The 60,948-nt window shown below is 41.2% G+C and overlaps 7 protein-coding genes across 12 annotated transcripts in view; 2 read left to right on the top strand and 5 right to left on the bottom strand.

Moving 5' to 3' along the window:
- The first annotated feature begins 2,085 nt into the window (after positions 1-2,085).
- Positions 2,086-8,615, top strand: LOC119262533. Of its 3 annotated transcripts, none has more exons than XR_005129731.1 (5): positions 2,086-2,427; positions 2,550-2,882; positions 6,942-7,085; positions 7,171-7,557; positions 7,672-8,615. XR_005129731.1 is itself a non-coding variant. In XM_037535168.1 (4 exons), the coding sequence occupies exons 1-4, from the start codon at positions 2,376-2,378 to the stop codon at positions 7,257-7,259; spliced, it is 618 nt and encodes a 205-aa protein (XP_037391065.1). In that variant the 5' UTR covers positions 2,086-2,375; the 3' UTR covers positions 7,260-8,615. The 3 variants fall into 3 exon arrangements, 1 of the variants encoding a protein (XP_037391065.1); XR_005129730.1 differs by having other exon boundaries at positions 7,171-7,801; positions 8,134-8,615; XM_037535168.1 differs by having other exon boundaries at positions 7,171-8,615.
- Positions 8,616-8,773: 158 nt separating this feature from the next.
- nit2 (nitrilase family, member 2) lies at positions 8,774-15,250 on the bottom strand. Its single transcript, XM_017720851.2, has 10 exons — positions 15,109-15,250; positions 14,644-14,762; positions 14,205-14,325; positions 13,994-14,082; positions 13,107-13,200; positions 12,940-13,014; positions 10,010-10,088; positions 9,733-9,831; positions 9,566-9,621; positions 8,774-9,286 (listed from the first exon to the last, which is right to left on the bottom strand). Exons 1-10 carry the CDS (start codon positions 15,134-15,136, stop codon positions 9,192-9,194), a joined length of 855 nt encoding a protein of 284 aa, XP_017576340.1. The 5' UTR covers positions 15,137-15,250; the 3' UTR covers positions 8,774-9,191.
- Positions 15,251-15,857: 607 nt separating this feature from the next.
- gtpbp6 (GTP binding protein 6 (putative)) lies at positions 15,858-22,868 on the top strand. Its single transcript, XM_017720819.2, has 10 exons — positions 15,858-16,521; positions 16,843-16,980; positions 17,081-17,151; positions 17,527-17,657; positions 17,813-17,883; positions 17,967-18,125; positions 18,883-19,091; positions 19,220-19,368; positions 19,462-19,614; positions 22,535-22,868. Exons 1-10 carry the CDS (start codon positions 16,077-16,079, stop codon positions 22,659-22,661), a joined length of 1,653 nt encoding a protein of 550 aa, XP_017576308.1. The 5' UTR covers positions 15,858-16,076; the 3' UTR covers positions 22,662-22,868.
- Positions 22,731-26,905, bottom strand: si:dkey-66a8.7 (PI-PLC X domain-containing protein 1). Of its 2 annotated transcripts, XM_017720840.2 has the most exons (7): positions 26,482-26,905; positions 26,231-26,372; positions 25,114-25,250; positions 24,682-24,810; positions 24,434-24,589; positions 23,692-23,872; positions 22,731-23,394 (listed from the first exon to the last, which is right to left on the bottom strand). In XM_017720840.2, exons 2-7 carry the CDS (start codon positions 26,328-26,330, stop codon positions 23,147-23,149), a joined length of 951 nt encoding a protein of 316 aa, XP_017576329.1. In that variant the 5' UTR covers positions 26,331-26,372; positions 26,482-26,905; the 3' UTR covers positions 22,731-23,146. The 2 variants fall into 2 exon arrangements, with proteins under 2 accessions (XP_017576329.1, XP_017576319.1); XM_017720830.2 differs by having other exon boundaries at positions 26,231-26,905.
- An 11,620-nt stretch (positions 26,906-38,525) lies between these two features.
- LOC119262493 lies at positions 38,526-39,991 on the bottom strand. Its single transcript, XM_037534760.1, has 2 exons — positions 39,785-39,991; positions 38,526-39,200 (listed from the first exon to the last, which is right to left on the bottom strand). Exons 1-2 carry the CDS (start codon positions 39,989-39,991, stop codon positions 38,526-38,528), a joined length of 882 nt encoding a protein of 293 aa, XP_037390657.1.
- Positions 39,992-44,831: 4,840 nt separating this feature from the next.
- On the bottom strand, positions 44,832-54,484 carry plcxd1 (phosphatidylinositol-specific phospholipase C, X domain containing 1). Of its 3 annotated transcripts, none has more exons than XM_037534792.1 (8): positions 54,389-54,484; positions 49,520-49,727; positions 49,089-49,219; positions 48,595-48,737; positions 47,540-47,668; positions 47,172-47,327; positions 46,416-46,596; positions 44,832-46,333 (listed from the first exon to the last, which is right to left on the bottom strand). In XM_037534792.1, exons 3-8 carry the CDS (start codon positions 49,210-49,212, stop codon positions 46,089-46,091), a joined length of 978 nt encoding a protein of 325 aa, XP_037390689.1. In that variant the 5' UTR covers positions 49,213-49,219; positions 49,520-49,727; positions 54,389-54,484; the 3' UTR covers positions 44,832-46,088. The 3 variants fall into 3 exon arrangements, with proteins under 3 accessions (XP_037390689.1, XP_017576297.1, XP_017576289.1); XM_017720808.2 differs by lacking the exon at positions 54,389-54,484 and adding an exon at positions 49,806-50,098; XM_017720800.2 differs by lacking the exon at positions 54,389-54,484 and having other exon boundaries at positions 49,520-50,098.
- Positions 54,485-55,528: 1,044 nt separating this feature from the next.
- jade3 (jade family PHD finger 3) overlaps positions 55,529-60,948 on the bottom strand; it is a 13,438-nt gene continuing 8,018 nt past the window's right edge. Inside the window, exons 7-12 of the mRNA XM_017720788.2 lie at positions 60,692-60,903; positions 59,672-59,839; positions 59,353-59,469; positions 58,720-59,178; positions 58,502-58,619; positions 55,529-58,333 (exon numbers count right to left, since the gene is read on the bottom strand). Of these exons, the coding sequence (XP_017576277.2) occupies positions 57,474-58,333; positions 58,502-58,619; positions 58,720-59,178; positions 59,353-59,469; positions 59,672-59,839; positions 60,692-60,903 (1,934 nt within the window). The 3' untranslated portion in view covers positions 55,529-57,473. The remainder of the gene's footprint in view (positions 58,334-58,501; positions 58,620-58,719; positions 59,179-59,352; positions 59,470-59,671; positions 59,840-60,691; positions 60,904-60,948) is intronic.

Genomic DNA, 60,948 nt, shown 5'->3' with positions numbered 1-60,948 from the left:
ACAGACATGACAGAGTCTGGAGACGCCGTGGAGAGCGATCTGCTGCCTGCAGCATCCTTCAGCATGAACGGTTTGGCAGTGGGTCAGTAATGGTGTGGGGTGGCATTTCTTTGGAGGGCCACACAGCCCTCCATGTGCTCGCCAGAGGTAGCCTGACTGCCATTAGGTACCGAGATGAGATCCTCAGACCCCTTGTGAGACTGTATGCTGGTGCGGTTGGCCCTATGTTCCTCCTAATGCAGGACAATGCTAGACCATGTGGCTGGAGTGTGTCAGCAGTTCCTGCAAGATGAAGGTATTGAAGCTATGGACTGACCCGCCCGTTCCCCAGACCTGAATCCAATTGAGCACATCTGGGACATCATGTCTCACTCCATCCACCAACGCCACGTTGCACCACAGACTGTCCAGGAGTTGGCGGATGCTTTAGTCCAGGTCTGGGAGGAGATCCCTCAGGAGACCATTCGCCACCTCATCAGGAGCATGCCCAGGCGTTCTAGGGAGGTCATACAGGCACGTGGAGGCCACACACAATACTGAGCCTCATTCTGACTTGTTTTAAGGACATTACATCAAAGTTGGATCAGCCTGTAGTGTGTTTTTCCACTTTAATTTTGTGTGTGACTTCAAATCCAGGCCTCCATTGGTTAATAAATTTGAATTCCATTGATGATTTTTGTGTGATTTTGTTGTCAGCACATTCAACTTTGTACAGAACAAAGTATTCAATGAGAATATTTCATTCATTCAGATCTAGGATGTGTTACTTGAGTGTTCCCTTATTTTTATGAGCAGTATATGATGTATGTGTCCATTCTGAGAAAACTAGCAGCTTATTTGTTTGATTTGTGAAGTTTCTTATTTTTTGTCTCCTTTTCTCAGTAACAGCTTCTTGATGGCTACACATCCGTTCAGACTCATAATGCTGATTGTCTTCTTACAGTAGAAGGATAGACAAAGACCTGAGACACCTGATTCAGATCTGAATTAAGAGTGCAGCTTGATTTTCTCCTCTCTCAAAGATTAAAAACTTAGTACTCCATATCTGATAGTGACAGTTTTGGTGGTCTATCAGGTCTTGCATGTCCCATTTTCTACATATCTTTTTATATTTTATTTAACTCATTTTGGAATTTCCTGTTTTTTCAGTCAGACAGTACTTGTCTGACTGCAGTGTGCCAAGTGTAAAGTTTGGTAGAGGGGGGATTATGTTGTGGGGTTGTTTTACAGGAGTTGGGCTCAGCCCCTTAGTTCCAGTGAAAGGAAATCTTAATGCTTCAGCAGATCAAGAGATTTTGGACAATTTCATGCTCCCTACTTTGTGGGAACAGTTTGGGGATGGCCCCTTCCTGTTCCAACATGACTGTGCACCAGTGCACAAAGCAGGTCCATAAAGACATGGTTGAGCAAGTTTGGTGTGGAAGAACTTGACTGGTTTGCATAGAGTCCTGACCTCAACTCGATAGAATACTTTTGGGATGACTTAGAGCAGAGACCCGTAAACAAACTCCTAAACCTTGTAGAAAGGCTTCACCAGAAGAGCTGAAGCTGTCATAGCTGCAAGGGGAGGGCTGACATCACACACATATGTATGTGTATGTGTGTGTGTGTGTATGTGTGTGTGTGTGTGTGTGTGTGTGTGTGTGTGTGTGTGTGTGTGTGTGTGTGTATATATATATATATATATATATATATATATAATAAAATGTGGTTTCTGATTTTTGCACAAGACTGCAGGTCTAATAGTAATTTATGAACACATTTGATGTCTTTTGGATACTTAAACCTGTTTTTTGGGCTTCCAAACATCTGTTGCACTATTTAAACTTCCTGCATGCAAAAGTCTGATACTGTATAATGATCCTTTCCTGTTGGGCCTGTCTGTGGATTCAGTAGGGCTACGCCCATATGTTCATGGCTCTGTTTATCAGTGTACAAATGCAGGAAGAAAGACTTCTGCGCACCAGCTTCAAAACGAATAACCAAATGATGTAGACCGCTTGCTTTGCAAAAGCTGGTAAGCTTGTGTGGGAGGACTGCGCTGCACAATGATGGAGTTATTGCATAGCGCAGGGGAGGAGTATTAACTCACAGGACCCTACAGGTACAGGTTTTGACCTGAATGCACTGGTCTTCTCCAAACATAACGCTCAACGATAACGTTGTCTACGTCAGAATTTTGACCCTTAGCATGCTCTTTAAACTTGTACCGGAGAGAGCACTTGCATAACAGTGGCATCACTGAAGCACTAAAATCGACAAGTTCAGGCAGGCTTCCTTTAATCTTCCAGGGCAAAGTTTGTTCTTTTGACATCATTAAATTACATCAGAAGTGGGTTGGGCTGGGTGCTGTTGGAGTACAGGAGACGAAGAGAATGTGGCTGAAGGTGCTGCTGCTAAGCTTTATTAGTTGTTTTGCATGTCAAGGTAGGCAAAAAAAACATCCACATATAAGGTTTGAGTTTTTTAAACCTAACACTGCATTATATATTGTAATCTGCAGTTCTCTTCCCTTCTTTTGATCTTATGGTCACTCTGTTTCCACTTAGCTGACATTTGCGTTGTTGGAGTCTTTGGGGAATCTGTCTTCCTGCCCTGCCTCTATAATGGACTAGAGAATTTGACAACTTTAAACATTTCATTCGAGTGGAGAAGAGGTGCTGAGGTGGTGTACAAGGCTCTGTGGACAGAAGGGTACGAGAAGAGAATTGATAAGGATGTCAAGGACAGAATCTTGGTGTCTGCTTTGGCACAAACTGGAAATTTCACAATGAAGCTGAGTGACATCAGATTCTCAGATGCTCAGAATTACACTCTGCATCTAAACGTTCTTGATCATGGAGATAATGTCTCGATATGCACGGTCTGCCTCAATGTTGCAGGTAATACAACAAAAAACCTAAGATTATTTCATATGGCCGTATGTGTTTTATACCTATGAGCTGACTAAACATTCATGGAATTTGACTGCAAACTCTAAGGGATTGAAACTACCATTCAAAAGTTTGGAATCACCATTCATACGTTTGGAATCATTGGTACTTTGGTACATCTATAAAAAGATTAATAATAATATGATGCTAATACTCTACAGCGTATAGATTTAAACTAATTAGTAGAAAACTACTAATTAAGAAATCTTTGTGTCCAGAATAATGAACAAAGCTGTAGATGATTCCTTAACAAACAAAAACTCTCTTAACCTTGAGAATGAAGTTAACATCTAAAATACTTTGTATTTCAAAAGAGGTGATTAAAGAAGATTAATTTATGAAGAAATGGCAGTAAATAGATAAGTATTATACTGAAATTATCACTCAATAACTTCTTGGTGTTACCAAACACTTGAAATGAAGTAAAACATCTTAAACTACATTATGGTGTCCATCTAATAGTATTTCAATCTATACTGTGTAAATTATTATTGAATTAAATAACAATTATCCTCTCCATGGATCACCACCTTATCGTGGTGGAGGGGTTTGGGTGCTTGAATGATCCTAGGAGCTATGTTGTCTGGAGCAAAAGCTCCTGGTAGGGTCTCCCATGGCAAACTGGTCCTAGGTGACAGGTCAGACAAATTGTGATCCATAATAACCCCTATGAAAAGACCCCACCCTGGAGCCAGGCCTGGGGGAGGGGTTCGCCTGCGAGCGTCTGGTGGCTGGGCATTTACTCATGGTGCCCGGCCAGGCCCAGCCCGAAGGAGTTACAAGAGTCCCCCCTCCCATCGATCCACCACCAATGGGAGGGGCAGTAGTAGGGGTTCGGTGCTTTGTGGATCGGGCAGTGCCCGAAGCCGTGGGACTTGGCGTTCTGATCCTCGGTTGCTGAAACTGGCTTTTGGAACTTGGAACATTACCTCACTGGCGGGGAAGGAGCCTGAGTTGGTGAGCGTGGTTGAGAGATACCGGCTAGATATAGTCGGGCTCACCTCAACACACAGCTTGGGCTCTGGGTCCAATCTCCTTGAGAGGGGCTGGACTTTATTCTTTTCTGGAGTTGCCCATGGTGAGAGGCGGCGGGCAGGTGTGGGCTTTCTCATAGCCCCTCGACTCGGTGGCTGTATGTTGGGGTTTTCTCCGGTGGACGAGAGGGTAGCTTCCCTACACCTTCAGGTTGGGGAACGGGTCCTGACTGCTGTCTGTGCTTATGCACCGAACAGCAGTTCAGAGTACCCAGCCTTCTTAGAGTCCTTGGGAAGAGTGCTTGAAAGTGCTCCTCCTGGAGACGCTATTGTCCTACTGGGGGACTTTAACGCTCACGTGGGCAATGACAGTGAGACCTGGAGGGGTGTGATTGGGAGGAATGGCCTCTCTGATCTGAACCCGAGTGATGTTCAGTTTTTGGACTTCTGTGCAAACCACAGTTTCCATCACGAACACCATGTTTGAACACAAGGATGTCCATAAGTGCACATTGTACCAGGACGCCCTAGGCCGCAGTTCAATGATTGACCAGATATCGGGGGAGGTGGGGGACTGACTCAGAATGGTCCATGTTCCGTTCCTCCATTGTTGAATCGGCTGACTGTAGCTGTGGCCGTAAGGTAGTTGGTGCCTGTCGGGGTGGTAGTCCTCGAACCCGGTGGTGGACAACCCAGGTGAGAGATGCCATCAAGCTGAAGAAGGAGTCCTACCAGGCATGGTTGGCCTGTGGGACACCAGAGGCAGCTGGCAGGTATCGACAGGCCAAGCGATCTGCGGCTACAGTCGTCGCCAAGGCAAAAACCCGTGTATGGGAGGAGTTTGGTGAGGCCAAAAAGCTCCTTGGTGGCAAGGCTCCAGGGGTGGATGAGATCCAGAGTTCCTCAAAGCTCTGGATGTTGTGGGGCTGTCTTGGCTGACACGCCTTTTCAACATTGCGTGGACATCGGGGGCGGTGCCACTGGATTGGCAGACTGGGGTGGTGGTGCCTCTTTTTAAAAAAGGGGACCGGAGGGTGTGTTCCAACTACAGGGGAATCACACTCCTCAGCCTCCCTGGTAAGGTCTATGCAGGGGTACTGGAGAAGAGAGTCCGGCTTATAGTCGAACCTTGGATCCAGGACGAGCAGTGTGGGTTCCGCCCTGGTCATGGAACACTGGACCAACTCTTCACCCTCTCCAGGATTCTGGAGGGTTCATGGGAGTTTGCCCAACCAGTCCACATGTGCTTTGTGGATCTGGATAAGGCATTCGACTGTGTTCCCCGGGGTATTCTGTGGGAGGTGCTTCGGGAGTACGGGGTACATGGCTCTTTGCTACGAGCCATTCAGACCCTGTACAAACAAAGCCGGAGTTTGGTTCGCATAGCCGGCAGTAAGTCAGAGTCGTTCCCAGTGTGAGTTGGACTCCATCAGGGCTGCCCTTTGTCACCGATTCTATTCATAATTTTTATGGATAGAATTTCTAGGCGCAGTCAGGAGGGTGTCCGGGTTGGTCACCTCAGGGTCACATCGCTGCTGTTTGCAGATGATGTGGTCCTATTGGGGACATCAGGCCGCGAATCTTAGTTTTCCCTGGATTGGTTTGTAGCCGAGTGTGAAGCGACCGGGATGAGAATCAGTACCTCTAAATCCGAGACCATGGGTCTCAGGCGGAAAAGGGTGGAGAGCCCTCTCTGGGTCGGGGATAGGCTCTTGCCTCAAGTGGAGGAGTTCAAGTATCTCGGGGTCTTGTTCACGAGTGATGGTACAAGGGAGCGGGAGATTGACAGGCGGATTGGTTCTGGGTCAGCAGTGATGCGGGCTCTTTACCGGTCTGTTGTGGTAAAGAAAGTGCTGAGCCATAAGGCAAGGCTCTCGATTTACTGGTCGATCTACGTTCCCACCCTCACCTATGGTCATGAGCTTTGGGTAATGACCGAAAGAATAAGATCGCGATTACAAGCGGCATGAGTTACATGAGTTTCCTCCGCAGGGTGTCTGGACTCTCCCTTAGAGATAGGGTGAGAAGTTCGGTCATCCGGGAGGGACTCGGAGTAGAGCCGCAGCTTCCTCACGTCGAGAGGAGCCAGCTGAGGTGGTTCGGGCATCTGGTTAGGATGCCTCCTGGACGCCTCCCTTGCGAGGTGTCACAGGCAAGTCCACCTGGGAGGAGACCCCGGGGAAGACCCAGGACACGCTGGCGTGACTATATCGCCCAGCTGGCCTGGGAGCGCCTCAGAATCCCCCTTGGAGAGCTAGTGGAAGTGGCTGGGGAAAGGGAGGTCTGGGCCTCATTGCTTAGGATGCTGCCCCCGCAACCCGAACCCCGGAGAAGCGGAAGATGGATGGATGGATGGATGGATAACAATTATTAACATGTCTAGTAATTCCAAACATTTGAACGGTGGTGTATGGATATCATTCACTTGCAATACTGACATATTAGCTGCACAGTAATTATCCTATGATTCATAGTAGTTACTAACTAAAGAGTCTTACAATTAGTAACTGAATAATCCACTTTATATTAAGCAGTTCAAGGGGTTAAAATAATTCTTAGATTTTAAGATTTTAATGTATTGTATCATTAAAAAAACACTTAATTCATTACATACAAGGATTTATGAAGTTATTTTAATACTGATTATATTGCTTCTTCTTTGCCTCAGAATTGAGAGCAAGAAGGAAAAGCATAATATGTATTAAACCTGAGTCACTACAATGCAAGTAGGCCTACTGTATGAGGCAGTGTCTACACAGATCTTTTTGTGTAGCACTATATAGATAATATACACATAGTATATTGAAAATAAATAGACTCATACATATATCACTTCAGCGGTATAATAATTCCATCCATCTGGTCAAGACTTGATAAACTGCATCCGTGTGTGACGTGAGTCTCTTGGGTCCAATTCAAATCAGACATTCCTGCATTTGTTCTTATGAAGCCATTTTCAGTCTTTAATATAGGAATGGTCATATCATCATGTTTTTTTTCTTACTATGCGTATCAACCTGTACTTTATGGACAGATGGTGAGAACTTCAGGCATGAACGTAAATCTGCATTCATATGGATACTCAGCCTTGTTCTGTGTGTGCTGGTGACTGCGCTGGTGACAATAGCTTTGTGTTTCCAGAAGAAATGGGACAGGCAGGCTAGAAGAGAACATGAAGGTAATAAAGTCATATGTGAATGGACACACCAGTTTTTTTTTATTAATATGTCATTATTCTGAAACATTTGTGTGTTTGTTTTCAGACGATTCAGACAGGGAAGATACAGAAATGATCATGATGGACGGGAAGTATTTTGATGAACTGCCTAACAGAGATAGATGTGTCATATAGTCACCAGCTGTCAGTCACTGAGTGTCCCTTTACATATTATTGTCACAGTAGGTGTGATGGGTCAACTCTGTGATGCAACTTTGGAACCACTTTACAATAAGACTACTTTTATAAAGGGTTTATGAATTTAAAATGTTTATTAATGGTTTGTAATTAGTTCATAAACACCAGCAAACCATTAAAAGGCAAAAACATTAATTAGCAGTTGTAACATAAAAAGAGTAGCAGTGAACTGTTATATCTGATGAATGTGTATATCTGATGAAGCTGACAGGTGCTGCCTGACGGAGAAGATAAAGTAAGATAAGTACCCAACCAGATCTGAATTTAAACTGTCTAGATAAATGCAGGCTCACTATGGGCCTGTTAACATCTTGCAACAGTGCATTCTCTGTGATTTTACTATGTTCAGGTTTCACCTGACAGCATGACAAGCCAGGGGTAACCACCCCAAGGATGCATTGTGATCGGATTACGATCAGATCAGTCAAACCCCTTTCAGAGGAGGTCCGAGATGGATCATGAACATATTCAACACAAGGGTAAACCGGTTGCATTTTCATTATCTGTAATTATGTGAACAGAAATGCATCTGCTGCACGCAGCTTAGCCAGTGAGAAGCTAATACATAAACTTTAAGGATAAACAATAAAATGAAAGATGGTGGCTCAAAGGTACAACTGACATTACAACATTTTCTTCTGAATGCTGCAAGCAATTACACATCTCTACCCAATGGCCAAATCTTACATAATGCAGTTTTAAGTGTGTATGATTTTAATACCCATTTATAAACTAATGTTCAACCAATTATAAACCCTTTATAAGTGTAGTCTTAGTGTAACCAGGTATCTTTTTCTTGTTCCATTTTCAGAGACACTGACCACTGACCATAGATCACTACTGTACTCTACTGCTGAACTGTATTTATTAACTTTAAAACAGTGAATGAACTTGAACAATGAACTTTAAATCGTTTTAAGCAATTTTTAAAACACTACAGAATGGAATTATTACTTATTTATTTTAAGAAACATTTTTTTAACTACAAATAGGAAGTGTCATTATCTCCCTGGTCAGGTCCCAGGCCTTCCTTTTTCTACTCCAGTCTCATCTTTCTTGTTTTGCCTAACTCCACCTTTTTGTTACTAACTGGGGGTAACCCAGTGTTCCCAGAAATGTCTTGTAAATATGCAAAAAAGGTACATCACTTCCCTTGCTAGTGTTCCCTTTGTGCGTTGTTAGTTGTTTCTGTCTGCAGAGTTACAGGAAGCTTATGCGCATTGTTGCTAACAACTGTGTAAATACATCATTAAATTGTATTTATGGATTAAAGACCTTTTTTTTCGAGACACAGTTCATAACTTTTGTCATATTTGTATTGTGTGACATTGAGAGTCAAAATTTTAAGCAGTGTACTCTGGAACGTTACCCAACATAACCAAGCACTGAGTTATTAACAGACAGAACAGACATGCTGGATGTACTAAGGTTACTTATGAACTGAATCAGCGTTCATGTCCCACAGCAGGATTTTAATACAATTTTCATCAAATTGTACATACAAAATTTCATCACTTACAAAAGCATTTTCAATGTGAAAGATCATAACGTCTCACCAGTGATCCAGATTTATGACTGATCCAGATTCAAAATGGAAACAATCATCTGATTCAAGGCTGAAATAACATGAAAGATGATTTCCATTGTACCAAATATGTACTACACTTTTATGTGCTGTAAATATCAAATTACTATTGAGAGATCATCTAACATAATTGTGAAATATCAAATTCCAGGCATGCCCCATGATGGAGCTAAACCTGTGCTGTCAGTAGACTTACTGATCAAATGTGTAAGTCAAGCAGACAGAGTATCTGACTTTAGCAGTGACCTCATCATGTCAGCTCCAAAACCTCTCCTTGACACAACTCAGCCCTCCTGAACAACACTGACATTGTAGATGTCGTCACGTCTCTGCATTGTTATTGGAATCTGTTGACGCACATCTGCCAGGTACTGTAGGTCTGCAACAAGAAGAGAAAAAAATGAACGAACGAATGAATGAACGAACGAATGAATGAATAATATAAACAACGCTCATGTTTGTGAGCACTTGTCACTTGCCTTAAAGGTCACAGGGAAATATATTTTTTACATAATCTATATGTAACAGATCTATAACACACAATTTACTGAAATTCTTTATTACTACTTAATATGATTAAGATTAGCAGAATAAAATCAGTGGAATCAGTTGCTACTGTGGACTTACATTTTAGGTTTAAAGAACTAGAGAAACTCACCAATGTCTGCGTACACAACGGCCTCTTCTGACCCTGCTTTTGTGATCACTTCACCCCTGCATGAGCAAAGAACACATTCACTATGGTAACTTATTTCACTCCACATCGCTGATGGTGACCTGTGTCAGTGTTTAAACTGCTAAGGTTAACACACATGCAGAACTGACCAGGGGTTGACGACAGAGCTGTGACCCCAGGCCACATAGCTAGCGCTCTGATCTCTTGCTGGTGAAGCAGTGGCTACATAGACCTGGTTATCCACAGCCCTACAAGAGCAAACCACAATGAAAAACAGTCACACAAGAAACACACAGAATAGTGCAGAATTTAAAGCAACAATTCTGCTCATGTGGTTTCTGACAGTATGACAATGTTTTCGACAACAGCAGACGTTATTTAGGTAACGCTAAATACAGTAGAAGCCACTTGAATTAAAGTACTGACCGTGCTCTTTGGAGCAGCTCCCAGTGGGCTGGACCTGTTGTCATATTGAAGGCGCCGGGATATACCAACAACTGACAACCTACAGAGAGCAGCAGGTAGAGGAATTGCTGTAAACACAGTCACTTCTTTGGATTTATATTATTTTCCACAAATCTCTCCTCCATCATGGAAGTTCTTAAAACTTCCTGACAGCAACAGCCACACCACCTGAGCCTCGTCATTTGCCAATGCCTCCACAAGTTCACTGTTTTACATAAAGACATGTCTCTGTTTACCAACAACTGTATCAGAGTCTAATTTCATCAGTCTGTGACAAAAATCTATATCTGTATATCTGCGGCTCATCTTAATCACTGCAACCAATGTTCCAAGTTTACAGCATTCTCAGCTAATTCAAAAGCTCACACTTATGAGTGGACCAATATTTAGTATTTTTCATGTACATGCCTCTACAGGAAACACACATGTGGACATATACTGTTTATGTGCTAATTTTCTCAAAAATAAAAAAGGAAAAAAAAAGCAACATTGGCAAAGGTTCTGGTACATGTTAGACTCATGTTGAACTCAAATAAACTGAAACTGTGTGTTAGAATTTGCAGGAAAATTACCATTAAGTTTGTTTTCTGTAGAAGATGTGTTAACTCATTTTTAGGTAGAAAATCAACAAAAACAGGAAAGTTGACTAGGGTGGCCAAACTTTTGCATATAAGTGAATGCACATGCAAAATATTGGTTACTGGCATCAGCCCACAATTCCCAAATTGGTGCACCCCTGCTTCAGGACATGCATAAGTATAGGCATGTCCTTCTTGAATTACCAGAAGTGTTAACACTTTTGGATACAACTATATCTGCCATCACTGCTACTAATGCCAATATATAAAAATTTTTATGTAGTTTAGTTATTAAAATGAATGAAAGCACACTGACCCCCACCCCCTTCGTACTACGGTCAAGTGCAATTTACTTTCAGTCTTTGACGTTCTGCCCATAAAGGTATTGGCTATTTGATCATCCATCCATCCATCCATCCATCCATTAGCTTCCGCTTCTCCGGGGTTCGGGTCGCGGGGGCAGCATCCTAAGCAATGAGGCCCAGACCTCCCTTTCCCCAGCCACTTCCACTAGCTCTCCAAGGGGGATTCCGAGGCGCTCCCAGGCCAGCTGGGCGATATAGTCGGAGTCCAACTCTCACTGGGAACAAGTCTGACTTACTGCCGGCCATGCGAACCAAACTCCTGCTTTGTTTGTACAGGGCCTGAATGGCTCGTAGCAAAGAGCCATGTACCCCGTACTCCCGAAGCACCTCCCACAGAATACCCCGGGGAACACAGTCGAATGCCTTCTCCAGATCCACAAAGCACATGTGAACTGGTTGGGCAAACTCCCATGAACCCTCCAGAATCCTGGAGAGGGTGAAGAGTTGGTCCAGTGTTCCACGACCAGGGCGGAACCCGCACTGCTCCTCCTGGATCCGAAGTTCAACTATAAGCCGGACTCTCTTCTCCAGTACCCCTGCATAGACCTTACCAGGGAGGCTGAGGAGTGTGATTCCCCTGTAGTTGGAACACACCCTCCGGTCCCCTTTTTTAAAAAGAGGCACCACCACCCCAGTCTGCCAATCCAGTGGCACCGCCCCCGATGTCCATGCAATGTTGAAAAGGCGTGTCAGCCAAGACAGCCCCACAACATCCAGAGCCTTGAGGAACTCAGGGCGGATCTCATCCACCCCTGGAGCCTTGACACCAAGGAGCTTCTTAACTACCTTAGCGACTTTGGCCTCAGTAATGGACAAGCCTATTCCCATGTCCCCAGACTCTGCCTCCTCACTGGAGAATGTGTCGGTGGGATTGAGAAGGTCCTCAAAGTATTCCTTCCACCGCCCAATGACGTCTTCAGTCGAAGTCAGCAGCACACCATCTCCACTATATACAGTGCTAGTGGCACACTGCTTTCCCCTTCTGAGTCACCTGACGGTTTGCCAGAATCTTTTCGGAGCCGACTTAAAGTCACTTTCCAAGGCCTCACCAAACTCCTCCCATACACGGGTTTTTGCCTTGGCAACGACTGAAGCCGCAGATCACTTGGCCTGTCGATACCTGCCAGCTGCCTCTGGTGTCCCACAGGCCAACCATACCCGGTAGGACTCCTTCTTCAGCTTGACGGCATCTCTCACCTGGGGTGTCCACCACCGGGTTCGAGAATTACCGCCCCGACAGGCACCAACTACCTTACGGCCACAGCTACAGTCAGCCGCTTCAACAATGGAGGAACGGAACATGGACCATTCTGAGTCTATGTCCCCCACCTCCCCCGATATCTGGTCAAAGTTCTGACGGAGGTGTGAGTTGAAGATCAATCTGACAGGTTCTTCTGCCAGACGTTCCCAGCAAACCCTCACTATACGTTTGGGCTTGCCTGGTCTGACCGGCATCTTCCCCCACCACCTGAACCAGCTCACAACCAGGTGGTGATCAGTTGACAGCTCAGCTCCTCTCTTTACCCGAGTGTCCAAAACACATGACCGCAAGTCTGATGACACGACTACAAAGTCAATCATTGAACTGCGGCCTAGGGTGTCCTGGTGCCATGTGCACTTATGGACATCCTTGTGTTCAAACATGGTTTTCGTGATGGACAAACTGTGGTTTGCACAGAAGTCCAAAAACTGAACACCACTCGGGTTCAGATCAGACCCCTCCCTTTGACCAGATATTTGATGATCACTATAGATATTTGGCCATTTGACTGGCTACTGACAAATCTGTGCGTGTAATTCTGTGCTGTGGTTGTTTTTCTGCATGTCAGTTAAGTGGCCCTTTTCTGTTAAAACAGGTGGTTCTTCACCAAATGAAGTAACAAAAACACCAGAATCTCTCCGATGTCACCATACATACTGCAACAATTTTGAATCTACTCTAACTTACCTTTCTTGGCATAAATCTGTGCAAGCTCTGAAAAGCGTATGTCGTAACAAATGCCTACTCCAATTTTACAGTATGCTGTAAGAGAAAAATGGGAGATGGAGGTGAAATAACATTAATTATCAACTACAGATAGTTACCATGAAGCATCAGCTACATTGAACACTCACGGGTTTCAAACATAGATAAGCTGCTCCCTGGACTTAAAGTCTCAGACTCCTGGAAGCGTATTTTTCCCGGAACATCAATGTCAAAGAGATGGATCTGTGGGGAGATGATATAGACAGTTCAAGGCACAACACATTAAAAGGAGTAGCTTTATGACTGTGTATTGGGGTCGGTTGTATTCTTATCTTATTGCTGCACAAGTGACCAAAAAAAAAAAGTCAAAACCACCAAAGCAAGTATTTTTACCATTAGAAAATAATGATAACCATTGTATTATCTTAGTTTAATATCGTTTCAGTGGATTATAGTCCTTTTCTTTATAACAAGCTTTAAAAAATTGTTATTGGTATGTTGATGTCTCAGTAGCTAGTTAGCTAAATTTCCTGTTACACCGTAAATTCCATTTGGAACGGGAATATTTGAATATGAAGCTAGCAAATAACTGACTTCAGCTTCATATCATTGAAGAAATAGGGGTGGGCGGTAATAAATAATTCTCTCACCCCCCCCTTTCAAGGCATATGATTCCTTAAATTTAACAAAAAATGTTAATGAAGTAATGTTCTCTTTTTTTTTAGGTTTGTCCCATTTTGAGGGGAAGATTTCAACCACTACCCCTTTTAACTCATTCCGAAACAAGGAGTTAGGGTAAAAATAGGAAATAAGATTGGGCCTCAGTCAACACACAATGAGAAGAAGTAAAACATAGAAATACAGACAAATTTTGGTATTTTTTTGTATGCCAAGCTTTAACTTATAACAGCTACATGTACCAACATGCACAAGCAGATCAATTAACAAGAAACTTAAAACATGCCATCATGTTATTAATGGTTTGTTAAATGGTAAATTAACATAGCATTTCTCCAGCATGGTAACACACACTAACCTTCCTGTGTTTGACCAGTAGCTTACCATCAGGACCAAAAACTGAGCAGGTGTTAAAAAGCTTTCCCCCATCTTCCTCTGGAATGGAGCCTGGAAAATACAGACATAGATACACATGCTTTTTATTAACCATCACAAGAAATACTAAGTACAAAGTGCTCTCTGGAAACACACACTCTGATCTGTAATATATTTTGAATTGAAGGTCTCACCGCCTACAAGGTATATCCCACATTCCTTTGCTGCCTCTGACAACACATGGGTTGATTCTCCTGGGATCTTCTCAGCATATTCTGCAAAGAAACCTGTTCCATATGGAGAGTTGAAGCATTCCTACAGAGAACCAGCAAAGAGAAAGATATACAGATAAGTATCATAATACTGTTCCTAGTAGAAATTTCAATTGGAGTAAACCAACTTCCATATACGAGGATGAAATGGCAGCTGAAAGTTCTGTTGGCTGGACAACTTCAGTCTCCAAGTACAGTCACTTGGGGTTATCAGTTATTAAATGTGTTTATTTAAATTGCCACAACCAACTGGAACCTTACGAATTACCGTTTTCCTTCATGACTGATTTCAGATGAAACAGGTGCACTATAAATTAATACATCAACATAAAGAAGACCTCCATTACTACATCATACTCACAGGTAGGACCACAACCTTTGCCCCTTGGCCTGCTGCCTCCTTCACCAAACTACAGGCGCGTTGTAGGTTGTCAGCCTTTGCCTTAGTGACAAGCAGTTGCACCACACCAAGCCTGAACTCTGTAAGACATTCAGTTAACCAGTTGCATAAACATTAAACTGGGTGCTATATATTTATAACAGAGAGAGAGAGAGAGAGAGAGAGAGAGAGAGAGAGAGAGAGAGAGAGAGAGAGAGAGAGAGCGCAATATTCAGCACAAGAATATATACGTTTGCATTGTAGATAGATAACTATCTAACGTGTACATTTTCCAATATAATCATATAAGACAGACTAGCTATGTGGCGTGCATATGTCCATGGGTTTGAATGCATCCAGCCGTCGGCAGCACTGACACACGCGCACGTCTCCGATTTCTATCATTACAACCCCTAAAACATATACAGAAAACAAATATTCACTCACTTGACATTGCCTTAGAAATACCAGACATCGACGAGTGCCTTTGAGTTTTCGCCCCGATGGCACATCCACCAGAGAAATCTATTTACTTCAGCACTGCGAAGAGTGAACACCAACTACAGCACGGCGGCTGTTTCAGCTGTGGCCGCTCACACAACACAATTTCAAAATAAAAGTCGAGTCCCGTCGGCGTTTGTGTGGGTTCCAAATCAGACATAATTCATTTTTCATGACTTCATTTTTCCCAACCTCTCTTCGCGGGCTGTTTTGTCACTGTGCATTGATTGATATCAGTAAAAGAGGTGCTCTAATTGCCTGTCCTGTACTGCGTCTGATAAAACAGCAGTCCGGGCTGAAGCACTCATTATGGCTTCAGTGTGAATGGGAAATGTGTGTATTTGAATTCAATTGTGTTGTGTAAACATTTTGTACATAGGCCTGTGTCGATGTACTCGGGTCCTGCTCCAGTTTAACTTTTGGGAAAAGGATCTTAAATTTGTCTAACAAAGCTATACAGGTATAAAATAAGACCTAAGACTGTCCAACTTCACTGGACTGGATTTGTTGCTTGAAGAGTAATACTAATTAGGAAATTATTTTCATTTTTCATTTCCATTTTTCATTCACTTTTTCCTTTCTGTATTCTGTGCCTATTTATACACGGTGGTGGCACCAAAAAAAACAAACAAAAAAAAACTTGGACATGTGAGTGGTCTCTGGGGGGCGCTGATGACTCACTCATGTTGCTCGTACAACTTCTGTTATTGGAGAGAAGAAGTATGTACAGTTGAGAAGGAGTGACAAAAACAGAGGAAGGTTAGTTTGGTATAAAATAAGTTTTTCCTGCTTCAGTATTTGTTGTACGAGTTCTCAGAAAAGTAGCTAATGTTTAGCCATTGCTGGCTTTACTTGCCTTACTCCGTGACGAAAGTGTTTAATATGAGTGGAGCTGAGCACTGACACTAAAGAGTATGGAAGTGATCAGGCGCAGCGTTGTGGCTAAACCTGTGCTGGTGGTGTGCAGGTCTGCTTGGAGGAGATCTTTGCAAAGCAGCCCCACAAATGTAGCCATGTTCACCACAATTCAGAGAAAGCGCCTTGTTAAATTGAACACAGTGTTGGCATGTTCAGCTCAGAGTCCAGAGACTACATATGGAAGAATTAAGTCACTGCAGTCATTTTCATCAAGCAGAACTTTCTCAGTGAGTCTTTGCAAATTCAAGAGCAAAAATAGCAGCACTGGTCATGAAAGCGCAGTTGACGATGGAGAGAGTGAAGAGGATTTCATTGGAGACGCAGAAGTTGAGGAACTCTTTCAGCAGCAGATTCCCACAGGTATAGGTGAGGAGGACCACAGGGTCTTCATTGTTCATCCTGATGTCAAATGGGGACAAAAGAAGCAATACCTGACCACAGGTACGTCATCTACCCTCAAAATGAGGGATACACAGACAGAATATTGTGGATCAGTGCAATATAACCATCATATCCACCAATGTTGCAGGTTTCTTTTGCTAGTACATGCAACATTATATTGTATGAATGCACATTATGTCTCACCTGCAGCCATAATTTTAATGAACATCAGTGTTATTTGGTAGCGCTATAATTTTTGGCAACTCTACAGTAACCACTCCTAGTTTGTGCTGTTAGTCCCAAGATTGAGTTTAATCATAGAGATGAGATGATGATGTTTGTGATGACAAAGACTGAGAGATGTTTCCTCATGTCTTGAAGCTGATCTCCAAATGGAAGAAGCTGTTGGACTGGTGAAGACATTACAGAACTGGACCGTCGTTGACAAGATCATCATCTCTACTAAAATGCCAGAAAAGAAGAGGATTTTCGGCAAAGGAAATTTCCAGGCTCTCACAGGTGTTTACTGCCCCCCTCTTGTTTGGTCATTTTCTAAGGTCTGAGTACTGGAAATATGAAATATTTAAAGTTTTTTTTCCTTTTGGATGCATTTGTCTAGAGAAGATCAGAAGGGCACCTGGTGTTACGGCTGTTTTCATGAACATTGAGCGTTTGTCACCATTGTCAGAAGTAGGTGCAATATTATTGTTATTATTATTATTATTATTATTACAATACATTGCAAAATTCTAAAATTCTCTTCGGGGGACTGCAGGTGGCCTAAATATTCTTGTTATCCTTCACAAAGTTTAAAACATGTCTTTCCCAAATGGCATAGGAATATAACGTACAGCAGTAGCCAGTGTAACTGAAACCTTTTTTTACATTATTAAACTCAGTCCTGCTCTAGAAAAGAGTTTAACTTTGATTCTTCATTGAGAGCATCTTGAAAGCAAACCTTGAATGAAATATTAATCAAAACCACTAAGCAGAATCCTCAGAATCCTTGGGGATATTAACTAACATTCATATGATGTTTTCTGTTATGATGTTTTTTTGTTCAAGAGGGATCTGCAGGAGGTCTGGGGTGTGAAGGTTTTTGACAGATACTCGCTAGTTCTGCACATTTTCCGCCGTAATGCCAGAACGAAAGAGGCTAAACTGCAGATCTCCCTGGCTGAGATTCCTCTGCTCAAGTAAAGACTAAAGCTCATTCTGTGCATTATTATCCAAGGGCAGCTTGGGCTGTATTCATAAATAAATAAAAATCATGTAATGGTTTTATTAAACCTCAAATGAATACATAATAAATTTCATGACAAGTTTGTACTTGTCTTCTCTTTGCACTAAGGTCACGACTGAAGAATGAAGTTGCAAACTTGGACCAACAAGGTGGAGGTTCAAGGTACATCATGGGTTCAGGTAAGAAACACGCCAGTAAGTCTGACACTTACTTTTCAGTGGGACTGGAGTAAGATTGGAGTAGTTTGCTATGGTGTGTGCAGGTGAAACTCTGTATGAGGTTCAGCAGAGGCTGCTAAAGGAGCGTGAGCTGAAGATTCGCTCTGCTCTTCAACAACTGAGGAAGAAGAGACACCTGCTCCGCTCCCAGCGCAAGAATAAAGACTTTCCCATTATCTCGGTCATGGGCTACACTAACTGCGGTGAGACCAGGTTCCCCTTTTACCTATTTATCATTGAATCAAGTACAGGAGCTACAGGAAAGGAAACATGCTAAGTCAGTGAAATTTAGGGGTGCAAAACTGCATTTGTATATTATGAGGCACTGATTAATTATGCATTTTTCAAACAGCAACAAAAGACACCACTAAACTAACAAATATCTTACTAAGCTCAGTTCCCCAAAACCACCGCACCTTGTTTTTATCACAGTACTCTGAACCATATGACACTGTGCATAAAACGTACAGTGTCATTAACAGGTGCAAAATTACTCTGCAGTGTAATGCTATGTGCTTTAATGTAATACTTATAATGTATTGTTCATCATTTATAAATACAGAACTGCCTATAGTAAGACAAAATTTGGAGAACCACTAGCCAAGAAATTATTTCTAATGCAAGATTGTCAACAGAATGCACACATCTCACAATATGCTGTCCTTTGTCAACAAAAAAATTCTAACCAAAAAATATAGACAGCTTATGGGCTGTAATTTCAGCTGTACAACAGGTAACAGCTTGTGTTGCCAACATGTAGTAAAAGATCATCTGCATGTAATGAAAACGTTTACAGAGCAACTTGCACAACAGAACATACACGCCATGTTTTTTTTTTTTTTTTCTCCTGATTAAGTAATGCTACTTTTTTTAATTTTACCAAACGAAATTTACATAGTGCACCTGTAATGATTCAAGAACTGTTTGAATTGTCTGTTAATATTTGCTTTATCTCCTTAGGTAAGACTACGCTAATCAAAGCTTTGACCGGTGATGCTGGATTGCAACCGAAAGATCAGCTCTTTGCCACTCTGGATGTTACTGTACACGCAGGGCGGCTGCCAAGTCATATGACTGTACTTTACGTGGACACAATTGGCTTCCTATCCCAGCTGCCTCACCAGCTCATAGACTCCTTTTCCGCAACATTGGAGGACGTGGCACACTCTGTATGTACCCAAAGAATCTGAATGTTCATTACCAGAAAAATGCAAATTTTCAGTGAATAAGGCTCAATGAAAGATCATATGAGATGCATTCTGGCATATCTTAACCAATATCTTCTCTCCTTTGTCAGGATCTCATTATTCACGTGAGGGACATTAGTCACCCAGAGACTGTGAATCAAAAAGTAAATGTACTAAACATCTTAAAGAACCTTCAGATCCCAGAGAAACTCATCAGCTCCATCATAGAGGTCCACAATAAAATTGACCTTGCTGAAGGGTAAGAACATCAGTCAGACCATAATATAAGAAAATGTTCTTTAAATAAGTTGCAACGAATTTTAATATTTGTGTATATGTGATCAACTCTTAGCTATGAGTCAAACGAGCCTGAAGCTGTGCCTATATCAGCATTAAAAGAGATGGGATTGGAGGAGCTAAAGCAGAGAGTGGAAGAAGCTGTTGTGAAGTCAACTGGGAAACAAATCATGACTCTGAAGGTTCAGCTCAACAGCCCACAGTTAGGGTAAGTGACAAGTATGAATGGGTGATATAGTAATATCATTGTGATGTACTACACAACAATACAGTACTACACCATATGTACTAAAATGTACTACACCATACAGGTGCTGGTTATAAAATTAGAATATCATGAAAAAGTTGATTTCAGTAATTCCATTCAAAAAGTGAAACTTGTATATTATACTCATTCATTACACACAGACTGATATATTGCAAGTATTTATTTCTTTTAATTTGATGATTATAACTGACAACTAATGAAAACCCCCAATTCAGTATCTCAGAAAATTAGAATATTATTTAAGACTAAAACAAAAAAGGATTTTTAGAAATGCTGGCCAACTGAAAAGTATGAACATGAAAAGTATTAGCATGTACAGCACTCAATACTTAGTTGGGGCTACTTTTGCCTGAATTACTGCAGCAAAGCAGCGTAGCATGGAGTTGATCAGTCTGTGGCACTGCTCAGGTGTTATGAGAGCCCAGGTTGCTCTAATAGTGGCCTTCAGCTCTTCTGCATTGTTGGGTCTGGCGTATTGCATCTTCCTCTTCACAATACCCCATAGATTTCTAAGGTCAGGCAAGTTTGCTGGCCAATTAAGAACAGGGATACCATGGTCCTTAATCCAGGTACTGGTAGCTTTGGCACTGTGTGCAGGTGCCAAGTCCTGTTGGAAAATGAAATCTGCATCTCCATAAAGTTGGTCAGCAGCAGGAAGCATGAAGTGCTCTTAAACCTCCTGGTAGACGGCTGCGGTGACCTGGGACCTCAGAAAACACAGAGGACCGACACCAGCAGATGACATGGCACCCCAAACCATCACTGACTGTGGAAACTTTACAGTGGACCTCAAGCAACGTGGATTCTGTGCCTCTCCTCTCTTCCTCCAGACTCTGGGACCTTGATTTCCAAAGGAAATTTACTTTCATCAGAGAATGTAACTTTGGACCACTCAGCAGCAGTCCAGTCCTTTTTGTCTTTAGCCCACCTGAGACGCTTCTGACGCTGTCTCTTGTTCAAGAGTGGCTTGACACAAGGAACGCGACACCTGAAACCCATGTCTTGCATATGTCTGTGCCTGGTGGTTCTTGAAGCACTCACTCTAGCTGTAATGTAGTCTTTGTGAATCTCTCCCACACTTTTTTGAATGGGTTTTGTTTCACAATGCTCTCTAGGGTGCGGTTATCCCCATCGCTTGTACACTTTTTTAAACCACATCTTTTCCTTCCCTTCGCCTTTCTATTAATGTGCTTGGACACAGAGCTCTGTGAACAGCCAGCCTCTTTAGCAATGACCTTTTGTGTCTTGCCCTGCTTGTGTAAGGTGTCAGTGGTCGTCTTTTGGACAAGTCAGCAGTCTTCCCCATAATTGTGTAGCCTACAGCACCAGACTGAGAGACCATTTAAAGGCCTTTGCAGGTGTTTTGAGTTAATTAGCTGATTAGCGTGTGACACCAGGTGTGTTCAATATTGATCCTTTTCACAATATTCTAATTTTCTGAGATACTGAATTTGGGGTTTTCATGAGTTGTCAGTTATAATCAAAAAAGTAAAATAAATAAGCACTTGAAATATATCAGTCTGTGTGTAATGAATAAGTATAATATACAAGTTTCACTTTTTGAATGGAATTACTGAAATAAATCAACTTTTTCATGATATTCTAATTTTATGACCAACACCTGTACATTGTATAGTGAAGATTAGAGCAGTAAAAGTGAGAGAAATGTAAACTGAAAGTCTGTGATGGATTTATTAGCGATCCAGAGCATTAGAGAGGGTCTTTGAGATAGCTGAGCACTCTATTATAGTTGGGGCTGTTGGGACCGGTAGGTGAAAACACACACATCTTCTAAGCCACTTCTCCTTCTGGGTCGCGGGGGGTGCTGGAGCTTATCCCAGAGGTCATCGGGTTGAAGGCAGGATACACCCTGGACAGGTCGCCAGTTCATCGCAAGACAGACACACAGACACAGACAGTCACTCACACATTCACGCCAAGGAGCAATTTACCATGTCCAATTGTCCTGACTGCATGTCTTTGGGCTGTGGGGGGAACTGGAGTTGAAAAATGTAATTATTGATTAATTCTATTTTTCCCCGTCTACTGGTGCACAGTGACCTAATGAAAACTCAGGATGTTTCAGGGGCAGCCAAAAGTCAATACACTTTAGTGCAAGATTACAAGAAAATAAGAATTTAAAATTTGAAACTATATCATATGATAAAATGTCTAATATAACCTCAGACATTAACTAACAAAGTGAAAAAGGTCAGTTTTTGGTTTCTGGCTGACTTTAAAGGGGAACTCCACCAAGCTTGCCCTTATTTCAGATGTTGAGATCTAAACAGTCATTCAGAGTGTATTATTGTGAAAAAGTGCATTGTATATAAACGTACCGACTCTGGTTTTATTACAGTGGTGGTTTTAGGAACCAGGGATCACAATGTCTGCAACTCAAATAAAACCATTTTATGTACTATCCACAATGACAAGTAAACCTACATATTTCTATATATTTATATTTAAAGTTCGTGACGAATGTCATTCAAAAAATGTTTTATGCCAAAGCTTCATCTCAGAAGTATCAGAAAACAAAGTATCAGTCATGAGCTAATTTATTCATAACCATTTCACCATTTTCAACTTTTAGTGAGGTAGGGTTTAGAGACATTGGACTCTTCACTGGACGTTTGGTTCTGATCACCACCACTGTGAACAAATCTGACTCAGAACTGAGCAAAGTTCTGTACACTGAGGCATTTCATATCAAACCACCCTGAATGGCCTTGTTTGCATCTTAATTATGCAGAAGTTTTTTTTTTTTAAACTGGTGGAATTCCCCTTATTGATACTCCAGCACCCTTGATAATTCATTATGTTTTTTGGGGGGGCGTTTCTGGATGTGCTTTATGTGCAGTTGGTTGTATAAGGAAGCCACTGTTGAGGAGGTGCATGATGGGGGAGACGACTGTACCGCCAATGTCAAGGTAATCATCAGTACTGCTGCATATGGCCGCTACAGGAAGCTGTTCCAGGTCACTTAGCAACAGCCGGCCTGTCTCGGAGCCAGAATAATTGTGTCTATTTCTGAAGTCAATTACTCACTATGGACATAGCTGGGTAAATATTTATTTACTGATGCAGTTCAAATATATTGTACCCGTTAGTGTAAAAATGATTGTGCAAAAAAAAGTCAACAATATGTGTAAAAATGTAAACAATAAAGTAAAGTCAGACTGCCTCTCACCCTCTCTCAGCATGCATTTGCATAGTACTTTTCAGCTGGACAACCTGTTTAAAATGTATACATGCTGCTTATGACATTTCCTGCCTGCTTTGATTGGTACCAAGAGTGTTTTAACACAGCAAAAGTAAAACAACAAAGTGATGTTCTTCAATGCACAGCTTGCTAGAAAGCCTTGGGCACCTTCAGTCTTCCAGAATAATTCAAGGCTCCAATGATTCCTTCACCAAAATTAAAAGAAGACAACCTGTCCACCTGGATAAGCCAAGTTGATGCCTTCTGTCATCAGGGGCCTCTTTCTTTGAGCAGTTTTTTGTTAAGGGCGATTACAAGCGAGCAAAATGGAATGAACCCAACAAAGTCTCCAGCAATGACGTTGAGGTTTGTAGGGTCAGCTCCTGGCTTCTGATCCTCCAGCCACCTCTTTACACATTCCCAGTTTACCATGGTCAGGGTCTTCAGGGATACTTGTGGGTGGGAAGCAATGAAGCAGCGGTCTGCAGTTAAGTTCAGGCCTGCGACAAAGAAGCCGTCTGTACACACAGTGCAAAAAGCAGATGATCAAGAACTAATTAAATGGTTATTCTTGATGTCCAATTTCAATTTTTGTACATGACTTCTATGTGGAAATGGTAGCACTGACTTGCTCCACAAAAATTTGAACTTTGTATACAGTTAGAACTGAACATTTGCATTTATTGACCATCAGGGTGTCATGCGTTAACGTCAGTCCACTGGGGCAGAGAATTGTTTCTCTGCTTTATTTTTTCGAAAAAAATGTTAAAGGAAGACATACAGTTATCCATTTATAACCCCTACCTCCCCCTCACCTGGCCGACCAAGTTCTTTTTGCCATTCAAGATATTGGAGGAGTTCATCAGCATTAGCCTTGTTTGCCCACCAGTAAGGGATTCCTTTCCATAGCACTTTATGCCGTGCTGCTGCCTGGTCATCATATGACAACACCACCTGATGGCCTGATGACCACAAACCACGTAAGGTAACATCAGCCTAGAGAGGCAAGCAGTGCAAAGGAAGTGAAGGAACAAATAAATAGACAAACATTGGACAAGTCTGTAAACTGCATTAAGTTACAGTACTGTGCAAAAGTCAGAGACCATCATCATGGTGTTGTCGTCCCCCAGTGGAAGGATGGATGGACAGAAAAAGATCTAAAGCCAGAGTGGCACTTGATTTCTCTCCTGTATCCCTGAGATGAAAGATTTAAGTTCTGTTTATCTGGTGGTGAAGTTTTTGGTGGTCTACCAGGTCTTGCACATTTCTTAAGAGTCTCATTCCCTCTAATACTTAATAGCTTTTGCATTCCATTTTTGGAAACTCCTAATTTTTTCCACTTATCTAGTCTTCTCAGAAATATCTCCTGAAAAAGGAATAATTTAATGCCTGTTTCGACTGGAAATGATGATTGGTATCTGATTTTTTGTATAGTCCTGCATTTGTGGTCCACACTAGCAAGGACTGTGAGATTACCCCTTACTTTTATTTAATATAATTAAGAAATTAGAAATATTATATTTACTCATTGATTTCTGGTCAGAAGCTGTGACTTACATTGCAAGGGCACAATTTAGAGCCAAAGAGAGTCTTTAAGGAATATATAAAGTCCTCATGACGTTTTTCACTCAAGCCTTCAAAATGACTACAGGCCAGGATGACTATCTCTTTGGGGTGATCCGAGAGCCACGTAGCAACAGTGTGTAGGGTTTTCTGTAAGAAAAAATATTCTCTCTCATTTTACAGCAATTAAAACATGCTTTAAATAAAGTCTACACAAAACACTTAAAAACTGAAAGACTTACCACAACAGTGAGTTGGGTGTAAATGACATGAGTGAAATAAAGATCATTTGATGTTTCATATGGTCTCTGAGCAATTCGAAGATCAAAGTATCGAATGCCTGCCTGTAACTGCTCCACAATGCCTTTGACCTGTTAGATTGTTTGAATGAAAGGAAAAAAAGAGAAAATTGTGAATTTGATAATGTCATAATTTAATAAAGAAGGAATATAATATGGCTGAGGTGGAGCATCAGAGTTTAACATTGAATTTATTTGCCATTTTAAAAAGGCTGTGTAAAGCATGAAGAACTGTGTGTTCTTTGGTGTACCACCACCACCATTGAGTAAGCTTTTCTTTGAATCTTTCCTTTTATAGACACTGTGGGGAAGCTTGACAGAATTGTGATGTAGTTGTGTGTTTCCCTTCAGTAAGTCAATCAGATGTATACATACCTGTGTTGTGGCCCATCTGTAAATGACTGGGCGTGTAAAACAGTAGAAAACTCCATCCAGCAGCCTAAAGGTATCAGACTCTGACCGGACCAGTGGAGATGAAATATCCAGACAGTAGCTCATTGCATCATGACTGCCTGTGTGGGAGAAGGCCAAACACTCGGGTAATTATATAATTGTATATGGTCTGATTTGTTGTTCAGAATGTTGTCAATGTTGTCAAACAAAATATATATAACCTACTTTAATGTAAGTCAGTGGAACCACACATTTTTCAAAGTCAGTTTAGTTTTTTTTATCCATTCATCATGAAATTTACATACTTTCAAATTATGTCAAAAACAATGTCAAAAATGGAGATAAGGTTTTCTTCTGAACAGTGGATCAGTGGCGGATCATTCTCGGCACTGCAGTAACACTGATGTGGTGGTGGTGTGTTAGTGTGTGTTGCTCTGGTCTGAGTGGATCAGACACAGCAGCGCTGCTGGAATTTTTAAAAAACCTGAGTGTCACTGCTGGACTGAGAATAGTCCAACAACCGAAAATATCCAGCCAACAGTGTCCTGTGAGCAGCATCTTGTGGGCAGCATCCTGTCTCCACTGATGAAGGACTAGAGGATGAACACAAACTGCAGCAGCAGATGAGCTACAGTCTCTGACTTTACATCTACAAGATGAACTGACTAGGTAGGAGTGTCTAATAGAGTGGACAGTGTTTAAAAACTCCAGCAGCTCTGCTGTGTCTGATCCACTCGTACCAGCACAACACATAGTAACACACCACCATGTTAGTTTTACTGCAGTGCTGAAAATGATCCACCACCCAAATAGTACCTGCTCTGTGAGGGTCCATGGGGGTCCTGACCACTGAAGAACAGGGTAAAAGGGGCTAACAAAGTATGCAGAGAAACAGATGGACTACAGTCTGTAACTGTAGAACTATAAAGTGCTCCTATACAGTAAGTGGAGCTGATCAAATGGACAATGAGTGTAGAAACAAGGAGGTGGTCATAATGTTATGTCTGATCGGTGTGTGTGTGTGTATAAATGCCAGCTTGTCACACATATATGCGCTAAAACCCCAGAAATAAGAGAAACATGTCCTGTCTTGTCCTACCTGGAATGGCTAAGCTGGTTAAAGGAATGTCCCACAGTTCTTCAGGTAAAGTTGACATCCAGTCTTCATTGTTAGAGTCACTCTCTGAAACAGGCGCCATCGACTATGTCTAACAGTGAAGTGAAATAAGCGTCCGAGAGATCTGTAGGAGTAATTCGACGTAAAGTGAAGCTACACTTAAAGCCCAGCGCTGCTTAGCTGCTACATCTAAACTCTGGACCAGCAGATCCTGAAGGAGGAGAATAACTCACGGCTGATTACAAGTCCGCTTTGTATTAGCCTGCATAATCCAGCCACCCTGAACACTTTTCAGTTCAGAAATCTGATCAAGAACACCTTCTTTACTGACGAGGCATCCTGAAACAAAATTGGCCGAGCAGGCATGACGAGGAAGGCATTTCCTGTTTCTCTACCTGTTTAGGTGTTGGGAGTCCTGCTGTGCCAGCGAGCAGTTTAGCCGCCTGTACTTCACACAGAGGTCGATGTAAAACATGAGGAAGCAGGCCAGAGATCAGCTCTTAGCTTTAAGAAGACTACCAGCTGTAGGACACCGTCAAAGCAGCCGTTTGTTTTCCTCATGTGAAGGTGAAGACGTGTCTAAAGACGTCACCAGAAAAGAACTGTACTTATGGCAACTGGGTAAAAAACCCAACTCGCTAAGTGTAAAGAAATACAGTTGGCCCAACTTTTCATTACAATTTAACTGACTCAATAACCCACACCGAGCTAATGTCTGTCTCTGGGCGGGTCGCTGCTGAGTAAACTGACCCGGTAGCGTCCAACTCATTATCTGTAAACACGGAGCTCCAGAGTGAATTAAACCCAGTGTCCAAAACTACAAGCTGTGTCTGGGTTATGTTGTAACTTTAAATTCTCTGTAGCTGAGCTTAGTTGATTTTCATATAGTCGGCTGGCCATTAACTAGATAACGCTAGCATGAACCACTTGTTCGTTCCTTTCCTGTAGTTTCATCTAATGTGCACCAGAATTTTCCTTTTTATTTTACAATCACTAAAATTTCTGCCTGGTGAGGAAGCCTTTGAGCTCGACCACAGCAGACTGTGCTTTCTCAACTACCCTTTTTCACTTCTTTCGAGTTTTCATGACTAATATATTTGGATCCCCATCTTTTACAACTAAAGTTTCAAATACTAATTTTACTAAAGTCCTGTGTCAGTGTCGAATTTTCCTCACTTCTAGGCCCCTTCATCCAACCACATTGCAGCGACAGGAGCAGTGAACAAAGTACAAAACTACTCAACTTGAGTAAAAGTAGGAATTCTCTTTATAAAATATGACGTGAGTTAAAGTAAAAGTACTTCTCTTCTTTGTTCTGTTTGGTGTTTATTACTAATTTTCCTCATTTTTTCTTCGGTTTTTGATGCAGCCATGAAGAATCCACCTTTACAAGCTGAAAGTGACAAAGAAATTGACCAGAAATGTCCACATCTGTTAAGGGACGAGTATGTTTAGCACAATTGTGGAGGCTTTAGATGTGCATTCTCTTGCTGTCTGTCTCACCCATACATAGGTTTACACTCACTGGCCATTTTTAAGGTATTCCTAACCTAAAGATTGCAGTCTATCTGTTTCTCTGCATACCTTTTATCCTCTTTCATCCTATTCCTCAGTGGTAAGAACCCCCATAGGACCATCACAGAGGAGGTATTATTTGGGTGGTGTTTTGGACACAGCAGAGCTTCTGGAGCACTGCAGGCCACACCCTGTCCACTCTAATAGACGCTCCTACCTTGTTGGCCCATCTTGTAGTTGTAAGGTCTGGTAGCTCATCTGTTGCTGCACAGTTTGTGTTGGTCTTCCTGTAGTGCTTCATCAGTGGTGACAGGATGCTGGCCACTGGACACTTGCCTTCTTGTCCCTGTATTCTAATCCCTGTATTCTTACTGCAGCGGTTACAATGAGGTGTTTAAAGCATTGCTGTATTTGATTAGCCAGTATCAGTACCACACATGCTACCATACCAGTGTCACTGCTGTGCTGAGAATGAAATACTCTCTCCCTATGTGGTGGTCCTGGTTGGGGTCCTGATCATTGATAAACAAGGTGAAAGGATCAATAAATTCAGCTGAGAAACAGATCAGCTGCAATCTGCAATTGCAGAGCAACAAAGTGCACTTCTACATTAAGTGGACCGGATTGAACGGAGAATGAGCATAAATAAAAGGTAGCTGTACATAATGAAGTGGTCAGTGAGTGTATTTTTCAGTTTTGGACATAATTTGAAAATTCCTGTTGTTCTTTACACTGTTCGTAAATTTCATGATGAACGGGCCAAAACAAAAGGCCCAAAATGATTCATAAAAAAAGTCTGGTTCCATTGACTTACATTGAAAGTAAAGTAGGTTTTTTCCTCCTACTGTAAAGTTACCATTCTGGAGATAGGAGGATTTGGTCCGACAACAGCGATATAATCAAAATAAGTAAAATAGTACTTTCTATACATACTTCCTTTTAGACATTAAAATAAACAGAGAGGCCATAACCATGCACTGATTTGCAGGTTATTTATTCAGCAAAACCTTTTAATGAGAGAATTATTTGACATTCATCACTTATTTTGTCTTTACAGAATTGCTACAAAATCAATCACACAAAAGTACTGGCTACATGGCAATAAAGAGATTTCATCTGTGTGCAGTTTGGATTAAAACAGAATAAAATACGTTACCTAGGCAACTGCATAAACATTGTTTCAACTTTAGTAAATCAGATCAAAATAAAGTCACTCGTATAAAACAGCATCCCCATTAAACAGGAGTAACAATACAGCATGTTTTTAAGAGAACAGTAACTGATTAGTAATTACTTAACATACACAGAACACATTCATATAAACGCTGTTTTCACATAAAGTCACTTATATGCCATTCAAATACAGCACACAAAGTACATCTTTGTCAGATCCTGGAACAGTGGAACTCTGCGAAAGTTTTTCTGAGAGGCACAGGCTTATTTGTTCTATCATTTTGTATAAATGCCATTTTCATCAGTTCTTCATTGAATTCTGTTATTGTTATGTGATTTTCATTAGCTTTACTCAAAACAAGCCGTAACACTAAAGGTACTATACCTTCTAAAAGATTATGCATAACGTGGTGGAAGTGATCTGGTAACATCAAAGTAATACAACTGGTCAAAAGGGCAGGCACCTTGAACTCCACATGTTGCTTTGTTTTCTACATTTTGTTCAACGCACTGAATGATATCTGTGGACATCCGTGGTCCTTAAAACAAAATCTGATTCCCTGAACTTTTTCATGTCAGAGTGAGTAGCCATACAGCTACAGCTATATGCACATTAAAAATTACACAAAACCTTTCAGATCAAAGCTTTTTAAGATCATTTAATAGGGGTTTTAAAATTTCATCTAAACCAAACTGTTTAACAAGACAATAGCAAAGATAATCTGTGAGCAATATTTTGCACCCATAGTCCCAACAGTATAGTAGATTGCACAAAGTTTGTGCTTCTTGTGTTTAGACTGCAGGGGATTACGCACTTCAAATTCAGCCTCATAAAAGTGTAACCTAAGACCTAATTTAAAAAGAGTGACGGCATTTAGGACAGCAAAATGGACGATGAACGGTTGGCACAGATTACTCTAGAAGGTTGATAAGTCTAGTCACGGTTGTAGGTTGAGGCTCATCCCCAGCCTCAGATATTTTCAGAACATACCACTGAATTAACACCAGAGTGTTCTTCAAATGAGATGGGTATGCCAAGTTGAAGACATAGTAAGCACAGAGCGCAGCAAGAGCACCTTCATCCACAACGCTAGCTCGGCAGACCTGAAGCCCATCCACTTTGACCACTGCAGTGACTCTTCTAGTGAAAACAGATGTCCATTCAGTGAGTTCTGAACTGTTGGATATGGTGGTGATGGCTCTGTGTAAAAAAGGAACAAACACTGTAATACTTTTTTTGTCAAATGTACATGCAAAAATAATACAATAATACTGAGCAATGTAATTATTATTTACAGTACCAATCATAAGTTTGGTCACAGATGTGCCTCTTCCTTGTTAGTATAGTGGACAGTATCTCCGCCTGCCACGACTGGGAAGACTGGGGTTCCCGTTTGCCAGTTCGATCCCCAGGGTCAACAGTCCATGACTGAGGTCGTTGAGGAAGACATCTAACCCACAATTGCTCCCTGGGCACCGTGGATAGTGCTGCCCACCACTCTGGGCAAGTGTGCTCATGGCCCCCTAGTGTGTGGGTGTGTGTGCTCAATAGTGTGCATGTGGTGTTGCACTTCATGGATGGGTTAAATGCGGAGGTGGAATTTCCCTGTTTATGGGATTAAAAAGTGTCACTTATTGAAGGCTTTTCCTCATTTTAACCATTTTTCTGCATTTTTGAATAACAGTTAAAACAACAAAACTATAAACCATTTTAGCTTCTTTTAGAAAGTAATCTTGCTTTTGCCTCGATGCACATGTTCCATTCTAAAATGTTTGTTTTGTAAATAGAAACAAATGCATTGGTTTGGATGAAGACTGCAAAGGACTGTCTGCAGACACAGGTTCAAGTCTCACTGTCAGTTTCTTTCCACTGTTGTATAAACTGGTAAAAGTTTGCCTGCTTTTTTATATGATCCCTCAAAGAGGTACGAAATCATTGATTCTGTGAGACCACAAACCACACCTTCTCCATAAATGTCTTAGTCTAAAATGTAAAAAAGGGATAACACAAAAAAACCCTAAATCACTCAAACATCACTATGGTGACAGCATGAATAAACAGTTCATATAATGTGTGACCAAAATGCTATTGGTCTACAGAATTAAACCCACACATTTACTCACATGAAAACAAATGAGACGAGCAACGAGAAAAGCAATGAGACATAATTACATTTACAGCATTTGGCTGACGCTCTTATCCAGAGCGACTTACAATTTGATCATTTTACACAGGGAGGCCAAGGTGGTGTTAGGAGTCTTGCCCAAGGACCCTTATTGGTATAGTATAGGGTGCTTGCCCTGGTCGGGGATTGAAGCCCAGTGTACAGCGTAGATGGCAAAGGTGTTAAGCACTACACTAGCCAACCACCATAATTAAAGCAGACTAATATTTTGTTCGTGACATCTGATCGTGGGCTCGGCTGTCATGTGGCAGGAATCTACAGAAGAGAGACTTAAACAGGCTACAGAACAAGGATTATGGAGCAATTTATAGTAAATTGATATTATGGTCATAATCCTGTGAAAATGAACCCTTATTAACCACTATGTATAGATTTTCAGTAACTAGTGTTTTCGATATTTGCAGCCCATTCATTAATGTAATGTAGTATCTGTAGAAGTTCGTGATTTTGGACGCAGCTCCAGTCTTTTTAAGACCACATTTTCACGAAATTGCTTTAATTCTTCATACGATTTACTGCCCTGGCAGCTGAATAAACGTATTAAATAAATCCCTATAAATAAATAAATGAAATAGATTTTTTTCCACAGGGCAGTACAGATTTTTAATCTACAAGCTGTTCAGTTTCAGCAGCTGGTACACTAAATAACTGCAAAGTTAACAACACCCCCCCCCAAATCACCCACGTCCGTTACCGCCTAAACATTCCAACCTTGGTTAAAACACTGAAGCCCGCGAGTTAAGTTTGATATTTTTAAGAACAAAAGCAGGGCGCCATTAGGAACCTTTAATTTTGATAAATACGACTGAAATCTGGTGTCATATGAACTAAAACCTGGTGTGCTAGCTAACAAACAGGGCACTGTGGCTCGTGTACGCGGGAATGGGAATAGAGGGTAACGTTAAGTTAGCTAGTCAGAACTGAGCCGGCAGCACAAATTAAAACAGGTACACGTAAAGTTTTTTATACTGTGCCATTAACTTCCTTTTACAGCCTCAAAGGCATTTTTACTAAAACGTTTCCTCAGTAACTTAAACGGGAACTACTTAAGCTAACTATTATGCCGTTTTCATCACCTAAAATATATATAGCAATATAAAATATAGCTAGCTGGTCAAACTGGATAGCACATTAGCGAACTGGCTAATGCTAGCGAAATTATTTTGTTGGCGCCAAACACAAAACTATCACTCCTCACCTCAAAAACCCGAACGAACAACAACTTAGTAATGCATTCATTAGTATATTAACACCGGCTAACGTCAAATTGTTGTTTAATGTTTCATGCACAAAGAAGAGGCTCAGTAACCTTAGCTAGCATTAGCCCGTGCTACTAGATAGCGCTAAGTAGCTAGTTAGCTGACGTCAGTTATCTAAATCCACTACTTCTAGCTTAATTTCCAAATTAGCAGATAAAAACTCTATGGTTGCATTAGCACCACGAACACTGCACAAAATACACCCACCTTTGAATTTCTTCACCTCCTCTTCAGTCACATCTATGGCAGACTGGATTAGGTCCTTAATAAGATCCTCATTAGCTTGGCAAAAAATAAATACATTTTTCTCACTTCTTGAAAATAAAAGTAGTATGTAAATATTAAAGTAACAGAATAGATCATTCACTCCTCAGTACAGTTCATTTATGAAATTAAGCTGAAGAGCAGCCCATTTTGAATTCATTATTTCTGTGATGTAATGAAACTCAACACAATTACATATATCTACAGTATATAAGCACATATAAGTACATATAAGCAGTTTAGCCTCACCCATTGACACTGAAATATATGAAGTATAAGGAATGTTTCAAGCCGGGAATTGCTATTTTTTCTTATTTACAAACTTCAGTCTCAAAGGCACAGTAACAAAAGCAGCCGGTTTCATTTTAGGAAATAAAGACTAGAAAATGAACATCATGTAAAAGGTTATGGTATGATAATTAAATGATCATATATGCCATTGATTGAACGGAGAATGAGCATAAATACAAGGTAGCTGTACATAATGAAGCGGTCAGTGACTGTATTTAATAACATATCAAGTGCAACAGTGTACTACACTCACCAGTTTACTTTGGAATTTATTGGTCAACACCAGTTTGTCTCTTTACGTAGTTGTTATTCCACCCGTTTTGTCTGAATTGTAAGTTGTGTATATCTTGTTCTGACAGTGCTTTAAAATGTTTTTTGAAGTTCATGCCTGTTCATGTCCTCATACTGGTGAATACAGGTGAGCTTTAAGAATTGTTACATTTACCAGACATGATACAGTACATAGAGGCGTAATGCATGACATTATGTTCGTTATGTATCTGTGGCAGATATTTGGTTGCTCAGCTGTGATAACCTGTGTTGTACTACCTCTTATTTCATTACACGTTTCACGGTGTTACTGTAGAGCTGGACACTACCTGTGTTCTTTTAGTTAATGACAACTTAATATTCCTTAGTACAGATTACCAATTAAAATTTTTACTTCAGAAAGCTTTATTTAATGAGCGAGAATGTTTTGGTTACATGACCTAAATAATTTTTGTTAAACAAAGAGCTTCGCTCAAAACTAGTTATACTTCTGAGTACCACAGATGTTCTCATGATAGCTCATGAAAAAAAAAGTTCTACTGATAAATACAGATAAATGACAGGACAGCTGAACTTTTTGTTACCAAAATGTGCTCTTCACCTTGCCAACCATCTGGCTCTGTTGATACTCTGCTGGAAAGTTTCAACTCAAAAACTGCCAGTGTTTTGGATCAGATTGCACCAGTTAGAGTTAAAACCATGCAATGCAAGCAGAAAGCTCCATGGAGAAATGATCCTGCAGTTCAGCACCAAAAGAGAGAATGCAGAAAGGCTGAGCGCAGATGGCGTATAACCAACCTTCACATACATAAAGAGATTTTCAAAGATAGGCTGCGTGATTACAATAGAATAATGTGCAAAGCTAGACAATCCTTCTTCTCTAGCATTATTAACAATAATGTTAACAATAGCAAAGTGCTTTTCACTATGGTTGACAGATTAACAAACCCACCTACATATATGGCCCCTGAGCTAGTTTCAACTGAGAAATGTAATGAGTTTGCAAAATTTTTTAATACTAGAATCCACACCATCAGACAAGCTATCTGTACGCCTACATCTACCAACGAGACGATTTTCTCTCCAAAACCACGCAAAAGCATGTTCAACATAGTCCCAACAGTATAGTAGATTGCACAAAGTTTGTGCTTCTTGTGTTTAGACTGCAGGGGATTACGCACTTCAAATTCATCCTCATAAAAGTGTAACTTAAGACCTTGGGGGCTGTTCTGTGAAGAGTTTGTGTTTCCTGATATAAAGGCCATCCTGATAGTCAGAACAGTCATCTTTTTCACGTTGTAGCTCTGCAAACAGTCCCAAACATCCTCATGAGAGGAGTACTTCCTCAGCACATCACAAATACGAACATAAGAATAACTTCCAATCTTATGACCACTTGATTCTCTTAGTAAGTACTCTACAGGTTCAGTCATCTCAAATGACTTCATGGTGACCTAATATGTTTTGAAGTCTCTGAAAAAAAAGTCAGGGGACTGTAGAACATCCTGAAGTTCAGGACTTGCTTCAATATCAAAGCCATTTTTCTCGAGGTGATATGTGAGAAATGCATCATGGTTCTTCTTTAAGAAGGTAAACAAAAAATTAACATCTTCAAGTAATTAATGCTGCACAAATTGTGGAAAGTGATTCTTCTCTCTGCATTTCAAAATGAATGAAAAAAGGTTCCCTCTCAATTGCAGCAACAGCTCATTCATATTTGGTGCTGCAAGGGAACTGGCAGTACCATTAGATCTCTCCACTTCTTCCACCACATCCTCGGGAACCGCTTTCCTCTCCTGAGGCGCCTGACAGTTTGCCAGAACCTTCTCGGTGCCTGTCGATAGTCTTTCTCCATGGCCTCACCACGCTCCTCCAACACCCAAGTTTTTGCCTCAGCAACCGCCAAAGCCACGACCCGCTGGCCCTTCGGTACCCATCTTTTGCCTCCAGAGTCCCACAAGTCAACCAGGCCTGATAGGACTCTTTCTTCAGCTTGACGGCTTCCTTTACCTGAGTTGTCCACAAACGGGTTCGGGTATTGCCGCCATGACAGGAACCTACGACCTTGCAGCCACAGCTCCGATCCGCTGCATTGACAATAGAGGCACGGAACAGGGCCCACTTGGACTCGATGTCACCGGCCTCCCTCGGTATGCAGTCAAAGCTTTGTTGGATGTGGGAGTTGAAGATTCCTCTGCCAGACGTTTCCAACCAACCCTCACAACTCGTTTCGGTCTGCCAGGTCTGTCCAGTATTTTCACCTGCCATCTGATCCAACTCACCGCTCCGCTCCTCTCTTCACTCGGGTGTCCAAAACACATGGTCACAAATCCAATGACACAACTATGAAGTTGATCAACAACTGCGGCCTAAGGTGTCCTGCTGCCATGTGTACTTATGCACACCTTTGTGTTCGAACATGGTGTTCAGAACTCCAATAACAAAACACCACTCGGGTTCAGATCGGGGAGGCCATTTCTCCCAATCACGCCCTTCCAGGTCTCACTGTCACTGCCCACATGAGCATTGAAGTCACCCAGCAAGACAATGGAGTCCCCACAAGTGGCACTTTCCAGTACCCCCTCCAGGGTCTCCAAGAAGGCTGGGTACTCCAAACTGCCATCAGGTGCATAAGCACAGACAACAGTCAGAGCCCGTTCCCTGGCGCAGGGAAATAACCCTCTCATCCACTGGGGAAAACCCCGACGTACAGGCACTGAGTTGAGGAAGCCCACTCCTGCCCCACGTTTCTCACCCTGGACAACTCCAGAATGGAATAAAGTCCAGCCCCTCTCGACAGAGTCTGTTCCAGAGCCCCCGCCATGTGTTGAGGTGAGCCCAACTAGATCTAGTTGGTATCTCTCAGCCTCATACACTAGCACAGGCTCTTGCCCTGCCAGAGAGGTCACGTTCCATGTTCCGAGAGCCAGTTTCAGTAGCCGAGGATCGAAATGCCAAGACCCCCACCTTCGGCCGGCTCCCGATCCACATTGCACCGGACACTTCAGTAACTTAAACTGGAACAAACTACTTAAGCTAACTATTATGCCGTTTTCATCACCTAAAATATATATATATATATAGCAATATAAAATATAGCAAACTGAATAGCACATTAGCGAACTGGCTAACGTTAGCGAAATTATTTTGTTGGCGCCAAACACAACACTATCACTCCTCACCTCAAAAACACGAACGAACAACAACTTAGTAATGCATTCATTAGTATATTAACACCGGCTAACGTCAAATTGATGTTTAACGTTTCATGCACAAAGAAGAGGCTCAGTAACCTTAGCTAGCATTAGCTCGTGCTACTAGATAGCGCTAAGTAGCTAGTTAGCTGACGTCAGTTATCTAAATCCACTACTTCTAGCTTAATTTCCAAATTAGCAGATAAAAACTCTATGGTTGCATTAGCACCACGAACACTGCACAAAATACACCCACCTTTGAATTTCTTCACCTCCTCTTCAGTCACATCTATGGCAGACTCGATTAGGTCCTTAATAAGATCCTCATTAGTCAGCTTGGCCAACACCATTTCCAGAATATGCAGAAATGACGACTGATCCTGCAGTACTATATACAAGGATCAGGATAACATCATATCCCTGGCTAGAACATCTATCTTCTATCTTCCACTGATTTTTAATATAGGTCCATGCAGGTTTAGATAAGAGTGGAAGGTTCATAGATGTTTGTTTTATGTACAATATTGTGGGAAATCAATTATTCCAATTCAGTTATTATTCATGTAATGACTTGAATGAAGGGCCCATATCATAAAAAATGAATACATTTTTCTCACTTCTTGAAAATAAAAGTAGTATGTAAACATTAAAGTAACAGAATAGATCATTCACTCCTCAGTACAGTTCATTTATGAAATTAAGCTGAAGAGCAGCCCATTTTGAATTCATTGTTTTTGTGATGTAATGAAACTCAACACAAATACATATATCTACAGTATATATCCAGCCTAAGCAGTTTAGCCTCACCCATTCACATTGAAATATATGAAGTATAAGGAATGTTTCAAGCCTGGAATTGCTTTTTTTTTCTTATTTACAAACTTCAGTCTCAAAGGCACAGTAACAAAAGCAGCCGGTTTCATTTAGGATATTTCAAAAATATACATTGACAACACATGCTTATTCTTCTGGTAAGAAATTAAATTAGTGATAAAAAGGTACAAATATGAACTATCATCTGAAAAATATGTGTAATGTACCTTTATCACTCATCAAAGGTACACAATAAAACCTTAAAGACCACTATTGTACTTGTGAGGGGACGTTTACATTGCTTGTACCTTGAGGAACAAAAATGGACCTGAGCAGTACCTTTTTAATGTAAATATCTGATAGACAGAAAATGACTATAAAACAGGCAGATGAGTAATTCTTTAATTCAAAACACAAAGATGATCAGCAGAAATGTCTGGAAGATGCCAACGTCCGTAGTCATGATATCAAGACTGTTGAGTAGGTGCTCTGAGTGGAAGAACCTCATGTCTGTCCGCGCTCCACTCTGTAAGGGCTGCTGGACACTGAAGAGCTTCCTGAGCACTGTTTGCAGATGAAGGACAGAAAAAACAAAGTTCCAGTTAAAATAACCATTAAATATATGAAGAAATAAATTAGAGGTTTTTTACTTCGTTTTCTATTAGTGGAAATAACTGAAGAAGAAAATAGCTGCAATGACTGGGAGACTTACCTCATTCACAAAAGTCTGAGAATGTTCTGGAGACTTCGGACTTCTACTGTGAAGGAAAGGATGTTGATGCAGAATCACTCTGAGAGGTGGATGGTTTCTGAGAGAAGGCCTGATGGTGAGGACATGTTGTCAGGACACTGCAAAAGCCCAAAAAAAGAGAAGAAAAATTATGATGAAGCTGAAGTGACGCTGAAAGGCCTTGTTGAGAGGGCAGGATTAAAGTGGCACAGATTCACATGAGCACAGGTCACTGGAAACATTTGTTCTAGCTTGCTGGTATTAGATCAGCACAAATAACTTAATTTACAGGTTTTATGCGACCAAACACACTCAATGTTCTCAAATAAGTGTATTTTACACTTTGTAAACATAACTAACTCGCCCTAATTGAAGTCTTAGAACTCAGATACTTACTGTTTGGAAGGGTACATTCTTGGTCCTGTTCATGGATGCCAGTCTCTTGCTCAGCTCTTCACTTTCTGTAAAAAGAAGAGAAAAATTGGTTGGCATTTGAAAACCACAGTGCCACAACAAACATCACATTATTTATAGAGTAAGGAGGTAAAGATGTGTACTAGAGTCTGACGTACTGGAGAATAATTAACACAGGGGTAAGGTGAATAAACGTACCTTAAAACTGAACTTTGGTATCCTGATCTTAGGAAACCGGAACCTGCTGAAACATCTGAAAGCAGACGGTTCTGGCCTCGGACTGTTCTCACACTTTTCTTCTGTGTTATTTGGAGTCTCTGAGGCCAGTTCCTCTGCTTCTGGTTCCTGGAAAGACTCAATCTCCGAGCCAGGTTCCTCACTCTCCTCACTGTCGCTCACATTAAAAGATGTGGTGGGCTCAGCGAGGAAGGACGTTGATGGTCCATCAATAAAGGCCCTTTCTTCTGTGTGGTACATCTGCTCCCTACACTTTAGGACCGTGAGGACGTTGAAAATGTGCAAATAGTCAATCTGCTCGAGATGTGTCCTTTCTTCCTCTGTCTTTTGATCTTGCTGAGCAATTCTCTTTTTCATCATGTTGAGGTCTCTCCTCAATTTTGCATCTCTCTCTTTGGCTTTTTTGTACTCCATCCTTTTCCTTGACAACATTTCTCTCTTTTCTTTCAGCTCTTGCTCTAGAGCTTCATCCACCTCTATGCACCTTTTAATTTCTGTCCTTTGCTGGTGCAGTATCTTCATCAAATCGCTGATCTTCTTGTCTTGTATTTCCTTCACTGTCATCTCCTCGGTGCCAAGGTCTCTCTTGCACGCCTTTCTGATCTTCTACAACACACAACAAGCATTTGTCAACACCTAACATTTTACCAAAGCAAACCGGGCAAATCCAGAGTTCAGAAGGAAAGCAACTGAATTCATCTTAATAAACAGCTTTGAGATGATGTCTATGTTCAAGCTGGATTAGTTTTGTCTGGAGTGGCAGCATCTGGAGGTCACTGAAGTGATTACTGATGAGGTCAGATCGGCACAAATTAGCAACGTCCATAGTTTTACAGTCTAGCAGTAATAATTGTGGAGTAAATGACCTTAATGGAGCGTCCTCTGTAATACTAGTCCTCTACTAAGCCACCTCACTGTAATGTAATAAGACCTGCTAACAGACACGCCAGTGTGGTGTGTTTATATTGAGTATCACGCTGAACGTCACATTTAGGCTGTGATATCTTAATCCAGACTGTGATCATTTAGGGAAATAACACTGTATCCTGTAAGAATGTGCTTGTCAAGTTACTTACAGGTTACACTACAGAGGTTCTCTGGTAAAATTAGTCCAGTGTGAATAAAGCTTAAGTGTCTAAACTTCTACCAGTCATCATCAATAGTATGGAGAATGAGAATACATGTCTTACCTTTCTAGTGGACATCTGAGTCTCACAGTCTTGCTGCCTCCTCCCCTCTTCCAGCTTCCTCTGCCTCTTTTCCATGTTGGAAACACTCTCTGGCTGAAGCTGCTGGAGAGTCTCCTCTTCATTATTATGAGGGAAGACTTTGTTTGTACGGAGGCCCAAGAACGGGAACCTACAGCCTGTGGAATGCTGGTCTCGGTCTGACTCCATAGCGATTCCTGAATTAAGAAAGAGATAAAGAAATTGGTTTCAGGTTAGAATGAGTTATAATGCAAATATCACTGCTGTTGGAATGAAACCTTGTATCTCCAAAATGAGAACTTTACAGAAGAGTAAAGTTCCATCCATCCATTCATCTGTCTGTCTATCCATCTGTCTATCCATCCACCTATCTATCCATCCATCCGTCTATTCCTCCATCCATCTATCCATCCATCTATCCATCTATCCATCCATCTGTCTATCCATCTGTCTATCCATCCATCTGTCTATCCATCTGTCCAACTGTCCATCTATCTATCCATCCATCTATCCATCCATCTATCCATCTAATCCATCCGTCTATCCATCTGTCTATCCATCTATCCATCTGTCTATCCATCTATCCATCCATCCATCCATCCATCCATCCATCTATTCCTCCATCCATCTATCCATCTATCTGTCTATCCATCTGTCTATCCATCTAATCCATCCATCTATCCATCTGTCTATCCATCTAATCCATCCATCTATCTATCTATCCATCCATCTATCCATCCATCCGTCTGTCCATCTATCCATCCGTCTATCCATCTATCCATCCATCCATCCATCCATCCATCTATTCCTCCATCCATCTATCCATCTATCTGTCTATCCATCTGTCTATCCATCTAATCCATCCATCTATCCATCTGTCTATCCATCTAATCCATCCATCTATCTATCCATCCATCTATCCATCCATCCGTCTGTCCATCTATCCATCCGTCTATCCATCTGTCTATCCATCTATCCATCCATCCATCCATCCATCTGTCTGTCCATCTTTCTATCCATCCATCCATCTATCCATCTGTCTATCCATCTATCTATCCATCCGTCTGTCCATCTGTCTATCCATCCATCCGTCTATCCATCTGTCTATCCATCTATCCAACCATCTATCCATCCATCCATCCATCCATCCATTAATCTATCTATCGATAGATCAACAGATTGATAAATGAGAGACAAAGAGGACATTTCTGCACATACATAGAATACATAGAAACTGCTTAGTTTTGAAATATAAATGTATACTTGAACACAAATATTCATTTCTTCATTCATGCATTCTTTTCTGTGATCTCTTCTTTTCTGGGTTCTTTTCTGGGTTCTGTGTTCTTTTTTGGGTTCTTTTTATCTCTATACTGTAATGAACGTTCCTTGGAATCAATCAGCAGCTATTAAGAGAACTCTGCTTACCTTTTGCTTGTTCGCTGTGAAACAGCTCAGCTGTAAAAAAAAATCGACCCTCTCTGATCGACGTCTTTTATCAACTGCTACCCAGGTCATTGTGACACCCCTATTTATAGACTTCAGGCCACGCCCCTTAGCAACAGTAACTAGCCACCCAATCTCTGTTCTTTTCTGGGTTCTTTTCTTGGTTCTGTGTTCTTTTTTGGGTTCTTTTTATCTCTATACTGTAATGAACGTTCCTTGGAATTAATCAGCAGCTATTAAGAGAACTCTGCTTACCTTTTGCTTGTTCGCTGTGAAACAGCTCAGCTGTAAAAAAAATCGACCCTCTCTGATCGACGTCTTTTATCAACTGCTACCCAGGTCATTGTGACACCCCTATTTATAGACTCCTATTCGTTGTGACGTCACGCGCTTATAACGTGACCTCACAATGAAGACGGTTCTACCACGGCAAATGTATTGAGGCAGTGACCATGTTTGGTTCATGACTCTGTATTTGTGATGCGCGTTGGTTTCCAGTGACGGGATCTCTCTTAATCAAAGAGACAGCAGATCAATTGTAAATCAACATGTTTATGATTTAAACTGATGATCTGAACATCGGGCTTCATTTTCCAACTGTAAGAAGTGATTTCTTCTTAAAACCCACTTACTCAGCACTCACAATCAATGTAAATAGAAAAGTATGACTGCCTCACACCACGTCTCAAATAAGCTCAACACAAAACAGGAAAAACTATGAACTTTACACCAAAAGTTCTCTGTGCTTCACTAACCACTGGGCCTTTATACAAACACCGCAAACACGAGTCACTGCGTTATCTCCGTTATTTACCCAGACAGCACAGCTTCGGCACGAGACGTCGGATTCATGTTAGTGTATCATCAAAACATCGCGTTCCGTTTAAAATCGTCGTAAATGTATCATCTGCACATCGGACTGCGGTTTAAAACGGCAGCGTCATCATCGCCTCCGATTGAGGTGTCAAAACAGCCTCAGTTCTGATTGGAGGGCAGAGGAAGAAACACAAGAGCTACGTTTTCAGATTTCTGCTCTTTTTATTCAGAGGCAGCAGATTTTAGTCTCCTTTATCCTTAACGGCGCTTTTAACACGTAGCTTTACTCGTTTTGTTTCTCCGAATGACGTCATGCAGCGGAGCCACATTTACATTAATATTATGGATATTTTCTGATATCAGCCCAGCTGAAGCAAGATTAATTAAACCTAATGCACTTCCTAGTGCAGCATTAAAGATTAACAAACTCTCTGTTTATGTATTTTCACTTCAGTCATTACAAGCCAATAAAGGACGAGAGAGAGAGAGAGAGAGAGAGAGAGAGGGAGAGAGAGAGAGAGACTGACAGAGAAAGTGAGAGAGAAAAAGAGAAAGAAATAGGCAGACAAAGAAAGCAATAGAGCGAGAGAGACAGAGAAAGAGACAGACAAACAGAGAGAGATAGAGAGAAACAGACAGAAAGAGAGAGACTGACAGAGAAAGTGAGAGAGAAAAATAGAGAAAGAAATAGGCAGACAAAGAAAGCAATAGAGCGACAGAGACAGAGAACGAGACAGACAGACAAACAGAGAGAGATAGAGAGAAACAGACAGAAAGAGAGAGAGAAACAGAGACAGACAGAGAGAGAGAGACAGAGAGAGAGAGACTGACAGAGAAAGTGAGAGAGAAAAAGAGAGAAAGATATAGGCAGACAAAGAAAGCAATAGAGCGAGAGAGAGAGAGAGAACGAGACAGACAGACAAACAGAGAGTGATAGAGAGAAACAGACAGAAAGAGAGAGAGAGAGAAACAGAGACAGACAGAGAGGGAAAGAGAGAGAGACTGACAGAGAGAGAGAGAGAGAGAAATAGACAGAAAAAGAGAGACCTGACTTTTTCCCTGAACCATGTCATCAGCCAATGATCCAGCGTGTTATGAGCTGGATCAGGTATGTTGTGTCAAGCACGACTTAGACTGTAAGGCAGTGAATCCCCAGGACTCGACATGAGACCCACTCAGGTGTCAGACTGCAGTGCTGGTGGAGCGCAGCACTGCAAACTCTAGCACTCTACCTCATTTAACACGTCTGTTTCAGCTCATCAGCTTGTTAGCAAGTCTGCCTTGGTTCCGTTATTTTGTAGTGGTTTATTTTCAGGAACAGACATGTTTCTCTAGTGGAAATCACTGTATGGGCTCAGAAGCACTTCTGAAAACCACTGCCTGTGAAAGCAGTGCATCATTTCATCCACAAATGCAAGTTAAAACTCTAAAACACAAATCAGAAACCACAGGATCCAGAAATGCTGCCACTCTGCCTCTCTGGGCCTGAGCTTATTATAGTGGAAAACTGTCTATGCAGTAATTTCTGTTACAGAATCATGTCTGTTTCTAATGTAGTGCCGGCTGAGGGCCCAAAGATCATGACCAGCAAATACTGGCTGTTGGCCTTGTGCTTGGCATACAGAGATTTCTCAAGATTCTCTGAATTATTTTGTGCTGTAGACAATGTATCAAAGCAGAAGTTCTTTGCTATTGTATGTTGAGAAACATCATTCTTGAACTGTTGCACTATTTACTCATGCAGTCGTTCACAGAGTGGTTAAGCGCTTGTCATGTTTACTTCTGAAAGACTCTGCCTCTCTGGGATGATTTTTAATACCCAATCGTGTTACTCACCTGTTGTCAATCAAATACCAGGTGTTTTTTTAGAGTTACACTTTACCAGCCTTTTGTTGCCCCTGCTCTGACTTTTTTGGAACGTGTTGTTGGCATCAAATTCAACTATTCAACTAAATCAACTAAATGTTTATTTTAGTGTTAATAAAAAAAATGTCAGTCAGTACAACAAAGAATTTTCAAAAGTTGGGCGAACAAGGAAAAAATCAGGGCAATTCTAATAATTTTAATTAATGTTAATGCTGGGCAAGCTAAATATTTTTACAGTGTATTAATTGGTTGGGTGCTTTAATAAATAAAATTAAAATGCAACGGAACTTGGCTAGAGAAAAAAATAATCTCATGGTTTTTGGAAAATGTAACATGAACCTTGGAAGTCTAAGGAGTAAAAAGCAAGTTTCCCCTTGAAAATGTAATTTAGGAAAAGCACAATAAAAAATTCAATAATACCAGGAAGCGTGGTAGAGCACGAAATTACACACGTAAAAAGTCCACATAATGTCAAAAAGGTGTGAGAAATACCATGTGAAGTGTCTATAATTTATTTCATATATAGTCAGGGCTCAGTTAGACGTCAAGATTTTATTTTATTATTTTAATTAGGATCAAAGAACTTGCAAATTTACTGCAGGGAGAGTGTGTTTCATATTTGTATAAATGCCACTGTTTCACAGTCTTTCCAGTATAGTAGATGCACTGCAAATTTTGTCAATAAAGCTTTGCCAATTACTGCGCATTTGGTAACACTGACTAATTTCTCACACTGACTACACAAGATATGATCTTTATATGTCCATCTAACTACTACTAGTACTTTGTTTCACACAATTGTCACACTTTCTCACTTCAAAATCATTTAATCTGTTTACAGAGTGCAGTTAGTGTTCTTTACATATAAGACCCTGGATACCCACTGCAAGTTCCACACATATTCAATCAAGTTCCCTTTATTTCAAACCTTTTCAAACATTCAACAGCGTACCATGTATGTGCATTTAATATAGTAATCATTCATTCCAGTGCATGTTTTCCAAAAGGGCCAATGAACATGGATAAAGGACATGCATGATCAATTATCTGTTGTGCAAAGAACGTTTGTAGGGGAGTAACAGTGTTCATGCTTTGGGTTGTAAGAAATCATGCAGAGGTATATTAATTATGATCATGTCCTCCAAATATTAATTAATATACTGGGAACTAGAGCTTGCTGTTAATTAGGCTACACATTTGTGCAGACGTGATACTGAAATTATGAAACTCTGTTACTATGTTCAGTTTATTGTGCTTTATGAAGTGCATGCCATATCTAATATTGTGCTTTAGACTAATGTTTTTTTTTCTGTAAACCTGGGCCTCAGTAATATTACATATTTGACACCAGTTCAATAATAACATTATGTTGCATATTACTGGTTGACTACCTATCATATGACCACCCACACGGCTTGTCCTTATATAAGAGATAAAAGAGATAAACAATTGACCGCGTTTCTGACAACAGCAGAAAAAAAGTATTTCCGCTCATAGATTGTCATGAGCATTTACCCCCTTTGTACCCAAGTAATATTCCTTATATACCACCAGTAAAGGCCAATTCCATCTACAAATCATTCTGTATAACTGTTTTTGCCTTTTTCCATTCATTTTCTCTCACTGATCACAGGGCTCTTTTGCACATAAAACTGTTTTGCCCAGAGTGTCTGCAAAGGAGTCTGTTTCACAATACAAAAAAATGAGAGTTTTGTAAGATTTTCCCTATTATACCAGGGGTCAGGTTTAGAGTTTGGAGCGGACCAATGACCTAAAAGGTCCAGAAATCAGATCACCAAGTGTATGCGAAAGGAATCTGTGCATGTCACTGACAGATTTTTAGAATGGAATTCCTCTACAGAGAAGGCTAATTCCATGTAATATTCTGTCAAGACACTTCTACTTAACATGCCCTTAAAAATCCCTAATAAATATTGCCATAATAAGAGCTTAGAATAAAGACAGTGCAACAGTAAGATTAAGAAGTTAACACCAAAGGCTTAAAAATTAGTGCATTGCATCATCCTATCCCACAACTGAAAAAAATATTCATCACAATTAACAAGTCCCAGCAACAATCTAAAGGTCTATTCAGAAAGCAATAACCTGTGTGGCATGCGCCAAATGTTGTGCTACAGCTACTTCACAACCATCATCATCATGTGCTCCTACTGAGCAGGTTTTCATTCAGTGCTATGACAGTTGGTATGAACTGGCTTTCAGTAACAAAATCCGCTGCTATGATATTGAGAGAGCCAGCGTTGGAGCCAGGCTTCTGCTCCCTGACCCAGCTGAGCAAGGTGGGGTAGGTGGACATCACCAGGTCCTTCAGTGATTCTGTGGGATGCGAACAGATGTACTTCAGGTCTTCAGTGAGATTAATCCCAGTCACAAAGAACCCCCCTGTGGAACAACACATATGTAGAGTTTTTGCATGCTCTTCAAAATGTTTGGGAAATAGTTTGATAGCAGTCATCTGAGTTACCTGGGCGACCATTATTTTTTCTGCGTTCAAACTCCTCGATCAGGGCTTCTGCTTTGCATTTGTTGGCCCACCAGTAAGGGATATGAGACCACAACTCTCTGTGGCAATTTGCTGCATGGTTGTCATATGAGACAATGAGCTGGTAACCCAAACTCCACAAATTCTTCAATGTAACACCTTCCTAAAGGGAAACAGGAAGAAACCTGATATGAAGATATCTGTATAGTTCTCTGTGAAAGTATCAAGAAGTATCACTTATTAAAAAGAAACAAAGTGTGCAAAACATTAGGAGCAGCTACCTTGTAGAAACTAATAGCCATACCTAGCACAACCAGTTGGGAGTGGCAATACACTTATTTTCTAATAAGCCTTAAAGGGATCTGTTGTAAACATGCCTACTCACACCCTACAGCAATAACACAGTAGTATTCAGAGTGAGATTTTCCAGTTTAAAGATTAGAAAAAACTGAATGCAGAAGGAAGCCAGAAAGGTAATGTTACATAAGGAAACCAAATATCAAATACAGTCACATCACTGTAGTAACTGTCTTCAGATCATCATTACAGTGAACAGAATGGATAAGTCAACTAACAGAAATGACTTGTTAGATGAGAAGAACAACAAACTTCTTTGTTTCTGTTTAAAGTATACGAAGTATAGCAAGCTACACATTTTTGATAGACAGGAGGAATCTCTAAGGCATTGTATACAGAATATAGTTATTTCTAGAAGCTGAATATGAGATAAAGGCATACCGTTTTAGGGCACAGCTTTGAGTCAAAAACATTCTTTATGGTGGAGATAAGCAGCGTATGGAGCTCTTGACTGAGGCCCAGGAAATGGCTGAAAGACAGGATGACTACCTCTTTGGGATGAGCATCCAGCCATGCCTTGATTTCCTTCAGTACTGTCTGTCATGGCATAAGAATGCAGTCAGACTACTCTGAATTATGCAAGTTCATTAAAGCAGAGAAGCCCAACTGTACACAGTACCCAGATATTTATAGAAGCAGAGGCAAATCTTTACAATCACATATCTTCATTACTTTACAGGGACAGATAATGTACAGTGCTTTAAAGTGCAAACTACAGCTGCTCTTCAGAAGACTGTCTGTTAGCTTACCTCAACAGTAACAGTGGTATAAACCCCATGGTAAAAGTAGAGGTCCGAGGAGCTGTCATTGGGCCGATGTGCTATCCTTAGGTCACAGTACCTCACGCCGCAATCCAACTGCTCACGCACACTGCGCTCCTACAGTAAATAATGTACAACACAGCCATTAAGAATGCAGGCACTGTGAAAGTGCTACAAGACCAACAGCTGTCTAAACTTTCTTGTTCCTATTCCATCACACTTCCAAAGTCAATAACAACCAACATCAGCATTTTTTACAGATGCATTTGACCACCATAGTCATGTTTCATTTTCTTCAAGCTGATCAATATGTCCAGTATCCAGTCACCCCTTCTGATTAATGAATTCAGCAGCTACTTTAAAGGTGTAACCACTGCTTACATTAATCGCACACATGCAGCTTGTATAATCTCCATAGAAAAGCACCACCAATAGTGAGGAGGCTACCTGCACAGGAGCCTAAGGTAAATGTGCTCAATGCCAAGTGTCAACTAGAGGGCTATAAAGCTCTGTGGGCTGTGAAGCAGCAGGGCAATGTCAATCCCTTTAGGATACGTTTGAGGAGCATTTATGATCCACACATCCAACATCAGTACCTATCTAACAAATGTTCCAGTGTAAAGCCTTCCATAACAGCAGATGCTATTACTCCAGCAAAGGGAGAACAAACTCCCTATTATTACCCTTGATTTCAGATTAAACCTCGGACAAGCAGTTGTCCAGCAGGTTTTGGACATATAGTGTTACTTGAAATGAGGAAAGACTGAAAAAGCTTTCCAATGCTTAAGTGGTTACCGCAGAAGATCACAAGGCAGTTTGTTCCCTCTTGGGCTGACTGTCTCCAGTGAGAGGTAAAGGCTCTTTAGAAATATGCTGATGCAAAGCGAATTTTCCTGCTTAGCGTTTTCAGCTTTGAGTGCAATATATATTACAGGCAACATAAAATCTCTCAAGTGCACATCAAATCCAGTACAGCCTGCACACCGATTTACATATTTGCCAACAGAAAACAGTCTCTTGAAAGATCACTGTGGTCACTTTACCTGTGTTATTGCCCACTTGTAAACAAACGGCCGTATGATGGGCTTCATGTACTTGTCTAGCTTCTGCAGCATGTCTGGCTGTGTGAGGTCAACTGGGGAGCGGTCATTTTTGTCCAAACAGTAAGTGATAGCATTGTGACTTCCTGCAAAAACCAAGAGTCTCTGTAACAAATGGCCATCACCAAACACAACAGAGCACATTCACACTCAAAATGAAAATGAAAGGGCTCAAACTACATTAGAATAACCGGACTTGGTGTTGATTGCCGTTTAGTATCAACCTTGAACGTGAAACAGACAGTGCGCGTAAGCATGCAACCCGACACTGCCTGTACACTTTCAGTAAGACATTTTTCAAGACTCCAGCACATAGTTTATGCTAAAATATGCAGTAGGGTGTGGATATTATATACGGTCGGGTGGGGATCAACTGTCACTGTGAGAACAAGACATGTTCGTGTGTGTACTTCCGCAAAGACATGAGGAAGGGATACCTGGAATGGTCAAATTAAACAGAGGGATATCCCACAGAGCATTTGGAAGATGGCTCATCCAGCTGTCCACTGGCAGGTCCTTCAGGGGAGTTTGACTGACCTCTGATAAAGTGGTGGAGGACATCTTGAGCCTGTCAACATCGATGCAGTGGAGGATGACCAGTCACATTTGTATCAATGACATCCAAATGATATCGAATAGACTATCAAATGAAGTTTCAAGCCAGCAGGGGCAGGCCTGCTGTGAGAAGGGCTATTCAAATAAAGGTACTCAAAGCTATTTAAGCGGAGGCACCATGGAGGGCTAAATACTTCCCTTTTACAAAGCTCACTACAAAGCTGTATCAAATGTTTCGAGTATGCTGAAGATTTTGCAGGTATAAATTTCATTATAGTCGAATAGAAACGCTGTAGGCTTAAACTGCACTTACGAAGTGGATGCCGGGTCAGCCCAGGTTCATTTTAAGCACATTAATTTGAGGTAAAATGATGAGGAGGATCCACAGTTATAGCTTTCCCGAAGAAGTCATTCATTCCCAGTGTCCCGCGGCAGTCCGGTAAAAGTGCGGTGGCCGAGGCAGCGACTGTCAGTGTCAGGTTGAACCTGAGCAGGATGTCCTGGACATTTTCTCCGGAAGGCTGTAGTAAAAAGGAAGAAACCCTGTATTTACCGCGAAGACGAACCTCATTGTTTACGTTCCAGTTTAGCCATCATACCGAGTTTTCAACGGCGCTGAAGCCCCGACACACCACCGGCTCAGCGATGTAGCTGAAACCGACGGACCGAGGAAACGTGCTGGCTCGCCTATGGCAGCCCGGCGAAGGCGGGGTTTGTCCTGGGTTAAAAGGAGGGAATGGCTAGTTCCGGACTCAGTGACAGGAATACCTTTCTATCACAACAGCACGCCGCATTAGCTCGGTTCGTGCATCTTTATTTAGGTGCGCATTCCTTTAACGTGTCTTACAGTGTAGTGCCCGTGTTGTGGCAGCAGTAGGAGCGGTGGTTGCTTAGCAGACTGATGATCTAAATACTGCGAAAAAAAGCAATGTTATTTTTCCCACCCGTATTCCGTCAGGTCTCTCTTCCTACGCCAAGATTGGCTAATAGGGCCCCGGTTCCTCTGCTGTGATTGGCTAACTGTGTTATCTGTCCTCGGCGGACTACTACCGAATCCCAGCGCAGCAGGCGGGACTTGACGGAATACGAGTGGGAAAAAATACCGAAAACGGACTGGACTTTCCATAACCATCCACAGACTTGAGGGGGTTTTAGTAAATGCTGGGTGTCATCAATACTGCGACATTTCTAATGAAAATGCACTTCTTTCCACGTAATATCTATTGGTTTGAGTTTAAACATGCAGGGATTTCACTTTAGAGGAATGTTTGATCTGTCTTTGGATGAAGGAGTGGTTTGGTGGGTCAAATCAAATGTTAACTAAACTCAGCTACACTTTGTGCAGCCGTGCTCTAACAACAGAAACAGTCTATTCTCATAGAAAATGGCAATTGCTTTTTTGAACAATGGCTTCAACGGCCCTCCCTACTTCACTGGATTCCTGTAAGACTAGCATACTCTCACTGAGGACATCTGCATAAAGAATAGAAGAAAACAACAGCCTCCTGTACTTCATATTAAATAGTCTTTACATGGTGTGTACAATACGTAGTGTGGTTTATATGACTACACATAAAGAGCAGATGGCACTAAATGCAGCCTCATGTAGTTCACAAATGTGCCTCTCATTAGGGTGTTCATGCTGTACAAGAACTTTCTGGGAGTCTCCAGTGTAGCACTGTAGTCTTCTGTTATCAGGAATGGATGCGTGTTGCCTCAGTAATGGCCCCTGAGGGAAAAATGGCTTTCTGTAATGAACATTCTAATTGTTTGACAGCAGAATGTGTGCTTACTGTTTATTCACACTCACAGCTCGGCTTCTCTGCTCAAGTGGAAACTCCCCAGTCAGCAGAAGCATTATTGAAAAATGCACCTAGAATCTCTTTGCCTGCAGTGTGTTGAAGTTGTACTTAGCTGGTTGGAAAATGTAATTACTGTTGGGATTAATTTGCTGCATCAGACAAAGACTTCCTGATTGAAGATCGAAGCACAAGAAATGCCTTTAAGCTCAGACGATTTCTGCTTTCTGAAGGTGTTTGTTTCTAAATATAATCACATGCAATGATGTTGTGTAGTCAAGCTATTTTAAGCTTATCTTTGCCTTCTTTTCCATTTACTGTTGGGCGTCTGACTACCTGACAAGATGACAAATTCTTTTTGTCTTCTTTTATTTTCCCTGGCTGAACTCAGCAAACACTGGACTCAAGTCAGCTTTTTCTTACAAATAATCAATGAACTTCGGGAAGCACTAGTCTTGCTGTTTTATAATGACGCTAGCGAAATCTTTCAACCAATAAAAGTCTGAATGTGAGCTGATCTAGGCCGTAGGAGTTGATACATTTGACCATCAAATATAATCAGTTGTTTTGTACTGAGTAAGTCACTTGATTTATCAGATTTAAAACCCACCAGTTGTGATGGACATCCCTATTATGGCCATGTAAAATAGTGTCTAAACTCTATATTAACCCCAAACCTACACTGAAAAAGATTTTTGGTGGTAAATTATTACATTTTATTCCAAGACTAGACCCTAAATCCTTACAGCAGAGCTGAGTGTGAATGTTCTGATTATTTTGTCACAGGCTTCGCTTTAAGGTAATGCAATCAAAAAAGTCAAAGCAAGACAAGCAAACTGTACAAAGTATATAATGGAACAAATCAGAGTCATCTTAATACTTCACTGGGAAACAGAAGAAAACGTCTGCCTGAGAAAACGTTTTGGGCTCAAGTGGTGCTGTTTGGAGCAGCGAAAATAGGTTTGAAAGAGCAGAGAATGCATCTGTTTGAATCAGCTTTAGTAAGCGGAGAAGTGAGTGGAATGGGTTTTAGAGAGAATGAGTATACAGTGACAATATGCTATTAAACAGCATTTCAATGAAGTGACAGATGGCCTAGTAATGGAGACATATTGAATGATTTTAAGGTCATCACACATTCAGATCTTTAAAAGAATAACAGTGTCACTGGTTCAACACACCACTCTTATGAAGCACCATAAGCTACTGGAGTCCTGTGGAGAATCTAAACATCAAACATCGAGAGGGCCATCCACTGACTTCAAAGCGAAGGCCACATAATTAGCACCAAATATAGAAACACTTCAGCTAATAATGCTAGTGTTACTGCTGAAAATAAGTCAATTGCTAGCACTTACACTGTAAATAAGACAAGTGCTAATACAAATACTTATTCTATAAATACAAATCCTCATGTAGCACACTGCCTTGAGTTTCCTCACTTAGTTTCCTCCCAATTGAGACTGTGTCTGTTCCCCGAATAAAACAACGTATCAAAAATCTTCAAAAAGTTTGCTCTAGTAACCTGATCATAGAGACCAGTTATACCAGTTTGCAATGACTGCACCTTTGGTCTAAAACTAGGACTGCCTTCGTTTACGTGGCCGGGTGGAGGTATAGCAACCATTCATACTAAAACTTTAGGCGTGAGCCAGAAAGTAGGATATACATTCTCTTCTTTTGAAGTTCTTTTACTTAATATACTTGATCAAGGGACAAATAAAAATTCATTTTTATTAATTACAATTTACAGGCTGCCTGGGCTGTATTCTCAGTTCTTACAGGAATTCTCTGAGTTTCTATCAAGTTCAATAACGTTTTCAAGTAAAATATTAATTGTTGGAGATTTTAATATCCACAATGACAATCCTCACTTTGCCCTAAGTAAGGCATTTATATCTATCATAGACTCCATAGGTTTCACCCAAATTATAAAAGGGCCCACACTACCACAACCACTCTCTAGACTTAATACTGACCTTTGGTATAGACATAGATAACTTAGCCATTCTCCCCCAGAGCACAGCAGTCTCAGACCATTACTTAATCTCATGTGAAATGCAGTTTAGTGGTAATGTGCATTCATCACCATGTTATCATATTAAGAGGACTATAACTTCCTCCACAGCTGGCAGCTTTATCAGAAACCTTCCCCAGTTATCAGCTTCTGCCCGCTGTCCATCTAGCCCTATACCAAGTTAAATATTTTGACCAAGTGTCTAGAGGATACTTTTTGATCTACTCTAGATAATGTGGCTCCATTAAAAAATAAAATAGTATGGCAGAAAAAACTCGCCCCTTGGTATAATGATCACACTCGAGCTTTAAAACAGACAACTAGAGCGAAAATGGCGACTCACTAAATTAGAAGTGTTCCAGTCCACCTGGAAGCAGAGCCTTATAGACTGTAGAAGAGCCCTTACTGCAGCACGTTCAGCCTATCTCTCCTCTCTCATAGAAAACAATAAGAACAATCCCAGACTACTATTTAGCACAATTTTTAAAATAACAGAGAATAAAACAGTTACTGAACCCCATATGCCATCAGCCTATAGCAGCAATGATTTTATGAATTTCTTTAGAGAAAAATTTTTAAAAATTAGGCAGAAAATTCAGAACGCAAACTCTACAAACCTGCTGTCTTCTAATTCCAGTCTAGACCCTGAGAATATTACAGTCACAGCAGACTTGGCAAGATTGAGGACTGTGTAAAAGACATAAAAGACTGGATGTCGAGTAACCTTCTCTTACTTAACTCAGATAAAACAGAGGTCCTGCTTCTACAAACTGTCTAACTTACCTCTTAAACTTAACAATCTCTCAGCTGCATCAAGCTCATCTGTTGAAAATCTTGGTGTCATGATAGATGCTGATCTGTCCTTCGACGCACATATAACTAATATCACTAGAACAGCCTTCCTGCATCTCAGCAATATCGCTAAAATAAAAAATGCATTATCTCTACAGGACGCAGAAAAATTAGTTCATGCTTTTATTACTTCAAGGCTAGATTATTGTAATGCCCTGCCGTCCCAGCAAGCCTCAACAAGCTTCAGCTGGTCCAGAACGCTGCAGCCGGAGTCCTCACAAGAACCAAAGAATTTGACCATATTAGCCCAGTTTTATCAACCCTGCACTGGTTACCAGTTAAATTTTGCATTGATTATAAAATTCTATTATTGACCTATAAAGCTCTAAACGGACTCGCCCCTCAGTACCTGAGTGAACTTCTCTCCCACTATGAACCATCACGCCTACTTAGATCACAAGGCGCTGGCTTACTACTGGTACCTAGAATTAATTCCCAGCTCTGGAATAATCTTCCTGTTAATGTTGGGGAATCAGACACAGCCTCAGTTTTTAAGTCTAGGCTAAAAACTTACTTGTATAGTGAAGCATTCAGTAATTCGTCTTCCCTGCCAGATCTAGACCTCCCAGAGTTTCTGCTGCTCTGTCGACACTGTAATCTGTGATCAGCCACTCTTTACAGAACTGACTCTGTGTTTTCGTCTTTTCTTTGCCGAGTTGATCAGCTGCCCATCCTGTGCATCTGATGCTGCTGACCCTTCTGCCCTGATTGGGTGCCACTGCTCACCAGCCATCGGCTTGTCCACCGCTGTTGCTGCAAAATCACAAGCTAATCAAATTAGCCATCGCTTTCTTTTTTTCCCTCATTTTGTTCTATAATACTTCTGACTCTTGGTTCCTCTCAAGGTTTCTTCCTCTTCTAGGGAGTTTTCCTTGCCACTGTTGCCACTGGTTTGCTCAAGGGGGCTTGGACCCAGATCTTTTATTTCTTTCTGTAATACAGATTTTTCTGTAAAACTGCTTTGTGACAATACCTGCTGTAAAAGCGCTATATAAATAAACTTTGCTTGCTTGCTAAAGCATAACTATGGTTGGGAGGTAAACCAAGTAATTCAAGTGTTTTCTTGTGAAATGGTGCATTTCTACTGTGGTGGTGATTGTAACCAGGGGTCCTGATGTCATCTGGCAGATGTAACTTTTATTTTCTATTCAAAATGAGCAGTGAACCTATACATCTTATGTTTTATATGTAACGGTGATGATATTAATACTGAGGGGAAAAAAAGGTTTCCTTTGCGTACCATTTTACCTTAAAACACTCTGGCCTCTTTGCCACAAAAATATATTTTAGGGCAAAATCTTTTCCCAACACAATTGTAAGCAATATCTCAGCCACCAGGCAACATATTTAGCAATTTAATAAAAAATTGTGCGGTAGCTTTTAGTGGCTTTAAATGCTACACATGTCTGGTTCCCATCACCATCACTGTGGAAAAATTTTGACATTGCATCAAATTTATTCATCCAGAAATACTGAAAATTTGGTGGACCTCTCGCTTGAAAACTACTTTCATGGGGGGCTTCTCATCTAAAACTATTCCAGTCTATAGAGCCATAACATCACTGCAGCATCGTATTTCAAACTAGAAATCCAAAAAAGAATTTAGACTGAAATAAAGCTACAATTAGTTTTATAAAAAATCTTGACAAATTAGTTTGTATTTTCAAAAGTTTATTGAAAACGGCTCCATCTTTAAAAAAAAAAACAAAACAAAAAAACAACAACAAAAAAAAAAACGTAATGTAGTGTCAAGTAAAAAGGAAAAAAAATGAAAAAGGAAAGGATTTCTATTCAAATAAGACGCATAGTTCATGCATGTCGTTACAGTGTTTTCCACTGGCTGCTAGCAACACACAGTACGTGACTTGAGGTCTGCCTGGAAGTTCATTGAACATATAAAAGGCCAGCTGGCTGCACAAACCTTGCTGTACTCCCTCTAATCAACACAGAGGTACATATTACACACACAAACGTGTGGAATCTGCTCTCTCAAACCTGAGAAGATGAACATACATTATGCAAAAACACTGATAAACCGAATCTTAAACATTTCATCTGTATGTGTAAATCTTAAATGAACCTGAAATCATGAATAGAAATACAGAGAACATTAAAAAAGACCTTTAGAGCACTAAAGAGAATAAAAAGGATTCATCTGCACACTTATCTGTGCAAAATTGGCACTGAAAAAGCAACAGCTTGCTGTCAAGGGTTATTGCAGATGCATACTAGGAGTGTAAGAGTGCATCTGTTTCACACACATATAAAAATCAATTTTTGTATTGATTTAGGAAGAAAAAAATTCCTCCCTTAAATTCAGCAGAACATAAAACTGCATCCTTGTGTACTGAACAGTACAGTGCGCATTTCTGTTGTATTACGGAAGGAAACTGTGGTGACTTTGTGCCGACGCTTACACCCCAAGTAAACACCAAAGTCGATTTTTGAGGGCAGAATATGTTTTGGATCTAGCTTAAAACCCATAAAATAAAAAGAATTGACCACATAACATCAATAGTAGAAGTATATGCAGCATCTCAGTGTCTGGCTTTTTTCAAATGACGTATGAAACATTTATTTGGTCTAGTCATTTACTGCAAATGAGAAGGCAATGACGGCAGTACGGTGCTTGAACCAAACAGACTGAAACAACACTACCCTCTAGTGGGCACATGCTATCATGTTTAACCAGTTTCAACTTTGTGGAATCTCAAATATTCAGTTACATTTCTTTGTGGCCAAAACACTGACAGCAAGTTGCACCTTATTTCACTTTCACAAGACTGGCAATTTCTATAAAGTGGCAAAGCAATAAAAATTCTCAACTCTGCCCAAGCTTTAAACCATATTAAATGTAAAACTGGTTTTCATTAACAAAAACAATTAACAACTCTGGAAAGAATGATGGAAGACCATTTCAGACAGCTTTTTCTTTTTAAAACAAGAGAAAAAAGCAACATGATGAGACAAGCATGCTAATGACAACAGAAACAAAAAGGGGAGAGAGAGGAAAAATATAGAAAAGTCAAGATCTACGTGCCAGCTTTCACCCAAATTGTCGGACTCAAACGCAGTTCTTATGCTTTTATTGATTTGCATAATCATAGGAATCAAGGATGTCACTTAACAGCATGTGGAAATTACTTCAACGACGAATTCCACAACCCTTGAGATGAGCTACTATATACAACCTAAAATTGGAGGCTATTTTGCACAACCAGTATTTACAGAAACACTGCTAAGAAGGCCTGTCTAACCTACATTAGACGTGTGGTCTCGTGTGGGGAGTCAGTTCGCAGCTGAAACCCTGTTATTCAGAGCAGATGCAGATACAGTGCCATGCTGAACCAGATGGAAAGACTGCGTTCTCCAACACTCAGCCAGGGAGAATATTTTGGCACCCCACTTTGGTTGAGATCGGAGTCTACTCTGCCCATGCAGGATGACTGAGCCTTTGCTCTGCGATGGCCAGTGCAATCACAGGCATCTTCCTCAACAAGGAATCCTTGGAGTGTAGCACTTTTGAGGACCGCCAGAGCGTTATGGTGACAGACCTGTAGCAGTGGGTTTGAGGGACTGAGACTGTTATTTCAGGCTTGTCACCTTTGCACTGTGCTCCTGGAGCCTAAAGACACTTTCCCTCGACTGCCCCCACGACCATAGATTGTAGCTGAACTTCTCTCGCTTGGCCCCCTCCCAGCCCGCAGTCGCTTGCCCTTGGCCTCAGGCTCCGAGTCACTGAGCTCTAGGTCAGGACAGTACCCATCACTGTCCTGATATGCTCTGCTGCTCCCTTGTGGCCGCTCAATGGCCGGTTTAGCACAGTTTGTCCGCTCTTTGCTGCTGACGACTTTGCGAGCATTCTTCTCAGCGCTCCAGAAGTCCTCTGTAGTCCGTACCAGGCTGACAGTTGCCTCTTTGAAGGATCTGCTGAAGTGTTCTATTGCGGATTTATGAAAACTGCCTGTGCGACCCTTTCCAGAATCCTCATTGCGTGTGGCCTGCTCAGAGGAAGTCTGGAAAGAAGTGTCTCTCTGAACTACAGGCTTCTCCATGATGCCGTTGGACTTCATCAAACAGGGCCTGTCCTGTTCAGGTTTCTCTTTTCCATTGGACGAATGGCCATGCAGAGCAGCATGCAGAGCCAGAGGCTTACCTGTTGGTTTGAGGGGCAGCGGTGATGCACTGGGGGTTCCACTGTCTCGCCGTGCTACAGGGAGAAGACCATTGGTCCTCTCCTCCCTCCGAGTCCGGCTGTGGTGGAGCTGAGGTTTGCCCTGCCCGACGCCTGTCCCACTGAGGTCATACACGTTACTGCTGTTATCTGGGCACAGTGGACCATTTCCAGACTTGGTGCTGGCTTTGTTTCCCAGTGACACCTTGGGCATTTTGAGTTTGAGGGTTATCCTGGGAGGAGGCCGGAAGAGCAGGTTTTCCACAGCTGAGGACACCGGCAGCCCTGCACATCGAGATGCATTTAACAGCTGATTCACACCATCAAACGAAGACAATAATTTGCATATTTTTACACCCAATACTTAGTACAGATCCTATCTTTATGTGGATCATATGCAAGTTAACAGTGCAATACATTCAACTGTTACATATGGTCCTGGACGTTCATTACCTGCAGACAGTTCTTGGTTGATGAGTTTGACGTGAAGGTTAAAGATCTGCTCCTGGGCTTTACTCTGAGACAGTTTCAGCTTCTCTCTCCGACTTACCATGTAGCACAGGTTCCTCACCTAAAATATTGTTACACAAGAGAAACAATATTCAGTGAAACTACAATAAATTATCTAAATTTTATACGGCACCATCATCACTTTGCAAAGGAGCACCCACCCTCTCCAGGTCTTGTCGCAGATGCATAAACATGCGCATGCGTGTGTGGATGCTGTCCTCCTGTGGTTGCAAAAGAAGGTTCTCCTCATCTTCTTTGGGTGGTAGTAGAGCTTTGTTAAAGGTTGTCTTCCTCTTTAGCTTCCAGTACTGGTAGATAAAGTCCAGCAGGTGGAGGGGCAGCCCCAGATCCTGGGCCACCTCCTCAGGCTGCACCAACTTGTAAAACTCCTCCTCCAGCTCCTGGAGTTTCTGTGCCCTAAGACCCACCTTCTCAGTCTCAGTGGGAGGTTTGTGTCGGGCTGGGCTTAAGCCAGGCTCTCCAGCTTTGGACTTGCTGTGCTTCAGGCAGTAGGATTTGAACTTGACTTCATCTCCCTCGTCCAGAATGGTCTTCATCTCAAGGTTGTGCTCAAAGGCACAAGTCACATGAAATGGAATGGTGCAGTTCTTTACTGAACACTGAAAGACAAAATGAGAATTAGAGACTACAAAACTCACACGTATTCACACACACACACACACACACACACACACACACACACACACACACACACACACACTGCATATTGAAGCAACAACATATGACCCAATAGTTTTTTTTAGAAAGTCAATTCTTACTCGGGTATATCTTACCTGTATGCAGGCTCCTGTCTTGAGCTTGCAGAGGCTACAGATTAGTGACCAGCGGCTAGGCGGAATGTGAGACACTTTGGTGATTGGCTCCATCCTCTCCGGACAAGCGATGCTGACCTACACACACACACACAAATAGCCATTTCAGCCAACATATATAAAGCTTAATAAGATACAGCATCCAGATGCTTAGTTAATCGGCAATGCCACATTTGGATGGTTTATGATTGAACAAATTTGAGTCTGAATCAATTATCTACATATTTTTGTATGAGTGCATTTTTACCCTATTAGACTTCTTAGGAAGATAGGCGTTTACCTCAGGTATCCAGAGGGCACAGCTAACATGTGCCCACTTTGTTCCTGCTCGTGTAGCCTTCATGGCACCTCCCTTTTTGGGGCACAAAATGCACTGTGGGTCGATGCCAAGCACACAGGTTCTGCACAGCCAGTTTCCATCTGGAACCTTCACTATGCCATAACATGCCTAAAAACAAAAGGTTTAATAATAGTAAGTAGATACTCAAACTTAGTACAGCAATGGTTACAATCTGCTTATTGATTGATTTCAAAACACCAACATTAGCACCTAAGGCAATACACAATGAAAAAAAAAGTGACACACAATGAAAGTGTTCTGTAAAACTTGGTTTTATAATGGTTTTATAATATATAATTATAATACTTGGTTTTTTAATAATTTTATAATGGAAACTCAAATTCAATATTGAAATAAGTTTTTGATCCACAGTTTCTAACGTACAGTGGTCTTGTGTTGAAACAACAACTGGTTTTAAATAAGTACAAGAAACAATACTGCAATACTTTTGTTCTATTGCTGGCAACAATTTTATTTACTTACTTATTCTATACTTATACTAGTTCATACTACTATTTTAATGAGTCATAAAGCGGTAAATGCCACATAACAGAAGCACGGTAAATGGGCCACTCTCAACACAAGTACAAGTGTCAATCTCCCTGTCCTTTTCACGTCAGGTCACACAGACCTTTTCACGTCAAAAGCATTCCACAGTCCTAACCCCTCCTATTGTTCACCAACATGGCCTTGATCACCAAGGCTTAGTGAGCTTGCAATGCAGAGACATAAATGAAATGGTGGTACACAAGGCCGACTGTTTAAAAGTATTTGGTATTTTGTATCTCTATGTATGGAATGAATACATTTAATTGATTTTGTACGATTGCACATTAATGTAAGCTAAATTTTGTCCTGGAAGGTATTAAAGAACTATGTTTTATTGGAGAATCTGCAACAGACAGCAATGTGAAAGTCACCAATCACTCATTGATCCTTGAACTCTCACCCTGTCCTCACCTGGTGCACGCAAATGTTGCACTTATCACAGAAGACCATGTCATTTCCTTCCTCACTGTCAGGTGAGCGACACACATCACAGATGACATCCTCATCGTACTCAATGCCAAGCCCTTCCTCAGTCTCTATTGCATGGTTCATGTTGTCATGGCACTTTCTTTCAAGAGCCTCCATCGCTCTCTCCATGGTTAACTCATTCATGGGCCCTTCCCCTGAAAGAGAGACAAACAAATAAAAATAATGTAAATAACTCTTCA

This window comes from Pygocentrus nattereri, chromosome 26 (genome assembly GCF_015220715.1).
Source record: "Pygocentrus nattereri isolate fPygNat1 chromosome 26, fPygNat1.pri, whole genome shotgun sequence".
NCBI classification, from domain to species: Eukaryota; Metazoa; Chordata; class Actinopteri; order Characiformes; family Serrasalmidae; genus Pygocentrus; species Pygocentrus nattereri.
This window is presented reverse-complemented; position numbering and strand designations above follow the sequence as displayed.

Excerpts from the sequence above, each read along its gene's own strand:
- nit2 (XM_017720851.2), bottom strand. The coding sequence starts at position 15,136 with ATGTCTGGTATTTCTAAGGCAATGTCAA. Across the intron at positions 13,201-13,993 it reads TACTGGTCAAACACAGGAAG|ATCCATCTCTTTGACATTGA; the intron begins GTTAGTGTGTGT and ends ATCTCCCCACAG. Across the intron at positions 10,089-12,939 it reads ACAGATTTATGCCAAGAAAG|GTTGTCAGTTGTTGGTATAT; the intron begins GTAAGTTAGAGT and ends TGCTCTCTGTAG.
- LOC119262533 (XM_037535168.1), top strand. The coding sequence starts at position 2,376 with ATGTGGCTGAAGGTGCTGCTGCTAAGCTTTATTAGTTGTTTTGCATGT. Across the intron at positions 2,428-2,549 it reads TAGTTGTTTTGCATGTCAAG|CTGACATTTGCGTTGTTGGA; the intron begins GTAGGCAAAAAA and ends GTTTCCACTTAG. Across the intron at positions 7,086-7,170 it reads GGCTAGAAGAGAACATGAAG|ACGATTCAGACAGGGAAGAT; the intron begins GTAATAAAGTCA and ends GTTTGTTTTCAG.
- LOC119262493 (XM_037534760.1), bottom strand. The coding sequence starts at position 39,991 with ATGGAGTCAGACCGAGACCAGCATTCCACAGGCTGTAGGTTCCCGTTC. Across the intron at positions 39,201-39,784 it reads CTCAGATGTCCACTAGAAAG|AAGATCAGAAAGGCGTGCAA; the intron begins GTAAGACATGTA and ends TGTGTGTTGTAG.
- gtpbp6 (XM_017720819.2), top strand. The coding sequence starts at position 16,077 with ATGGAAGTGATCAGGCGCAGCGTTGTGGCTAAACCTGTGCTGGTGGTG. Across the intron at positions 17,152-17,526 it reads GTTTGTCACCATTGTCAGAA|AGGGATCTGCAGGAGGTCTG; the intron begins GTAGGTGCAATA and ends TTTTTGTTCAAG. Across the intron at positions 17,884-17,966 it reads AAGGTACATCATGGGTTCAG|GTGAAACTCTGTATGAGGTT; the intron begins GTAAGAAACACG and ends TGGTGTGTGCAG.
- si:dkey-66a8.7 (XM_017720830.2), bottom strand. The coding sequence starts at position 26,330 with ATGGCGCCTGTTTCAGAGAGTGACTCTAACAATGAAGACTGGATGTCA. Across the intron at positions 24,811-25,113 it reads ACAGATGGGCCACAACACAG|GTCAAAGGCATTGTGGAGCA; the intron begins GTATGTATACAT and ends ACAATCTAACAG. Across the intron at positions 24,590-24,681 it reads ACACCCAACTCACTGTTGTG|AAAACCCTACACACTGTTGC; the intron begins GTAAGTCTTTCA and ends TTTTTCTTACAG.
- plcxd1 (XM_037534792.1), bottom strand. The coding sequence starts at position 49,212 with ATGTCCTCCACCACTTTATCAGAGGTCAGTCAAACTCCCCTGAAGGAC. Across the intron at positions 48,738-49,088 it reads GTTTAATTTGACCATTCCAG|GAAGTCACAATGCTATCACT; the intron begins GTATCCCTTCCT and ends TGGTTTTTGCAG. Across the intron at positions 46,334-46,415 it reads AAAAAATAATGGTCGCCCAG|GGGGGTTCTTTGTGACTGGG; the intron begins GTAACTCAGATG and ends GTTGTTCCACAG.